Consider the following 53,140-nt stretch of genomic DNA (forward strand, 5'->3'; position numbering starts at 1 on the left):
TATTTTTAATGATAGATATTTTTACACATTTCTTAAAATAGCATTCTACTTTGTACTTTTCATTGAGTTCCTAAACTCTCAACTTTGTTCACATAAATATTTTGACTTGTAAGCTTGAATTTGTCATGACTTAGACAATTGGATAATTTCTCAAAAGTTTAATATGAATATTTCTATATAAATTCCCTCATTCATGACTTAAACCTTTAACCTTAATTAATCTTTATATTATTTCACTACTTTGTTGGATCGCCACACATGTATCTTCATTATCTTAGAATTATTACATATTTTGATAATAGTGAGATTAATTATCATTTCTAAAAACACATTTTGATAATAGTGAGATTTTTATCACTTCTAAGCACTTAAAATGCTATATACACAATGTGATTTAATTTATCATAAACTTTCACCGCCTTCATTAGAAACAATGACTCTCTAATTATATATACTCTTCGAATATAGTTCTATTATTGTAAGAGTAACCGTAGTAGTAATTACAGCCTCGGAGATCATCAATCATTTCGTAATTTATTTTGTAGACGACACTTAAATAGCCTCTACATTTGAGATGTACTAAAACTTCGTTGCCTACCCTTACTACGTATTTTTAGGAACTTACTCTCGATCACTTCTTTTTCATTCGTGCTACACCTTCTTATTTAAGATTATATATATTTTCCATATTTAGTAGCCAACCCGGAAGTGAACAAATTATTCCTAATCCCTCCTTTAACAGGCGATAAACTTACACTTAGTGCTAATTTAGAATGCGACTTAAGCATCAATGCGGATTTAACGCTCAGTGTTGTTGGTGATTCAACAAAACTTATACCGCTCTCTTAATTCAGATAATATCTAACTAGATGATCTTTTTCAACTAGGTCACCATGGTTGGATCATGATTTCCATGATCCTAATTTCTCGCAATCTAGACTGTAGAACTCGAATCAGGGAAACATTAATTTGATTGTAGCTAAAGAGTTGGGCTCTTCCCTTGAGGAATTAACCCAAAATAATCAAAGAGCTCTTCAAGTCACCACCTCTCAAATTATATAATTGTATTCGGCTGAGTTCTAATAGAATGTGTCACGAATTGAATTTCGGGATGAAATTCTTTCAACCGGGGGAGACTGTGACAACCGTCAAAATTCGAGTCGGTTCTAGATTTGACTAGACTTAGTTGCACATAAAGGCACTACACATATTAGACTTAGTAACTAGAAGCTAAGTTATAACCTACTAGAAACTTGGAAACAATTAGAAACAATGGATAATGTGCTTAGATTTCACACTGATATGTAACTTCTACTGCTACTTAACTTTAGTGACTATCTATATTAGGATCACTCTTTGACTTGAACACCATTTCATGAATCATATACACACATCATGCACTTGACCTAGTGGTAGAAATTAGGTCAAAGTCACATAGAAACTTAAGTCAAAGTTGAAGAGTAGGACTAGTATACTTGATTCCTAAATTTCGCTTGAATCTCGGAATCACTACATAGAATGCCAATAAACCGATAAAAAAAAATATTACAAACATTATTTCTAACTTGAATAAGAGTTATGAAACTCTAAAATAGTTTGAAGTCTCAAAATTTAATTAATTTTGATATCCAAAGACTTACAAACTCTCAAAAACCCTAAATGCCCTAAAAACTCAAATTTATAAACTTTAACACCTAAAAATCCATAAATTTGGTATTGACTATATAATATCAATTTAAAATAACTCAATTTAGTAAAGTATAACCAAGGAAAAAAAATTAAGTCATTAGTATTTAACCTTATTTTCTAAGCCAAAAATCAAGGTTTTGTGAAGGAAAATTTAGAATAAGGAGCATGTTTTATAAAAACTTGATATTTTTATAAAACAAAGTTATATTTTATAAAATTTAAGAGAGGGAGACCCTCTCTCCACTCCAAAGTCGGACTCCCCTCTCCCAATACCCTCCTCCTCTTCCCAATACACCATTTTCCCAAGTCATTAATCAATTTCACTCACCCATTTCATCTCTTTCTCTCTCACACTCCCTCACTTCATTTTCTCTCTATTCTCTCTTCCTCTCTCCCTCAACCACGAAATTCTCCAGAAAATAGGTCATACAACACACCATGAACTCTAAATCTTAACCATCTTGAGGTGTTCTTAAAGGTAAACCCGAAAATCATTCATTTTCCTTCTCTTTTCCTTCAACTTTTACTTGTTTTCATGGATTTTCTCCATCTTCTACTCCATTCTATTGTAAAATCATGAAAATTTGCACCTACTCACGGTTTTGATGATGGTGGTGGTAGGATTTCACCCAAAAACAACATGCATGTTGTAAATGGTGAAATCCAAGGACCTAAACCTAAGTCAAAACCATGAAAATGCATTTTTCTACACGTTTTGGTGGAAAATCATCACATGCATCCAAAGTTTTCTATCAAAAACAATTTTTGAACATTTGAAACTCATGAATGGTATTCAAAACAACATGCATGTGATGATCTTCAAGCTTAGATGCTTGATGATCAAAGTTTGTTGTTAAAAAGCTTTCAAATATGTTAATGAAAGATTTATTTCCAAATAAATATCTAAAAATCATTTTCTGACTAAATCCGATTTTTCCCAGATTTTCATCAACAAAATAAGATGCTCTGTAAATTTCCAGAAGATAATTCATTTTTCTCTAATTATTATAATTAATGCAAATAATTTAGGGCAATAAATCATATAAAATATTTCCAGAGATCTATAAATCCGGAATAAATTCGTGGATGACCCCTATGGTGAACAATGACCTCTCATTAAATTTCATCTATTGATATTGCAATTTAGTATGATTTTCGATTTTCTTTTTGTTTGGGTATAATAAATCACAAAACCACTTTAGGGAGTTTGAAAATTGTATATAACAATTTTCGAAGCTCTTACCTGTGGTGGTAAACTTAGAAAAATAATTTCAGAATTGTTAATCATGCCTTCCTATTTTTCCCAATTTTTGGTAATTATAATGACCTAAAACTAGGAAAAATAGTTATGATTATCCAAAATTCATGAAATTTTACCAGAACATCATGTTTTACGGTAGGAGTTTACATAAAAATTTTTATGATTTTTCTCTATTGTATACTATTTGTCTCCTATTTTCTAAGGTTAAATACACTTAAATACACATAAATACACATAAATACCCAAAACCGGATTATACAATTAATGATTATTTAAGGGGATAAAACAAGGAAAAATAGAAATACCCACTAAAAAATATCTTTTATATTTTTCCCAGCCTATTTATGTAAAATAACAGTTAAATAAAAAGTTTGGATAATTTTGGAATCTGTTTTCTATTTATTTCAATTTTTATTAGAATAAATGCACAAAAATCATAAAGACTGGTTAAACAGTTTAGAAACCCATTTTTATACTTTCACAGATTAATTATGTGTAATGACATTACTATAAAAAGTTTGGGGCATTTTCTTAACTGATTTCTATTTTTCATGAATTTTTATATATTTAGAGAATTAAATATATGAAAAATGGTTATGCATATCCATAATCCATGAAAAATTATCTAGAAGTATTTTAACACATTTAGAACCAAAATCTGAAGTTTGGTAATTTTTATTAACTGTTTAGTATTTTTCAAGATTTTATGGTTATTCAAGAAACTAAAGTGGTGAAAAAAAGTTAGACAAATAAAAAATTCAAGTAAATTTATCTTGAGGTCTTTGACTTCAATTAAAACTAAAATGCAAAGTTTGGGAAATTTTAGAACTAAATTGATTTAGTTTGGAATATTTAATCGTTGGAACACCTCTAAAATGTTAAATATTAACATTTCAATAATGGAAATTTTCCGCTTAAATTGTTATTTAACAATTGATTCTTTGAAACTTAATTTCCACAGAAAAATATTTATAATTTATCAATATTCAATTTTGACTCAGTATTAGCATAATTTTATTGTAGTAGTAAGTATACTAGTGTTACATTTCGATTAGAAACTCACTAGTGAATACCAATATTGTAGGAATCGGTAGTGGTACACGTGGAACATAGTCAAGGCACCATTTGCATCATCTCAATACATTGTGAGTATTCACCATTCCCCTATTTTCGGTTTTTAAATGTTTTAGGGTGGAAAAGCATGTCCTAAACTATTTATGTTCGTTGTATTTAATTGACTCGTATAAACTTGACTGTTATATTTTGCACATTGTGAGTATTCACGCACTCCCTTATTTTCAGTTTTTATGTTTTGGGGTGGAAAAGCATGTCCAGAAAAACTATTATTTGCATGTTGTATTTAAATTGATTATTATCAAACAGGATTGCTATTGTATTGCTATGTTTCTTTATGTATGTCTATGCAACACGGAACATGAGAACTTATCATACTAAGGCCCTTCCCTTATCTCTAACCATTAACTCTTTGAGCCAAATGGTCATTATGGATAGCGCTATTAGGAATTGACAACTCCTCACTCGCCCTATTGTTGGAGTGCATGATACCATATTCATCTATGGAACGATAAGCATAGATCTCGATAGGGCTTCAGTCATAGGTTTGGTTGAGACTCATTGTTTGCTCATATACATACAAACTCGTTTCTCGTTATAGCAATAAACTTGTATTCATTAATAGCAATCAACTTTGTTTCTCATTATAGCAATGAACTCTATTTCTCATTACAACAACGAACTTTTACTAGTGGAAACTTGTATACATGTTTTAGCAATGAAATTGTTTGCTCCTTGTAGCAACGAAATTGACAGCTCATTTTAGCAATGAAACTTGTTTACTCGTTTGAGTAACGAACTTTATCTTCCATGAGAATATGAATGTTGCATTTTATTCAGGCAATATACTTTATCTCTCATGATGACAAAAGAACTTTGCTTTTACAAACTTATTTACTCATTTTAACAATATACTTGTATTATTGGAAACTTTTATCAAAATTTTGATTTCAACCCATGGAACCAAGATTATTTTGTTTATTTGTGAGTACTCACCAACTATTTTCATAGTTGACGCTCGTTTTACATGCTTTTTCAGGAATTATCGAGTAAGTGGCACTTAGGGACACTTCACTTTTAGGAGCATTCGCATGTGTTGTATTTCTATTTTCATTGTAATTTCTTGTAAAAGTTGTTCAAACCCATTGTAAATTTGTAATGATTTTTAATACTATGGTTGGTGTTGTCTTTTAACTTTTGCTATGAAACCCTTTATACTGCCACGCCTCGTGTTTCCGCTTTAGCGGGGTGTGACAGGGGTTCCCATGGCATTTGGTATAAGACCTTGGAGGGTTTCCATGGCATCCTAATATATTTTTCTTGTATAGTTTGCATTATGTCTTGTTTAGTAGGAAGACCTTGTGGGGGGTTCCCAAGGCAGGAAGACTATGTAGGGATTCCCATGGCAGATAAAGACCACATGGGGGTTCTCGTGGCATTCAGTGTAAGACCCGGGAGGGTTTCCAAGACTTCCTTATTTGTTAAATGCATGACTTACGTGATATATGTAGCTTTAGGCTAATTTGATATGTGTTATGTGGTTTATGTGTGGGATATGCTCTGGAGGACTCACTAAACATTAGCTTACAGTTTGTGGATTTGTTTCAGGTTCATCTGAGTCCAAGGGCAAGGGAAAAGCTTGATGACGCGACGTGCACTCTCTCCCATGCGATTTTATGGGACACTCTGGTATTTGAAAATAAAGTTGTAATGAACATGGATTTGAAAAAAATTGTTTTGGAGTTTCATGATTTATGGAAATGTGTTGATTAATTAAAAATGAAAAAAAAATCTTTGAAAAATTGGGTCGTTACAAGGATGTTACAAATATCTTAAACAATAAAACTCTATAAAATGACGATGTGTTTTTCTCATGTCAAATCTGAAGTTGTTTTTTTTCAAAACTAATGTATTTTAAAAAGATATTTACCAAAATGGTTTGATTTTAAAAATATTTACCATTTAGGTTGTATTTTATATCAAATCAAATATAGAAGGTAAAATAAAAAAGAATGAAAACTGAATTATCATGATAATTACCTTTTCATTTTGTTCACATTTGGGTAACTTGTTTTTTTGTACACATATAGGTGACGAGCTTGTTGGAGGTGTTCACATATGACTATTATGAACGGATGTAACTTGCTATAGACGGTCATTAAGGTCATATGTGAACACTTCCAACAAGTTTGTTACTTAGATATTTGCAAAAAAAAATAATAAAAAAAAGTTACCTATATGTGAACAAAACGAAAAGGTAATTACCCCAATAAGTCAAATTCCATTAGATAAATTGATTTTTTTTTTCTTTTGTCTATATATAATATATATACTTTAGGAATTTTGGGCCCCTTAGAGACATGACCCTTGGGCAACCGCCCGGGTTGCCCACCGTCTGGATCGGACATAATAATATATGGAAATATAAAACCAATGAGAAACGGTAAAAAAACATATGAACAAAACCCTAATTTAGACCAAACTTTGGAACGATTCTTGTAATTTTTATTCTTGTAATTTACTCATAAGAAAATGAGAATTTGACGTATCAGTGTCATTACCTTTTGTTTTGTTCACATCTGGGTAACTTCGTTTTTTTGTACACATCTAGTTAACTTGTTGGAAGTGTTCATATATGACAATTATGACCGAATATAGTAAGTTACATCTGATCATATTGGTCATATGTGAACACTTACAACAAGTTCGTTACATAGATATGTACAAAAAAAAACTGTAACATCCATAAAATTCGAGCCAATTTAAAACTTTTTAAATCATTTAAAATCATTAAATTATTACAATTTGTTTTCAAAATAGTTTAAACATTAGAGTTCTCAGAAATCATAATCATCAATCAAGGAAGTGTACGGTCACACCTTCGCCTTCCCGCGGTCATCTGCTAATCATGAAACAATAAACTGAAACTGTAAGCTCGAAGACTTAGTAAGTTACCCCAAAATACAAACGCCATACCGATATAACCACAGCATATAACATATAAGTAAACAACATGCACAATGAGCCTTCAGCCTGATTGGACCGCCACGCAGGCCTACAACCTATCTGGACCGCTCCCGAGCCTTCGGCATGACTGGACCACCTCCTAGGGCCTACAGCATATCCGGACCACTCGTCGAGTATGTTGGCCTACAACAAAAAGCAGGACCGCCTCAACCCAACCCCCAACCAAACAACCATGTGCACATATAACAGATAATCACATAACAGTCTATAGACAACAAACCGATCTAACAGATCAATAGCATAACAACATCCTATAACCGAGATACTGACCTAACCGGTCACTAACATAGCATCATCCTATATACCAAGATACCGACCTAACCGATCACTAACATAGCATCATCATATCTATCAAGATACCGATGTGCACATAAATATCATACACTAGCTCATATCATATAACAGTCAAACCGATCTAACATATCATTAATCAAAGCAGCATCCCAATAACCAGGATACAGACCTAACCGGTCACTAAGCATAAGCATATCACCGTCCTAACTACCAGGATGTAATCAATAAACATGTCATGCCATAATCCGGATACAAATCCATAAAGGGACGGCCTTGGTGCCTTAGACCCTGTTGATATAGTGAGGATAACTCACCTTGCACTGCTGAAGCCATGTTGATACTCCTCTGGCTGATAACTAGCAATTCCCCGAACTGCTACTCCTTTGGCTCCATAGGCTATCAGTACCAAGACATCACCTAGTCCAAAATCAGAAATCCTTATTAGGGTAAAATGACCATTTCACCCCTGATCTAATTGGTCCATGCCTAAGGCCCAAAACCATAATGTCAAATAAAGTCCATTGATGTGAATATTTAATGCATTGGTTTTTTATTTATAATTCCTAATTTATCGCATCTAAACCACACCTTACAGACAGTGAACCCGATCGAGTATAGTATAGCTTTGATAAGCAAGGGTGTCGAACACAAGGGGAACGGTGGTGAATTAATTTAAAATATTTGATTATATGTTACACAAAACACACAAAAGCGGTAAAGAAATGGTTTGTTAAATCTCAAACGAACAACTAATTAGCAAATCTCGATAAACTAACAGGAAAACAAATCACTTCAGGTACTTTGGTTTAGATAAATTACACCTTAAAAGCATAAGACAAATGCATACACAAATTCATTTATTAATGTTCACCGATTCCTAAAATGATTAGATTCGCGTTCACTATTACTAATCCTTTAGCAAACAAGTCAATTCAAACAGTGATCAGTTGATTAAACTAACATGCTTCCTAGTGTTCAGTTCGTATCAAGCAAGACTTGTAATAATAGTTAATCAAATTATAATTCAATTAAACCTCTTGTTGATGGTTTATCACACAAGGCTCACACATTAACTTACTTACATCCTAGTTAATCCTAGTTTCACATTCGTTATTCCTAAACATATAATCTTGATGGTCATTAAAATCATAAGAGACAAGCAATCAAGCAGATGTTCATACAACTCAATTTACTTGACAATTAACAGAAAATAATTATCATTAACACGTAAGGATCTTTTAACAAGCTTGGCAAGATAAATTAAACATGAATCAAACAATCCGATATAGCAATTAATCCAATAATCAAGGTTTTATTTAATCATGAACTCAAAGTAAATGGTTTTAACACCAAAATCAGAAAGAAAAAACATAATAGTCTCACAGTGGAATGCTAAGCATGGTCACAATATCAAACCACATGATTACCGACACATATTCGCTCTCTAATCGTTCTGATCTCTGCTCCCGTCAGCTTAACGGCCTTCCGGCCGCCTCTTAAACCCTCAAAACGGCTTAACAGAAGTTAATTGTCGACTAAAATAGGTTAGAAGTCGGAATCTCTCTTTTGGTTAGCTGATAATCGCTTTTTATAACCCTTGGAACCGACTTACGTACGTTGGGCGTAAGTCGGTTTACGTTGGGCGTAGTAGGAATCCATCCGCGATTAGGAAGTCTGGATAAATACCCAGTACGTTGGGTGTAACTTTAACTACGCTGGGCGTAATCCTCTTTTCAGTATTACGATTGGTGTAACTTATTTTACGATGGGCGTAATAGCACTCTTCAACATTTTCTTTCTTTTTGCTTCTAAGCCCGATTTCCGCTCCAATCTTTTCTTTTCCGTTATATTGACAACTAATATCTGTAAATCACAATTGAAAGCATTATAAGTACCTTTCAGTTCTAAATAAGAATAATAAAGGTTGAAATACTAAAATTTAATGTATAAAAATACACATATCATCCATCGATGGCCCAATTTTTCCAAATAGGGCCCAAACCCTTACATGTGCCTTTTCCTAAATCTCATTTACTTTTATGAACTAATGACTTTCCGATGGCCCAAAGGTCCAAGTCCATTGTGCCCAATCAAGACTTAACTATATTGAGCCCACTAAGGCCCAATTCATCATCCAAGGCCCATTAGGGAAAGCCTAGCAAGGCAAGCCCAACCAGAAGTCCATTACTCTCAAATCCTTATCCCATTAAGAGCCCAAACCAAATGACAAGTCCAAAACCAAGCTAGCCCATCATCAAAGAGTCCAAGATTTGCACAAGGCCTGCTCACATCGTGAGCCCTTTATTCCCACGTCGTGAGGTCATGGTTTTTATCCAGGAACTCCCTTGAATCCGTGCTCACGTCGTGAGTCCAGCTCTAGCAAAAAATGAGCATTAAGTTCCTAAACAATTAAGCTATAACATGGGACAGTCTAGAGGGTCTTCCTTGACCCCAAGGACCATAAAAATCGAAGCTTTTTAGTCGCATATGTCCAATACATGACTTAAATACTAGTTAGGTCAACATATGGGTATAAACACCAAGATTCAAACTTGAAGCTCATAACTTGCACCTAAATCCAGATCCAATGATTCTAGCATAGCAAATGACTCAATGGTCTATAAAGTTGCTAACTTTATGGACCCCATGCATGATACTTCAAGATCCCATGCAAAGCTTGAACTGCCACGTTACCGATATGCCCCTTGGCTCTAATGCACCACCCAACTCCCGGATTACCTCCAATACATCGTCCGTACCTAAATAGGTCTAGATCCCTCTTTTCCAAAGGCCCTAAGCCTTATGATAACCCATCTTCAAGCCACAGTCCCGAATTAGGAACACGAGTCAGAACAGGGTATTACTACTCTTCCCCACTTAACTTAGATTTTGTCCTCGAAATCACTCTTTACTAATACCCATATCCAAAACTATTGATCCTCGGAATGCAACTGTAACGCCCGTAGATCCGGGCTAGTCAATTAGAGACGATAAGCATCAAAAATGACTTTTTGATGGAAGATTATTTAGAAGGAATAATCTTAACTAAGTTGTAGTATATGTTACAAGGATTCCGTATAAATAAAGAACACCAAAATCCGAGTTATAACGAAGAAGTTATGACCTGTCGAAGTTTCGCGACAGAACCGACACGACACAACGCGACGTAAATAGTGAATTTACGTTAGAGCGATATTGAGCCTTAGAGATCTAAATAAAAGTCGTAGAATACATTAAACTGAGAGCGTGCATAAAAAGAACGTCTAAATCTGACTTCGTATGAGGAAGTTATGATTTTCTGAAGTTTCGACTTAACAGTATGCAGCCCGAATACTCGATTTGAGACCGAGCGGTTTTTAGCCGAAACAATCTAAACGAGAATCGAAGATATCGTTAATTGTAGTGAAAAGATAAAAAGATAGGCGAAAACGGACATCGGATGAAGAAGTTATGAATTTATAACGGAGTTTTCCTGTCCCGGCCTACTAGAATAATATAATAGAAATAAATTCAAAATTAGCCGACGGAGTCTAAACAAAAGTTGTAGAGCGTAGTCTCACCTACGTGGGGATATATAGAACGTCGAAAATGGAGTTTGTATGAAGAAGATATGAATTTTTGAAGTTTATTAAATAATTAAAATATAAATTTAATTATTAAATCCGATATTATCCGAAGAGGAGTCACCAGACTTATCCAGGTTACGCCCAGCGTACAGCAAAGCATGACCAGCCTCGCACTCGAGTTCTTCCGATGACGTAAGCGCTGACGATCCGAGGCGTACGTGCGAGGGTTCAGCCCTATAAAAGACTTGTGAGGGCAGCCGATACTTTTGCTCTTTTTCTCTTCTCTCTCTCCCGTTTTGCATCGTTTTTCATGCCCGAATTATCCTGAAGCCCCGGTATCATTCCCAAACCCCGAAGCAATTCCCGAGGCCCCGAAGATCCCGAGAAGTGCAATTCCCGAGCCGAAGCTCTACCTGCGAGGAGTCCGGTTTTTGTGAAGATCTTCCAGATCTACCGAAGAATACTACTTCAACAAGTCGTAGTGCTGTCCGATCATCTTCTAATCAAGTGAGTGTATACTCCCTTTCATAAACACGATAATAATACAAGTATTGGTTGAGTGTATTAAGTATATTGTTGTTTATATGTGTGAGTGTGTGATTACTTTCTTCTAACACATAAGCATGAAGTATTTACTACGAAATACGTGTTATGTGTTTATATATTGTTGTTTATTTGAGGTATTGGTGGAATGGATGAACTGTATAGGTTTTAATGAGTTAAACTGTATATGTAATTTATATCTACAAATATGTTGGGTAGGACATGGGTAGATGAGATCCGTGAGTATGGATCAGATCAAGAGGTTAGTTTTAGATCTGTGAGTATGGATTAGACCAAGAGGTTAGTTTTAGATCCGAGAGTATGGATCAGGTAAAGAGGTAAAACTTGTTATTAGTCCGGGAATATGGATTAAGACTAAGTTAATTGTCCCTAGTTCGGGAGTATGGATTGGGCACATTTATTGATCCGGGAGTATGGATCAGATCAGGATTAAGGTATAGTTAATTGTCCCTATTCCGGGAGTATGGATTGGGTACAATTATTGATCCGGGAGTATGGATCAGATCAGGAGGTTAGTTTTAGATCCGTGAGTATGGATCAGGTAGTTTTAGATCCGTGAGTATGGATCAGGGGAAAAGGTTAGTTTTAGATCCGTGAGTATGGATCAGGTGAAAATGTTAGTTTTAGATCCGTGAGTATGGATCGGGTGAAGAGGATAGTTTTAGATCCGTGAGTAGGGATCAGGTAAAGAGGTAAATTTTAGATACGAGAGTTTAGATTGTGTCGTTGTGAGGATCGATGGGGTGGGATAAGAGTTGCCTTTATATGGTGAAATTATACAAGTTTGAATGTTCTATATTTATAAATATATGATATAATATTGTGGGATGAAACCCCTATATGCTCACCAGGCTCCCAAGCCTGACCTACTCAGTTTTCTTTGTATCACAGGTATCGATACGAAGACATATTTCACAGAGAGATTTAAAGGAGATATAAATCATTAGTGTAATTGAATGTAAGTTCTGTTTATGCTTATATGTCTGTATCGGAACATGACATCTCGAGGTTTTATTATTAAATGAAAATACATTCTCTTTGAGAAATCTTTTGATAAGTTATTATCATATCTTGTTTTGGGAACAAATTCCGCAACCGTTTTCTTTAAAAGATTACTCTGATTTTATAAAACAAAGCATAAACAAATCGGTCTTTTCTGGCCGTGAAAATGGGGATATCACAACAACCGACTTGTAACGTCCCAATAGAAATCATTCATTACCATCCCTGGCAACCTGACATCCTGATGTCACCTCATACCCATGACATCCAACGATTTTCGAAGGAGACTAAATCCAATAGAAATCTTTTCGTTCCAGAGGATCGAATCCATAAACCCATGCATCACACAACCTTACTCTGCTTAAACCAGCAATCTGGAAACCTGAATTCGGTCTGGTTCCCTAACATACGACTCATACTAGCCCTCGTTATTCCTCTTCCCAACACTACTAACTGACTATTCAACCCTAGAATCCTGAGGTTCCTACCCGAAAATAGAACCATGGATCATTTTATGCTGAACCCCTGAGCCTATAACTTACCGTCGACCCGCATCGGGTATCTTGGCCTACTGCATAGAGCAGGACTGCCTCAGCCCGATCAAGCACAACATGCCACCTAATAGACCATCCGGATAAGATGCCCACAAACTACCGACAATAATCTACCATGTCGCTCCTTGTCGTCCACCACATCCATAGAAGACAGTCCCGCAAACGATTACCACCAACAACATACCCACCACTATCGGCCAACCAGACAAAATCCTGATGATCCAAAGTATCGGAAACCCTAACTTTCCCTCTTCCTGAAGCGAACCCCTTTGTGCTGACAAGATAATGCGTCCTTCAGCTCCCAAAATATCATACAAAATCAATCCACTAATAAACACGAACACTCATGCATGGCCGAATCAGCCCTGGGCTGGAATACCAAGCATGCCTATGAAGGGTCCATTCATCCCTATGATGGAAAACCCTCTTATCCCCACACATGTTTGACCCAATCAACCCTCGGGTTGGAATACCAAACATATCCAGTCCAATCAATCATAGGGTCCGGTCATCCTCAGGATGGAATACCCTAGATTAGAATACCTCTATGAACATAACTCGGGCCTACTCATAACTTGAGATCCAAGGATCTATCCTTGCATCTCATCCACCATCCTCTGATTCGTCACAACCAAGTGCAACTCCCCTGAATCTCAACAATACATCCAATCCGAACGCACTCCTACAAGAGACATAACCAACACAATCTCTATACCCACAACCCATGACTGGAAAATCCTTACATGGTCCTCAGCATAGGTCTGGATTGCCTCTGAGCCCACACCATGAGTCTAGTATGCCCTCTCTGACCCTTAGCTCATGACTAGAACGCTCCCGATAACCTATCGACACTGTTGTCATCACTTCAGTTGTCCAACACTTCCATCCTGCCTCCTCCATTGCCCAAGAAGGACTAATCAATGTCCTTCACAACACCCACAAGTGTCACAGTGCTGAAACCTCACCCTACACTATCCATTATAGAACAAGTTGTTACCCCATAACACATATATACTCAGAACCTAATCATATAACTAACAAAACCCATACAAAGTCTTTAGCATACTCTGTCACCATGTTCAATACTTGGGGGCATACCTACTGATTGTTATAGCATAGCAACATACTCAATACCTGAACACAACTCTAAAAACACATACAAAGTCTTCAGCATGACTGGACCGCCTCACCAGGCCTTCAGTCATCTGGACCACTCTAAATTGTTGAGCATCTCCTTGGACCACCCCTGGTGATCATTCCCATGCAGATGTTCTCACCCACTTGGGTTTTCGAACTCCTAATCCATTTTGTGGACTCTAACCCCGGCCTAACTCTAGGCCTCATGTCGATCGTCTATCCTCGCGAAAATTTGTGGTCTGTTCCCTGACCCGCGTGTCTACCACATACGCTAAATAACCCGTACACCCATGTTGAATGTATTGCCGAAGCCTGACAGTTAACAAAACCCTCAATCTATCAATCCAAAAACCCTCAAAGTCAAGCAAACCCTCGACCGAATACTCGAATTGAACTCAATTCCATGACTGGAACCCCAAACTGATTCCCCAAATTCTGTTATCAAGCACCGAGAAGACGCGATACAAATGTTGGGAAGTTTTACCGAACTCCTAATTCACACAACCCTCAAACCAAACAGCCACTTGGGCTGCCTTTCTTCTTGACAAGGATGCGAAACTTATCCCAGTTTTGAAACCACTCCCACTTTCGAATCCAGGGACGATTCCCCCCCCCCCCCCCACTTAGCTTTGACTAAGTCTTCACAATATATGATAATTTGGAGAATTATCGATCCTTCTCACTTCTCGACGATCTATCCGATGACAACCATTTGTTCCCAACTAGTGCTCTATTACTAGCCAATCCCAATGATCACACACTTCTTAAGAACCGGATGAACACTTCCTGAATACCAGTGAAACCTATAGTCACTAATGCTTGAATGACCCCACACTCAAGTCCTAAAGGCCAAAAGATAAATGCTCCAACTAATACCTCGACGACGAATTACTTCCCTTGGTGCTTTCGTTTGTCAACCACTAATGGTTGCTAAAACCACTGAATCCTGACAATGTTGAATAACCCTTTTATGGGACCCCATCTGTAGACTTCCCACATAATACCCCTTTCCAAAGGTGCTCCAAACAAGTTTCTCGCTCTCGGGTTCTAGAAATCATTCTATTCAGGGTTCACACCCTGACTCCCTTACCCGCTCAAACGTCCACAACTGAACAGCAGCAGCTGAAACAAACTCTGCCCTAAACCGGGCTACAAATTACTCCTGAGACATAGTCTACAATCCCAAAAGTGCAATAGATCGCGCAATCAATCCTTACTGCCCGATATATAAGAGATCCAAGGCAAACTAAACCTCACAAAATACTTATACCACCTCGACCCACTTGCGCTCACTGGCGCTGAAATAACGTTGCATATCCCTGCAACCAACTGACCTCGAGCTGAAATACAACTTGATCCTGGGTCATAAACCTGCTCACTCCTTTCAAGCTCGAAAAACTAAAAGGGCACAATCCTTGCCCTATAAAACGACAGTCCACTCCATCAATTAACCATTCTACTTCAACTTGCGAAACCCCAGCTGAACATAATCATCACTCCTTTCCGGAGTCCCTGCGACTCACATTCCGAAATCGAGCAAAATCTCAAAGCTTCAAGTCTAGAACTTATGTGCTCGCCTCTCTCACTCAGCCCACAGAAAGCAACGAGTACATATTATATCCATGATCACAGATAACTGTAGCCCTCTGCTCATCAAAAAATGTACCAGTAACAAGTCCCGGTACTGGAAAGCTTGACCAGCTCCTTTCCCTGTCGTCGTTACAGTTGTTAAAGTTGCCACGACAGTCGTCTCAGTAATGGCCGCATTGCGCTCGTTGAAATACTCAACCATGGCGGTCTTGATAGACCCGAACATCTCCGACAACTATCCCCGGACAATCCTGATCACCTTATCTCGGATGATCTCACTGACACGATCCTCTAAAAATGCTGGCCTATCCTAGCCGCCAGCTCCCGATCCTAACCTGGATCCGGTCTCAAAACGTCTCGCAACCACCATTCTGGTAAGGCACCAGAAGACCTCTAATAATCCATATAATGACAGGGGACCAACTCCCAACCTAACCCTAGGGGTTGTGACTTCCTTGCTACGCGTATGGGTCATGTGCTTTCAGTAGTACGGGCCCATACTACCTTCCACACCTACCCATATTTGTCTAAAGTATCACCACAATGCCCTAACAATATACACAATCATAGCGAACGCTCAATCCTCACTCCTAGAGGAATACTAAATATCTCGTAACTGGACTACCGACCTTACACTACTTACTCATCCATGAAACTTCGACCAACCCTGTAGCACTAGTGTATGCTAGCCATACATAATGCTAGACTCTATAGACTTTCGAATATCTGATCCTATCCTAAGTCCCTAATCAACCAGAATAGAACATAAGGCCAAATCAAACATTCTCAGGCTATAAGATCTTAATTATGTACAACTGTAATGCATACACAAGCAACTACAATAATGATGTCAATCTCATATATGGAAAACCCTAGGCTAACAGGCATCATGTAATCATACAATTCTCTCATGCAATTCCTAAAGATCCCTAGCCTAGTACAAGCATGTTGTTCTAACATATCACAATATCCAGTAACTGTATGGTATTTTGGAGTCTACTTACTGGCTCCGGCTGATTGTACGCTTCACATCCTCTCTTACTTATTTTGAAAACCATTTAAAATCATTTTGAAAATCCTTCCTTGATTTGAGACTGGATTCACACGAGTGTTCCTCCAATTCACTCAAACCAAGGCTCTGATACCAACTTGTAACATCCATAAATTTCGAGCCAATTTAAAACTTTTCAAATCACTTAAAACCATTCAGTTATTACAAATTGTTTTCAAAATATCTTAAACATCAAAGTTCCAAGAAATCATAATCATCAATCGATGAAGTGTACGGTCACACCTTCGTCTTCCCGCAGTCATCCGGTGAACCTAAAACAATAAACTGAAATTGTAAGCTCGAAGACTTAGTGAGTTACCCCAAAATACCAACGCCAAACCGATATAACCACAACATATAACATATAAGTAGACAACATGCATAATGAGCCTTCAGCTTGACTGGACCGCCTCGTAGGCTTATAGCCTATATGGACCGCTCCAGAGCCTTCAGCATGATTGGACCGCCTCGTAGGGCCTACAGCCTATCCGGACCGCTCGTCGGGTATGTTAGCCTACAACACAAAGCAGGACCGCCTCAACCCAACCCCCAACCAAACAACCATGTACACATATAACAAATAATCACATAACAATCTATAGACAACAAACCGATCAATAGCATAACAACATCCTATAACCGGGATACCGACCTAACCGGTCACTAACATAGCATCATCCTATATACCAAGATACCGACCTAACCGATCACTAACATAGCATCATCCTATCTACCAGGATACCGATGTGCACATAAATATCATACACTAGCTCATATCATATAACAGTCAAACCGATCTAACATATCATTAATTAAAGCAACATCCCAATAACCAGGATACAGACCTAACCGATCACTAAGCATAAGCATATCACCATCCTAACTACCAGGATGTAATCAATAAACATATCATACCATAATCCGGATACAAATCCATAAAGGGACGACCTTGGTGCCTTAGACCCTGTTGATATAGTGAGGATAACTCACCTTGCACTGCTGAAGCCCTATTGATACTCCTCTAGCTGATAACTAGCAATTCCCCGAACTGCTACTCCTTTGGCTCCATAGGCTATTAGTACCAAGACATCACCTAGTCCAAAATCAGAAATCCTTATTAGGGTAAAATGACCATTTCACCCCTGATCTAATTGGTCCATGCCTAAGGCCCAAAACCATAAAGTCCAATAAAGTCCATCAATGGCCTAATTTTTCCAAATTGGGCCCAAACCCTTACATGGGGCTTTTCCTAAATCCCATTTACTTTTCTGAACCAATGACTTTCCGAAGGCCCAAAGGTCCAAGTCCATTGTGCCCAATCAAGACTTAACTACATTGGGCCCACTAAGGCCCAATTCATCATCCAAGGCCCACTAGGGAAAGCCTAGCAAGGCAAGCCCAACCAGAAGTCCATTACTCTCAAATCCTTAGCTCATTAAGAGCCCAAACCAAAAGACAAGTCCAAAAGCAAGCTAGCCCATCACCAAAGAGTCCAAGATTTGCACAGGGATTGCTTACATCATGAGCCCTTTATTCCCACGTCGTGAGGTCGTGGTTTCTGTCCAGGAACTCCCTCGGATCTGTGCTCACGTCTTGAGGCTTCATTCCTCACGTCGTGAGTCCAGTTCTGGCCAAACATGAGCATTAAGTTCCTAATCCATTAAGCCAGAACATGGGACAGTCTAGAGGGTCTTCCTTGACCCCAAGGACCATAAAAATCGAAGCTTTTTAGTCACATATGTCCAATACATGACTTAAATACTAGTTAGGTCAAAAGATGTGTATAAACATTAATATTCAAACTTGAAGCTCATAACTTGCACCAAAATCCAGATCCAATGATTCTATCATAGCAAATGACTTAATGGTCCATAAAGTTGCTAAATTTATGGACCCCATGCATGATACTTCAAGATCCCAAGGTTGTAGAACTCGTTACTCGGTACCTGTTCGGCTGACTACCGAGTAGCGAGTACTCAGGAGTACTTGGGGATTACTCAGGTTTAGTAATTCATGTAAAAATAGTTTTGAGGAAATTATATATGTCTAAATCATAAGTTCAAACCATAAGTTGATTGAAATATATAACAAAATTAGATAAATGTGAATACATAAAAACTGAAAAACACATAATGTTCTCACTTTGTGAGTAATTACTGAAAATTTAAGATATATATCTAGTGATAATCACATGTGTGTGTTAAATAATAAATCATTAAGCATATTATATATTAATCACCGAGTTGACCGAGTTTTACAACATTGATCGGTTCAGTAAAGGGCCTATCGGGGAGTACTCGTGATTCTGTAACTCGCCTCGGCAAGAGGCCAAGCAACGAGTACTCAGAGGTGTAATCGGTCAACTCGGCGAGTTTTACAACACTGCAAGATCCCATGCAAAGAAGGTCACCATAACTTAGATCTAACAACCTCAAATGAAAAAGGTAGGATCTTTATACCTTACTGGAGCTCACAAGTTCAGCTAGTCCACAAAGATGAGCTTATCTTGCCAAAACGAGTCACCGTAAGAGCTCCTTATTCTTCTTCAAGGGAAACAAAACAACATTAGCACCAACAATGGATCAAGGGCTTCAATGGAGGCTTAGATTAGGGTTTCCAGAGGTCTTGGAGGTAAAAGAGGCGGAGTCGAAGCAACCCTAATCATCCCATACCTTTAAATACCCGAAAATAAGGGTTTTGGTGCATCAGCTGCGTCTCACGTCGTGATCCCTTAATGCTCACGTCGTGAGTCTTAAATGATTTTGGTCAACAAGCCAACGATCACTAACGCAGACCACTCCAACTTCAAACGACCATAACTTCTTTGTTTCAACTCCGTTTTTGACGTTCTTTATATCCACGGAAAGGTGGCGAAAATCTCTACGCATATATCAAATTATCCTCACCTCAAAACCTTCCGAATGAAAATCCAAAATTCATAAAGCGCTCAAACTGCCACTTTACCGATATGCCCCTTGGCTCTAATGCACCACCCAACTCCCGGATTACCTCCAATACATCGTCCGTACTTAAATGGGTCTAGATCTATCTCTTCGAAAGGCCCTAAGCCTTATGGTAGCCCATCTTCAAGCCACAGTCCTGAATTAGGAACACGATTCGAATAGGGCATTACAAAAACAAGTTACCCAAATGTGAACAAAATAAAAAGCTAATTACCCTGATAATTCAATTTTCATTCTTTTATATTTTACTTTATATATTTGATTTAGTATAAAAATTTAACCTGAATGATAAATATTTTTAAAACCACACAATTTTAGTAAATATCTTTTTAAAATACAATATTTTTGAAAAATAAAACTCTAGATTTTACAAGAGAAAAACACACCGTCATTTTATAGAATTTTATTGTTTAAGATATTAAATATAAAAATTAAAATTACTAGAGACTAAAAGTACCAGTGATAAAGGCCAACAACATGAAATAGAACACCGTCTTCAATGAAGTTTGCTTCATGTATCACAATATTTTAAAATACAAAAAACAGAAGTAGTTTTTTATGTAAATCGATAACATTGTTACTGTCTCATATACATGGAACTATTTGATAATTATGCTATCAAAAACAGCTCTCAACGTGTCGTGACCAATTGAAATGTTCATAAATGGTCATAAATATGTTTTTAAGAAAATTTAACCAAATATATTAATATTGCAAACATTTAAATGTTTGATAATTATGCAACCAAAAACAGCTTCCAACATGTCGTGACCAATTTAAATGTTCATAAATAGTCATATATATTGTTTAAGAAAATTTAACCGAATGTATTAATATTGTAAATATTATGATCGACCGTATTAATAAAAATGGAAATTGACTAATTAGGTTAATTAACTTTTCGTTTTGTTTACATCTGAATAACTTGATTTTTTTATAAATATCTAGATAACGAACTTGTTAGAAACATTTACATAAATCAATTTCCTTAAAAAAAAAATTGGGTTTTTTGATTTTGATCTACCCTAATAAATAAGAATGATTTTGCCACATGTCTTTCTCTCATTCAATTTGCCACATGTCATTTTGTTATAATTTAGAGATATATTTATTTTCCACTTGTCATTTATTTCATTTTCCATTTCTAATATATTACTAATTAGTTTCCATAAATTAAACCTACCATAATGATATTAATTTCAAATTTTAAATTTTAAATTTAAATTTAAATTTCAAATAAATTTACAGTTTAAACATTTGTGTTTAACATTTTGTTATAATTAACCTGTTTAGTTTACGGGTCTGATAACTAAACAATAATTTTTATTTATTTATTTTTTGCATGTTTTTTTTCTCATAATTTTTATTTATTTCAAATTTCAAATTCAAATAAACTTTTCATCGTTTTTATTTATCATTTTGTTTTAATTAACCCGTATAATATATGAGTTTTACAACTAGTTTTTTATATAAATGAAAGATGTAAATTGTTAACGCTTCAATGAATCTAGCTTACACGTGCTTGAATGGTGTACTCCATCGTTGACCGTCTACAGTCCAGACTGTCACTCCCCCTATGTTCCTGAATCATTATTCATTACCCAGAAACAGTTAAACAACAAGCACAGTAAAACAGTAAAACTACTATTTACCACCGACGCCCAAACATCACAATCTTTACCTATCTTTGCCACGTGGCCACCTCACGTATCAAAAGGACACACAACTGGCCCCACCACGCTTCTATCCTCAACCAAAACCCTTATTCTCTCTCTCTCTCTCTCTCTCTCTCTCTCATCGCCGTCGTTACGTCTGGCGATATATTTTTACAATTTTATACTGAATAACTGATCGTATTCGCCATGAATGCCATCTGCAGCTCATCCGTGAAGGTTTAGATCATCGTCGGCCGCTTTGCATTCATTGCCGTGTGATTAGTCTCGTGATTCGCGAAGATTTAGGAATATTTCTTTGTAGGTAAACAGACTATAACTACTACTGCCGTGTCATTTTCTTATATTAGTTGAATTCAGCTTTGATTTTAGGGGTTTTGATGGCAATGCAGTTGTTCTTTGACGGTTAAGCGTTAACGAGAGACGGCGGTTTTAGTTCTCGGGTGATTTCTTGGTAATCGTGAAGCGATGTCTGGACCACTAGATCGATTCGCGAGACCTTGTAAGTTTATGATTCTTTCGGTTCTAAGTTCTTCGTTGATAATATTCGAAATGTGAGTTGCTTATCTTGATGTGAAATCGTGATTGATTGAATTGAAACTGTGTTAGGTTATTTTGGGTGAAAAATTAGGGTTTCTTTTGCTAGAGTTTATAATGTTACTTGAATTACTTTACGAGTCTGGATTTGATTTACATAATTAGTGCTGTTGACTTCTACTTGACACCATGGGACTTGGGATGTTGTTGAGGTATTGTATCAACTTCTTATAATCTGATGTCCATGTTGATATGATTAGGCTTTGAGGGGTCATCAGGCAATGATGAAAAATCAGACAGAAGAGAACATGAAAGATCAGACAGAAGAGAACGAAGATCTGATTTTGAAAATTCTGAAGATGAAAGAAGGACAAGAATCAGTTCTTTGAAAAAGAAAGCACTTAATGCATCTAGCAAGTTCAAACATTCTCTCAAGAAAAAAAGCAGTAGAAGAAAGAGCGACTGTAGAGTCAGCTCAGTGTCCATTGAAGACATCCGAGACGCCGAAGAACTACGAGCTGTTGATGCTTTTCGACAATCACTCGTTTTAGATGAATTACTACCACAAAAACTTGATGATTATCATATGATGTTAAGGTATTCTTCTCTTCTGTTTTATCTTTAATGTTTCATACATGAGTATTGATCATGTTCTATGTGTTATTAGGTTTTTAAAAGCTAGGAAGTTTGATATCGAGAAAGCAAAGCATATGTGGGCTGATATGATCCAGTGGAGAAAGGAATTCGGTACTGACACAATCATTGAGGTGATTACTTTCTCATTTGCTGTGATTTACCCTTAACTATATCCATATAACTTGGTGTTGTTTTCATATCTTGTATTGAAAATTTGAAATTCTTTCAGGAATTTGAATTTAAAGAGTTGGATGAAGTTATGAAGTATTACCCACATGGTAATCATGGAGTTGACAAAGAGGGAAGACCTGTTTACATTGAAAGATTGGGGAAAGTTGACCCTAACAAGCTTATGCAAGTTACAAGCATGGATCGTTACATAAAGTATCATGTACGCGAGTTTGAAAAAAGCTTTGCTTTTAAGTTTCCTGCTTGTTCAATTGCTGCAAAAAGACACATAGATTCAAGCACAACAATCCTAGATGTTCAAGGCGTGGTATGTAACATATTTGTTCCCCTGATGCAAATCTATAATTCCAAATAGAGACACTAATTGACATTTTGTCATATTTTAGGGTTTAAAAAACTTCACCAAGAGTGCTAGAGAGCTCATAATGCGACTCCAGAAAATTGATGGTGACAATTACCCTGAAGTAAGATTAACCTTTTATTTACTAATCAATTTAATATACTTTATGTATATTACTATTATTGCAGTTCTTGATTAACTTTTCTACACCACAATTTTCTTCAGACACTTCATCAAATGTTCATTATCAATGCGGGGCCCGGTTTTAGATTGCTTTGGAATACTGTAAAGTCATTTCTGGATCCCAAAACAACTTCAAAGATTCATGTATGTAGCTCATAATATATGTTTTTGTATTACATCTTAAAAGAATTTGATTGTTTTTTTCATAAGTTTTTTAGGAATTAATCTTTCTGTTTGGTGATCTCTCAGGTTCTTGGATGCAAATACCAGAATAAATTGCTTGAGATTATTGATTCCAGGTAATAATATATGTTTTCTAATTATTATATAACATAAACGTTTAAAATTTTTTTTGTTTAATCAACATATATTTTTCTTTTTTACAGTGAATTGCCGGAATTTTTGGGTGGCACGTGTACTTGTGCAGATCAAGGGGGTTGTCTTTTATCTGATAAAGGGCCATGGAAGAATCCTGAAATCATGAAGGTATTTATTTATTTATTTATTTAATTATTTTTACTTTCTTTTATATATTCCTAGAGTTTTGTTGTAACATGTGGACTTTGTTATTCAGTTGGCTCTTAATAGTGAAGCAAGACGTGCAAGACAGGTGGTTAAAGTCTTAAACAGTGAAGGAAAAATTGTTGCTTATGCTAAACCTCAGTTACCCATGGTTAGTTTGTTTTTTTTAATCTTTTTAATGCTATTTTCCTTTAAAAAAAATTAAAATTTTTAATTATTTTGAGCAGCTAAGAAGCAGTGATACATCAACAGCTGAGTCAGGATCAGAAGCTGATGATATTGCATCCCCGAAAGCAATAATGAATTATTCTCATCTTAGGTTGACTCCTGTTCGTGAAGAAGTAAGTGGTGAAATTTGAAGTTATAGATTATTTTTTTGATTTGTTTTATTAACAATTGGGTTGTGTTTGGTATATAAATATAATATAGTCTAAGGTAATTGGAGGGACAAGTTATGCTGGTCAATTTTCTGGATATGATGAGTATGTTCCCATGGTTGATAAAGCTGTTGACTCTGTATTAAAGAAACAAGCATCGATGCCAAAGCAATCTGTTACAAGAGGTTAGTTATGTCATTTTGTATTATGCTCAATTTGTGACTTTAATGTCTATAAGATAAAATCTTTATCATCTCCAACACACAGTGCATCATTTTTTGCTCCAAATTCGGTATACAAATATGTTGAAACCCTTGGGATGTATTTATACTTTTTTTTTATACAAGAATAGAAGATAATAAATTATTGATATACAGGGGTAGGTCTGGAATTTGGTGCTGAAAGGGCACCGAAAAGCGAAAGACTTGATGGTCGAGTGTTGGCATTTGTTATGGCTTTGTTGATGAGCCTTTTCACAGTCTTCCATACAACAGTCAACCGTGTGACTAAAAAGGTTTCATCCCAAAACAACACAGAGGAGGAGTTGGCATTGCCACCCATTAAAGAAGAAGCTGTTCCCTCTGTACTGGAGGCAGAAGTTGTTTCTTCTGTTATGAAAAGATTAGGCGAACTTGAAGATAAAGTTGACACTCTCAATGCAAAGCCATCTGAGATGCCTTATGAGAAAGAAGAACTGCTAAATGCTGCTGTTTGTCGCGTTGATGCCTTGGAAGCTGAACTCATTGCTACCAAAAAGGTAAATACATACATACATTTCTATTTCTTTACCCATCATACCAACTTACTTACACTTCTTTACCTATAAGTATGTTGTTGTTATGGGTAAAAATGAACTTTGGGGTTGGTTTTGTGCAGGCACTTCATGAAGCTCTAATGAGGCAAGAAGAGTTGCTTGCTTACATTGATGGCCAAGAGGAGAAAAAATTCAGGGTAAGTTGTTTAATGTTTCTATATATATTGTTTTTTTTTATTATGTTTTGGGAATAAATGGTTGCTGATAGAATGTATGTGCAGAAGAAGAAGATGTCTTGCTGGTGAAGAAGTTGCTGCTACACAGAGGATAACCCCCTGACTCTTTTCTTTTTTTAGTAACTGTTGCTATATGCATGTGTGTGTGTGTGCGAGGTTTGCTGTGTTAATACTGAGTTTTTACTATGAGAATGATACCAAAGTTTACATGATGGATGATTTGTTTGTTTGAAAAGAGGTTTGTTTTTAAGGATATGCATATACTATAATATGATTTGTGCTTGGTTTTGAAGAATTCGAAATTGCTGTCATCCACCACTTAACTTGATGTTTATCAAAACTAGCTGAGAGTCAATGGCTGTAACTTTTATCTGTTGGGTAAAAATAATCTCAAAAGTTCACTATGGAACAACCTTTACATGTTACCAATATGCTCATTTGACAGATTAACTTGCAAAGGATGCTGAAATTTGAATGCTAGGGTCGCTATTTTATAAAAGAATTGAAAAACTATAAATGGGTACACAAGTTTTGAATCGAGTATTTTTATTCACAAAGCTTGGAATGGACAGCATTTCAAAAATCAACATTGCCTCGGGTTACACGATTCTCTCAACTTTCCGACTACATTTTACCCTAAGAAACATGTCGTGTCCGTGTCCGTGTTTGTCTTCTTTCTTCTCCCTCAGAAACCAAAGATGTTCTTCTTTTTCTTCTTCTTTTCAAGGTAAGCTGCAAACTCTTGTTGTTGAGCTAGCGCATCCTTAAGAGACTGCAAAAACAAAGAATCCAATAATTTTGTCAGTCCCCAAAAAACAACTCAAAAAGATGAAGTAGAAAATGTTTTTGAGTCGATGAAAACAAAACATACCTTCTTGGCAGCAGCAAGCTCAATCTCCAAAGACTCGATACGCTTCAAAGCGTTATTAAGCATCTCCTCTTTCTCGGGTGGCATCTCAAGGGGTTTGTTGGTTAAAATTATAACTTTCTCCTCCAAATCCCCCAAACGCTTCATCATCGAAAGATACTCGGCTGTTGAGATTCCAGGCGCTTGCATCTGGTAAGGCTCGGGCCTCCGTCTGACTGGCTCTTCTTCATAATACACACCCGAGTATTGGTTGCTATCCGTAAGCTTTTTAGGCATGTTTCGTGTCATTCGCACCATCGTCATACATCCCATCATAAACGTCATCATACCTGTAAATATTTGGTTCCCTAGCCCATCCCCCTTGTATCCATTGTTCGCGTAATAATTATCTATATCAATAACAATAATTAATAACTACCATTTTCAACTTCTTTCTACAATATTTATCTACTTATTTACTATAGGATTTGGGTATTGTTACTATATTATCAAGTATTTGATGTTGTAAATTTTGTTACCTCTTGGAGTGGGAGCTTTATGCACCGGTCTAGCATAACTTGAATCAACAGCTCTTTCAATCGCGTGTGTATTGTCTTTGGGTTCATATGCGCTTTGGTTGCTTCTTTTAGGCTCCTTTTTAGAAGATAGAATCTAATTAGAAGATAAATTTCTTAAAATATAAAAAGAGCTAAATGATAGAAATAGCAATGTACTTTCTACTTTTTTTCGTATTGTAGGATTGTTTAGTACTTTGAAATTATTTTTTATTAGAGAATACTACTTGGAAAAAAAGTCACCACTATACAAGTTTTTATGCCATGTCATCGTCCACATCATGTGACACGTGTACAAGGAAAACTGAAAGTACATTGCTGTTTCTTGCATTTAAGCATATATACGAGTGAAGGAGGTAACTTACTTCTTCATGAACAGGTGTTAGTTGTGGATGCTTGACTTGCTCCCTATGTGTTCCGGAAGGTTCATCATCCGCCTTGAAACAACTACTCGTGTTAACATCTACTCTATTTTAGGAAATATAACTATTATTTTCTACTCATTTAATTTACTACTTCAATATTCACAAAAAATTTATAAACTCCTATATAAAAAAGAAAACCCAGACATGGGAGATATAAAAAGTGAGCATATTATCTAAAAAGACTACCTCAGATATGTTTTTCTCATCTGGGATGGTAGATCTTGATGAACATTTGTGTTCACCATTGCGAACCATCTGATACACAAAATTACAAAAATTAGTTTTACTTTTATTTTTTAACAATGTGAAAATCCAAATCCCATTAGTAAATGACGAAAATAACCTTCATGATATCTGGATCTTGCCATGGACCCTTATCAGAGCGCATGCAGCCACCTTTACTGGAACAGGTGCACGTGCCACCCAAAAAATCCGGGAGCTCACTAAATATACAAATAAAGAGAAGCAAAAATGATTTTTTTTTAACCACCATGTATAACAGCATAAAAAGTCTAAATGACCATTTTACCCTTACATTCTAACTCATTCATTCCAGATTAAGACAAAAGGAAACAACCCATAAGTACCTTGCATCAATGATTTCCAGGAGCTTGCTTTGGAATTTGTTGCCCAAAACCTAGTCAAGATAACAAATAGTCAACAAATTTATTATTTAAAAAAAAAAAAAAAAGATGGTGTGAACTTACATTAATCTTAGCTGTAGTCTTTGGGTCAAGGAAGGATTTAACTGTGTTCCACAAAAGCCTAAAGCCAGAGCCTGCATTGATGATGTACATTCGGCAGAGAGTCTACAAGAATATTAACATGTCACAAATTTCAAACATTTTCCAAATTAACCATTTTGACATATTATATAACAGGTCACAAAATAATATAATACTAGTTTTTTTGTTATTTGCCCACATGAATATCAACATTTTTGACACAAGAGAAGTACCTCAGGATAGTTGTTACCATCAATGTTTTGGAGAGACTGTATAAGCTCCCTAGCAGATTTGTTCATGCTTTTCAACCCCTAGTTTTTTTTTAAAAAAAAAAAAACCATGTTAACTTATTTCACAAGTTATCTCACATAATCAATAGATGCAATATAGCAAATTGAAATGAAAGATTAGGTGACTTACGACATTTTGTACATCAAGAATGGTGGTGCTTTGATCAACGTGCTTTTTTGCAGCGATTGAGCAAGCTGGGAACTTATCAACAAAAGTTCTTTCAAATTCCATCACGTGATACTTGATATAACGTTCAAGGGTTGTGGCTTGCATGAGTTTGGTAGCATCTACCATACCAAGTCTCTCAATATAGATAGGTCTTCCATCTTTATCAACCCCATGGTGTCCTTGAGGATAGTATTGAAGTACTTCTTCTTTTTCCTTGAATTCATATTCCTAAACAAAAGATTTTTCATTTTTGAGGCTTATAAACCATAAACATCACTTATTGTGCCCAAAAATACCTCCATGATGGTGTCTGCGCCATACTCCTTTCTCCAAGTGATCATATCAGTCCACATTTTCTTGGCCTTGTCAAGCTCATAGTTTCTGGCCTTCAAAAACCTGAATAATCATGACATAAATTGAGAGTATGATCTATAATACTAGTTCATTAGTATTGAAAGCAAATTACACCAAATGTAGTTTACAAGGGATTTGGAGAAAAGTAAGCAACCTTAACAGCATGTGGAATTCATCATGCTTTGCAGGTAACATATCTTCTTGGATCAAAGCTTGACGTAAAGCTTCAACTGCCTTCAAATCCTCTGCATCATGTTCATCTTCAACCACAACAGACATGACTTTACTGTTCCTCCTGCTTTTCTTGGAGAAAGAGGTCCTAAATTTGTTTGAGGCATTGATTGCCCTCTGTTTCAGAGAGTTACGCCTAGCCTTCTTATCCTCCTCTTCCAAGTCGATTTTTTCCATACCTGTACAAAATCTCCATCAGAAAAATCTATCTGTTTTAATGGCGTCAAAAAAAATCGAGATTTGTGTTGCATTTCGATGCTATTTGACTTGAAAAAAAAACCCCTGAATTAGACGTAGATTGTGAAGAAGAAAAGGAAACGAGTTCATACTGGGTCGAACGGGGCGTTCAGGTCCGGACTCACTCATGATTTGCAGTTGTGAATGTTTGTTAGCAGTGCCGAATCTTAACGCCCTTCTCAAATGCCTGCAGATTTTGGAAGAAAAAAAAAGGATTATCGTACAAATTCAACGAATGATTTCAACATAAAGTAGCTGCAAATGCTTACAAATTCCTTCACATAAACCCAACGTGAAATGTGATCGACAAATTCAGGTATAAACTAATCAGAAATTCCATAAATATCGGAAACACCATGTGAAAAAAAAACGCGATTAGTGATTTTCTCGAACGAATTACCAATCTATTCCGTTTTTTCATTCCATCGGTTAGCTAAACACATGCACACAACACAAACGCATCCTACAATGCTTGAATCCCGAAGCTCATTGTAATTCGAGTTAGCAAAACGTGATGATTCAGTCAAATCAATTTAATCATTCTAAATCTTCTCTAGGTAACAACAATTATACAATTTTAATCAAACAAACACATTTACGAAGAAGAAACCCTAAGAACACGTGAAGCTATCAGAATGAAGAGCAGAAAACGAAGAAATGCAGAGAATGTATGAGAATTAAGGAAATTACCGACCAGCGACAAAAAAATGGCAGGATGTAAGGGAGGGAAGAAGGGCAGAATATTTTCTATAACCTCATCATCTCATCCCCCAGACTATATTTTTGGAAACCATGAATGGAGTCTTGAGAGAGAGAGAAAGAGAAGTTTGGGAAATGGCAGCCAGCCACCCTGTTTTTCATGTTATAAATGTGTCGGGTCTCGGCCTTCCATGAATATGGTTACCATTCAGAAAATGCCGCTATAATATACAAACACGCCATTATATACATTATACATGTATATATACATAGGTACGTAAAAATATTCACAATTTAATAAATCTATTTATAACCGATACAAAGTGTATTATTGGATAACATGGATTGTCTTTAGTCGATTGAATCATTAGGGAGCTTCTGCATGTGCGAATATTCAAATTCATTCGGTATTTATATATTTTAATATTTATATTGTTTGTCCTAGCCTCCTAGGCCCTAGGTATAATCAATAACGTATATAGATATCCTCATGACATAATTATACATCACAATGCCTCATAGAAATGGTGTCACACTTGTCGGTCCACATAAATGTTACATAGGTTTGCCACAATTTTAGCTAAAATTTATCATTTATATTGCATGAGTTCATAGTTGCCATGCTATTTTTGTTCTAAAATTAATTAATCTTGAAAATAGACATTTCAAACATATAATCTCTTTTTAATTTAAAATTTCATTGAAATTAAAAAAAAAAAAATACAGCATACCAAAAATACCATAAAATTTCAAATTACAAACCTAGAAATTTAAATAACGAAACCATGAAAATAAAATAATGATGAATATTATAAATATATTAGTTTTTAATAAATTAATGATATCTATTAAAAATAAATACAAATATAATTAATATAATAATTATGTTAATTAATCTAATTTTATAAAATTATATTAAATTCTTTTAAAAACTTAAATACAAATTAATAATAAATAAAAATAGAGGTATTAAGTACTGAAAATAAAATAAAATTCATTTTAAAAATGAACGATTAGATTAAATTCAGAAGATCAAATAATAAAATCCTTAATAAAGACCCTCTAAAATGTTTTTTTAGCACCCCTGTTTAAAAGTAAACACACAGATACATCGTCAAACCACTGGACGCCATCACAACGCCACCACAATGCCACCACTGGCCATTGGTACGCTCCTTTTTCGTTCCTCTCTCTCTCTCTCTCTCTCTCTCTCTCTCTCTATTGGTCCGCTGTTACCACCACCACCGCCATCGGAAAACCCTCACTGCATTTGGACCTCACTAACACGATCCCCCACCATCCTTCATTGGCACTCCGTGCTCTCTCTTTCCGTTGACCACCACCAGAAACTACCCACCACACAACCAAACTCCACGGACTATCCCTTGTACAATTATAATATGAACATTTGTACAATGTTTGCAGGTATCTACATTGGACTGAAGCAAAGTATTTGGATGCTGGGCACTTGAAATCCAGGTATACAGTAACCCCTCCATTTGGTTGTTCTTTGTTCATATTCGAAGTGCTAACTGAAATTGGTTAATATTTGTTTTCGATTACTACAATTACTTGTTACTAGGGCCATACAACTTTGAATTATGTGAGTACGAAACTAAAAAGTTTTAGTGCTGAAACTGTAGATCCCATAATAGTCCAAGGGTCAATATGTAATTTACTATTAGTCGTCTTTGTGTTTTTTCCGCCCTTTCTCCCAATTCCCCCCTTTTCCCTCTCGCACTCGCGGCTTTATAAATACCGCTTTTTTCCGCTGCTCGTTTTCCCACTTTTCCTTTTCCTAAATTTCGTCGCACTTGTCAAATACTGAAAGAGACTCTCACACACAAACACACTCTCTCATTTCGTCGCCGATTTCAACATAATTTCGTACATTTCACGCTTCGCTCTTCGATCGGTATTCCTTTTCTTTCGTTTCTTTGAATCTGTTCATTTAACCCATGTTAATTGCAGTATGTTCTTCTGGTAGCTGGTAATTTTGACAAAATGCTGTGAATCTGGATGTTGTGATTTAGTGTGTAGCGGATTTTTGACTAGTATTACGATGGTAGAGAATTATCAGAGAATCACTTTAGTTTTGATACGCTTTGTAAAGTTTTTAAGCGCTGATTATTATAATGTTGTTGATAAGGTTTATGATTAGTTTAATTTGGAGGATGATTGAGTACTTATTTGCGTGTTAACTGAAGCATAACTTGATTTGGATAATGATGTGTTTTATCTATATTTTTAATTTGGTGGTTGGGGTATTTTATTGTTTTTTTTTCCTTTTGTGTTGTATTTAGGGATTTAACTGTACAAATGGCATCCCCTTATACCTTCATCTAATCTCTGATGATATCTTCTCTTTCTAATTTATCTAGCTTGAACCCTGTCTTATCTTCTGACAATTTACTTCATGGGCTATTTGGGAACTTTCCAAGTTAAATGCTATATATTGACCATCATCCTTACAGATTTATGAAATTAGTTCGGGTTCAGAGATTCCTTTGTTAGTGTCACGACATATTAACAAATCTTCAAACAATCATATCAATTCCAACATTCCAAATTACATAGATTAGCGACATTAAGTATTCATTTTGCCTTAGTTGAAGTAAAAGAGCCTTCTTTTTATGGTGTCTGCATACAAATACAATCATCCAGCTTTAGTAGCTTTTAAATGTTTGCATTCAGACTTTCTTTTCACTGATGAGTAATGATCATTAACTTTGTTTCAGACAATTCATGGCTTCTGAAACACTTGTGGGTGCATGCAATGGCAGTGTCTATACACATCCAGACCCCCAAAGAAGTTACCAAGTTGTTGTTGCTGCCACACGTGCAATGGGTATTGGAAAAGATGGAAAATTACCATGGAGGTTACCTTCAGACCTCAAGTTTTTCAAAGAAATCACCATGACAACATCAGATCCAGTGAAAAAGAATGCTATTATAATGGGAAGAAAAACATGGGAAAGCATACCTTTAGAACATAGGCCACTCACTGGTCGCCTCAATGTTGTTTTAACTCGTTCAGGGAGTTTTGATATTGCAACTGCTGAAAATGTTTTAATGTGTAGCAGCATGATTTCAGCTTTGGAATTGTTAGCTTCATCACCCTATTGTTTATCTATCGAAAGGGTGTTTGTGATTGGTGGTGGTGAAATCTTAAGGTATGTATGCAATTATTTATATTTAATAAAACATCTCATATAGATGACATTAAATTAGTTAACTTTTGAAAAGGTTTTTGTAATTGTAGGAGAACTAATGTGGCAAAAGTAAAAAAAAAAGCTCTTATTTTTTTTTGGCTTCTTTGTATCTAATTTGTAGTTGATTACAATCTTTATAATTACAGGGAGTCACTGAATGCTCCTGGATGTGATGCAATCCATATAACTGAAATTGAAACAGACATTGATTGTGACACTTTCATACCATCTATCAACACTTCAGAATTCCAACCATGGTATTCGTCATTCCCACAACTTGAGAATGGAATCCGCCATTCCTTCAATACATATGTTCGTGTGAAAAGCTCCGGAATTGAAGCCTCCAAGGTTAATGGTTCATTGTCTGAATGCCATTCCGAATCACCAAAATTTGATGCAAGAATGTTCTCTTTTTTGCCCAAAAAGATATTTGAAAAGCATCAAGAGTTCCTTTATTTGAAACTAGTGGAGGATATAATTTCTAATGGTGCTTTGAAGGGTGATCGTACTGGAACTGGTACTCTGTCAAAATTTGGTTGCCAGGTACTTTCAACCTCATATTTACCTTATTACCCTTCCCCTTAACCCCATTCTTAAAGTTATTTTTCTCTTTTTATTGCTTACAGATGCGGTTTAATCTGCGAAAGTCTTTTCCACTCCTTACAACCAAGGCATGTGCTTTTCTTTAAATCATATTTAACCTGTTCATGAAGATGGCAAAATGACTTATATACCCTTTATTTGTTTTTACAGAAAGTGTTTTGGCGTGGAGTTGTGGAGGAACTTTTGTGGTTCATAAGTGGGTCAACAAGTGCTAAGGTAAATCTTGAACCTATTTCACTTACCACATAAATAGTAAATGAATGTTGTAGTATTTGTCTTAGTTTTTAATAAATAATGAATGAAAATGTGTATTCTTTATATGGATATAAGGTTTATTTTTCTCTTAGTTTTTTATTTTTATGGTTATCAGGTCTTGCAAGATAAGGGCATTCATATATGGGATGGTAATGCATCAAGAACCTACCTAGACAGGCAAGTCTTGGCATGAATTATTATTATTTTAAAAAAAATATATCTGATTTTCATTTTTATATTTCATTCACACTTTCAGTATTGGCTTGGTGGATAGAGAAGAGGGTGACCTGGGTCCTGTTTATGGGTTCCAGTGGAGACATTTTGGTGCAAAGTAAGTTCTCTGTGCAAAAGACGTAAATGCCCTTCTCATTTTTTTTAAACATGTATTGGACTGGGACTGTTATTGACAAAAAGTAGATCCTAAAAGTGGGACAGAGACTCTCTTGATCTCTTGTCTGTGAAAAAGACATAAATGCCCTTCTCATTTTATTTAGACTAAGACAGTTACCGATGTCAATGGACAAAAAGTACACTTTTTTGTCTCTCCTAGAAACTGGGACAAAGACTCACTTGTGAGTGAGTGCAAAAGACGTAAATTCCCTTGTCATTTTTTGGAAATGTGGACAAATTGACTGATTACTTAAAAACATTTACAGGTATACAAATATGCATGCTGACTACAGTGGTCAAGGGTTTGACCAATTGCTAGATGTTATTGACAAAATTAAAAACAATCCAGATGATCGTCGTATACTTCTTTCAGCATGGAACCCTTCAGATCTCAAACAAATGGCACTTCCACCATGTCACATGTTTGCTCAGGTTCTTTCTTTATATTTCTAATTTATTTATATTTCCTTCACTAATCCCTAAATAACACATTATTATTATTCTCTTTCTTTTTTATAGTTTTATGTAAATCAAGGAGAGTTATCTTGTCAAATGTATCAGCGATCAGCTGACATGGGCCTTGGTGTTCCATTTAACATAGCATCATATGCCTTGTTGACTTGCATGATTGCCCATGTTTGTGGTAAAACTCCATTAATTCAGATAATTTGTTTTAATAATTTTCTTTTTTGGTTTATTTGAATTTAAATATTTGGTTAATTACAGATCTTGTTCCTGGTGATTTTGTCCATGTTCTTGGTGATGCTCATGTCTATAGCACTCATGTCAGACCCTTGCAGGATCAGCTTCATAAGCTCCCTAAACCTTTTCCTGTAATAATACGTACTTTTTTTTCTACTTAATGTAGAAAGAAGGACTTAATATAACTTTTATGATATATTCATATGTTGTTTTGATGTGTTTAAATGTATAATTGCAGGTGTTGAAAATTAATTCTGAGAAGAAGGATATAGATGGTTTTGTAGCTGATGATTTTAAACTCATAGGATATCATCCTCATCAGAAAATAGAAATGAAAATGGCAGTATAGATCCGATTTTGGTAAGCCCAAATATAATTATTAAATTACATTTTTCGTCCCTGTGTATAGCTGATTTTTGCAAATTTCGTCCTTATTTGAAGTTTGTGTAATGTTTTTGGTCCCTGTGTATACCTGGTTTTTGCAATTTTGGTTAAAACTGTAGTCATTTTATTTGTAAACAACTTTTGGGGACTACAATTGAAACAATCAGTTATACTCGGGGACCAAAAAAGTAATTTGCTCTTATGTGATTGTTTTAAATTTGAAATGTTACATGCAGGGGGCAATGGGTGTCGTGTTTTTATGTAACGACGTGGATAATGATATTATTATTATAATATATAGTTATTGGGAATCCCTTAGTTCCACATATTGGTTAAAGGTGATCTGGTTATGTAGTTATGTTTTAGCTGATTGATGAAGATTTTGTTAAAACAAGAGCCTGTTATGACTTGTGCGAGTTGTACTTTTCGCTTGGGTTATTGTACCTTGTAGCTTTGTTAGTATCAGTGCAAAAACTAAGACTATATATACTTAATGAGATTCTGGGTATTGGTATTATATACTTGGTGCATGTTTGGTTTACCATAATTTCATTGAACATGCAAATCATGTTAAAGGAGCTAATTGGTTACTATAAAAACATACTTTTTATATGTTTTATCAAGTTATCACAACCCAAATAATTTAGTTATGTTAAGATGGAAAACCATAACTAAAGGTAGATTGGACAATGATTTAAAGACATAAGACATGATATTATTTTCATCCCACATTGATATTTCGTGCTACATGGTTTGGTTTGTGTATTCTTCTTGAAAGAATACACTTGTATTGCTATTTTTTATGATGTGAACTCCACATCCTACTGTTTCTAGACCAATGTTATCCCCAATACATACTACATGGTGGAAAACTATAATTCACCCTTACTTTTTCGTAACTATAGATAAACAAATATTTTTACACTAGTTGTGAAACCCGTATATTATACGGGTTGATTAAAACAAAATGTTAAATAGAAACGATTAAATGAGAAGTTTATTTGAATTCGAAATTTGAAATAAATAAAAATTATGAGGAAAAAAACATGTAAAAAATAAATAAATTAAAATTATTGTTTAGTTATCAGACCCGTATATTAAACAAGTTAATTATAACAAAATGTTAAACACAAAGGTTTAAACTGTAAATTTATTTGAAATTGAAATTGAAATTTAAAATTTAAAATTTGAAATTAATTTCATTATGGTAAGTTTAATTTATGGAAACTAATTAATAATATATTAGAAATGGAAAATGAAATAAATGACAAGTAGAAAATAAATATATCTCTAAATTATGACAAAATGACATGTGGCAAATTGAATGAGAGAATGACATGTGGCAAAATCATTCTTATTTATTAGGGTAGATTTATATTTAAAAATCAATTTTGTTATGGTATTATAATATGTTTTTATCCACTAATACATTTATATATTTCTTTAATCTTGTTAGAATTAATCTTTCGTGATAATTTTATGTTCTGATTTTTTTTGATCGGTTTCATATAAAATTATTGTATTGGTTTAATAAACGTACATTGCTATAAAATCGTTTTAAAACATTAAATTAGGCGAAATTAAAACTAAAACGTAAAGTGATTTTAATAGACAAAAATAATATATTGGTTTTCAATTATAAAGTTATTAAAACATCAAAACTAAAATTAGAAATTATTTGTACTTTTTACTCGGTGGACCTGTAGTATTATTGCTGGAGCGACACTTTTTTTTAGATATTAAAACTATAGTTAAATAATTAAAATTTTAACACTATATTAAAGATAAAGAGTAAATGATAAAAAAAGCCGTTGTACTTTAACATATTTTCTAAAAGTTTTTTTTTTTATCAATAAAGCCATCAATGATTTTTATTTTTGTAGTTTTGTTAAAATAACAAGTTTATGTGTTTACAACATGTAACCTAAGGAGTTGTCTGATAATTTTTATTTTTGAATGTATCGATTCAAAGTTCTTCTTAGAATCATAATTTATAACGTTTTATACATTCTCTAAGACATCTAAGCGGAAAAAAGCCTCTTAAAAGTTAAGGAATTAAGAGATTGGAATCATCCAACACTACATGGTTTATCAAACATTCCCTTGAATAATTCACACTAAAATGACACCAATATGTTTGAAAGATGACGACAATGGGATAAGTAAGATAAATGAGAGCAATTAAACATATATATAAATGAGAGCAATTAAACATATATATAAACAATTAGTTTATACTTCGTGGGAACCATAGTTACAAAAGTAATTAAAAATTTATAATAAAAATTCCTAATTATTAGTCAATTATTTTGAATAAATTATTAATTAAACATGATTTTGTAGGATTTTCAATATAGAAATAGAATTAGTTATCGACAATAATAACCGAAACTTATTCAAGACAAATTTAAATTTCTCCTAAAAATCAAGGATTAAATAAATAATTGTCTAACTTACTGTCAACATCAATATATTTTGAAAAATAAAAAATAATGAGAAAATGACAAATGTTATTTTTATAGAGCATTTAAAAACTATAAACGCGTATGAAAAAAATGACAAATGACACTAATAACTATTCTTTTATTACTATAGAAAGAAAAGATGATTCGTATCAATAATAAAGAGAAAAAACAAAACTTACAACACATACAAGGACTAGACTATTCATCAACCATGATATGCATCCACTTGGATTAATGTCATAAAAAAGAATACTCATATTGTCCTCGCTCTTCCTTTTGTGACATAACTCCATTATCTTACCATACATTTATTCAGGGCGACTCTATGTGTTACTGATTTAATTTAGGGCTTAGGGCCCCATTTTCTAAAAGCCCCATTTAACCCAAATACCTCAATATCGATACTTCTCTTCTCCAACTGTAACACCGTAAATTTTCACACAATTTTTTTTTTTTCATTTTTAAATTACAAAAATACTCATAATACATTTCACAAAAATCCCAATTATCAAATTAACAAAACACAATTCCATAATTGTTTAATTAATAATCCACGATCCTCGAACACAACTCCATCTCGTGTGTACAATCAAGCCGATGCCTTCCCGTGACCCTGAGAAGTACCTGAAACACATAACACATAACACGGTAAACACGAAGCTTAGTGAGTTCCCCAAAATACCACATACAACACATATTAGTCAGTCGATGCTATAACTCTGTGGACCCTCTGATCCTAACTCTATGGACCCTCAGGTCCTAACTCTGTGGACCCTCTGGCCCTAACTCTGTGGACCTTCCGGTCCGGTCTGCTTGAGCCTTCCGGCCTCATAAATCGTTGGACCCTCCGGTCTGGTCTATAAACTCCGCATAGCATAAATCACAAAGACATAATGCATAGCATGTCACACTTCCGGCCTCATAAATCGTTGGGCCCTTTGGTCCAGTCTATAAACTCCGCATAACATAAATCACAAATACATAATGCATAACATGTCACATACAACAAGATAACATAATACTCAATGCAAGCACATAAGACCTTCCGGTCACATATAACTACCACTCAAGGTAAAGTATAGTGAAAAGACTCACCTCGGATGGCGGACAGATCCTATAAGTGCTGCTGTTGTACTCCGGCTTCTAACACTGAACCAAACCCACAAGTAACCCCATTAGAATCTAAGACCAAACCTTCACACATTACGTCCAAATATGGTCCACCAATCCAGTCCATAAATAACTTAAGCCAAATGGGCCTACCAAGGCCCAATACCAAATGGGTCCATAAGAGTCCACTAATGGCCCAACTATGGCCCAATTTTCCAAATTGGGCCCAAACCTCATATGGGCCTTACCCTGAAGTCCATATAAATATTCTAGTCCACATGATAGCTCTTGGATGGCCCATCAATAGCCCAAACACCAAAACCCAAAAGAAAAGCCCAACTTAAGGCCCAAGCAAAATTAGGGTTTTCACATGAAATGACGATTATGGTTAAGTGTTCTCACTTAACCCATTAAGGAATTAACCAATTAAGTCTATTATTCTACTAATGCATCATACAACGGAAATCGACATGAGTCATGACTTCAGTCCGCTGGTCCAAATGCGGGTCCCAATAGGTCCAAACCAACAAACCCAAAATTAGGGTTTTCTAAACCCTAATTAGGGTTTTTAGCCCAATAACCATCCAACTAGCCCAAATCAAGAATTTTGGGCCGATTAGGGTTCACTATGCCAAGCACCACCCACTACCACCTCAGGTAGTGGTGGTTAGTGGCGGCTCACGGCGGCGGCCACCACCATACGGTGGTGGTGGGGGTTTTCCTGCCATACAAATGCCCATTCAACCTCATAATTTCCAAAAACAGTAATTACACTCAATCACAACTCATAAACACACCTACAACCACCTCCCATGGCGGCTGGTGGGGGTAACTCGGCGGCAGGAGGCAGCAACCACCATGGTGGGTTTTTCTTGCCAAAATCACACATATAACTCCAAGAACGCTGAAATCAGCTAGCATAATCGATTGCTCAACCTTACAGCCGCTGCCTAGGCGGCAGGTGTCGTCAGAAAACGCACACAGCAGCCTCACGACTGCCGGCATCGGCCACGATGCTTCGAGCGACATAACCATAACAGTTAACGAGGAGAAGGAAAGAGGTGGGTTACAGTTGAACTTACTAAACAGTTCCAGTGGCTCACGAATTGTACACGACAATACAAAATTTTCTTTTCCGTCCTCGGTGGTTCTCTAGCGGCCCCCGACGCTTCTGGCAGCTGACGTCACAATGAATGTCCTCAACGACAGCGTAGCAGTCGGCGGTGCACAGCAACGAGGCAGCAGGCGCCCATATCGGAATAGTGAACGGAGGGGAGGTGGTGGCTGCTAAACATCACACATGGCGACTATAACATTAGGGCTAGGGTTGCTACAATGTTAGCCCCTCCCCCATAAGATCTTTTCCAAAACAGATCCTTAAGTTACCAAATAGCCCCTTTCATGACAAATTCCTTTCAAACCAAGTCCAGGACTTACTCTTTTAACCTCAAAAATCCAAAATTATATCAATTGTTTTCCCCCAACACCATCACCCCGTTAAATATCAATCACTTTAGGACTATTATTCATTTATAAATCTTTATCTACTTATTTATTTAATAATCAGGATGTTACACCAACTCTATTCGTTCATTATTCATTGATTACGGATACGCATGCCTTCTCAAAAATCAAAAGTGACGATCTGACTTATGTTCTTCTTCCTTTCTTTTCCATTCTCAATGTCATCGTGTAGCACCTGGTTCTTGGTACGTATTTCTTTCGTTAGCTATTTATATATTTTTGCATTTTGGCCTTGGACTCGGCGAGTTGAAGGACCAACTCGCCGAGTAGAAGTGGGATAGGACGCGGGACTTAAGTGATGGACTCGGCAAGTCGGGTCCCGGACTCGGCGAGTAGATACTGTTCGGACAAAAACCCTAATCCGAGGGTTTGCACCCTATTTAAGCAATGTTATGACGACCATATGGTCCCTTTATGTTCCCAAAACACTTCCCATTGAAACCCTAGTCGTTTGTGATTTGTTGAGGCCATTTTTGGTGTTCTTTTGTGGTTGTAAAGCTTGGAAGGAAGGAAGGAGCTTGGAACTTGAGTTGGGGCCAGTAGATCCAAGGATTTTACTTCATTTTCAGTAGCTTCAAGGTATAATGCCCCTGTCTGGACTCATCTATTTGTGTATTCATCTTTAACGTGGGATCTCTTTGGATTGCTAAGTCATATTTCGGATTTGGAAGTGTTAAGTGGGTGTTGACTTCAAATCTAGACCTGAAGAGGGGTCTCATGGAATAAAGGTGCCAAATTTAGGGCCATGAGAGCTCCCATGCAAATTGTAGGACACGTTATATGGATTTTTGAGCTAAAAACCCGATGCATGTGCATCAAGTTTGGAACTTTACGTATAAAGTGGCCATTAGGAGGCCAGATCTATGGTTTTGGTGTGTTAGATCTCATTTAAATCGACTATATGGAATTGGTCAAGACTGGACTCGGCGAGTCTGTTCTTGGACTCGGCGAGTCCAAGGCATAAAGTCCCATATCCGTTAAGGGTCTAAAGAACTTAGCTGGGTGTTAGAAGGACTCTAGAAGGTCAGAAAGAGTGACCCAACACATTGGAATTAGTTTTAGACCTGGAGTTCATGGGACTCGACGAGTGTTAGAACAGACTCGGCAAGTCCAAGACAATCTCCTTAAAGATTGAAGATGAACCCGACGAGTTGTTCATACAACTCGGCGAGTCAAGGTTAAACTTGTTCTTCGGATGAAGGTGAACTCGACGAGTTGTTCATACAGCTCGGTGAGTCGGATGAGTTTCATGCAATGTTCATATAAGAGAGAGGAACTCGTCGAGGCGATGCCAAACTCAACGAGTCGGGACGTGGATAGGACGAGTAAAGGGTGAGGGACTCGGCGAGTTGACGGCCCAACTTGGGAGTCGGGTCAACTTGAAGTTGACTTTGACTTGGGCTTGTTTGGGTGTAAAATTGTCATTTTACCCTAAGAAGTAGATATTAGTTCTGACTGAGTGTTTTGTGGGGATTATAGCCGGAGGATTTCCAGAGCGGCAGCAGGAAGAGACTTCCTACACAGTTCGACAGCAGCTACTTGATCGAGGTGAGTTACCTTCCAGTAGCGGTGGGTCTACGACCACAATGTCGGCCCACCAGTAGGAGTTGAATGTTAGATGATTGTCTTTGTGATATCATCTAGGTTTTCTACTACCTGATATGTTATATGCTGGCATTATATGTTGGTATGATATGTTATATGTGATAGTAGTAGAGTTCGGTTGTTAGGACCAAAGGGTAGGTCAGGCACCCCAGATATGTCTGACAGTATGTGATTATATGTTTATATGTTGACATGATATGTTATATGTGATAGCGGTAGTAGGAGGGGAATAGTCCCCAAGTTCGGTAGGACCGACGGGTAGGTCAGCACCCCAGAATGGCTTGACATGGGTAGGTCAGCACCCCAGAATGGCTTGACACGGGTAGGTCGGCACCCCAGAATGGTCGTACCGAGTAGGCCGGGCACCCCAGAATTTCCCGACAATATGTATATTATGTGATTGTATGGTATGTGGTACGATGGGGGAACTCACTAAGCTTCGTGATTATAGTTTACAGTTTTGGTTTCAGGTACCTCTTCAGCGAAAGGGAAGGAACTGGCGCGGTAGCAGCACATCACACACACATGTTGGTTTTCCGCATAGAGTTTCTTGGGATTGTACTCTGACAATATTTTATTTTGGTGAATGGTCTTCAGACATGAGTTGTGGATTTATGAAAAGTTATTACTAGTTGGTGTTTTCTTATAAATGTTTTTATAAATCAATTAATTAAAAATGAAATTTTTGGACTTGAAAATTGGGTCATTACACGTCGATGGACTGATTATCGATTTAGGCTTCGCCAATCTCGGTTCTTGGACAGTAAAAAGCTACATGAACTGCTAATTACTGAAATACCTGCAAAGTTCTTCCTTTTCCATTCTTGGATTTTCTGATGAATTTATTTGATTCTCCATTCTTGAAAAATCTTTCATGATTCATTAAACTTATTCAAGGTATGTGCAATTAGTGTTTTCACTTGATTTTTCAATTATTTGATTATGTATTAGGGTTGATTTTTTCCATTATTTGATTTTTCATTGTTCTTTGTTCATTGGTTAATACTCGATTTCGTTGTTTCTGTTTGATTTTTGTTTTTTGAGTTAGTATTTCCACTTAGTTTTTGCGTTGCTGGCTTGCTGCTTGATTTTTATGTTTCCCTTTTTAATTATAATATCATGTGATGATATATGGTCCATTAGCATGGCCTAGATTGATTTAGCGCGCCAGCCTGTCCTGGCACGCTCCTGCCAACCTTGCCTGGCGTTCCCTTGCCAACCTTGTTGGGGACTCCCTTGCCAACCTTGCTGGGGACTCTCCTGCCGGCCCGGCATGGCGCTTCCTTGCCTAGCGCCCCTTGTCAGTCTTTCCTAGTGCGTGCCCGCCAACCTTGCCTGGGAGCTAAGAAATCTTGGTTATTGATTGATTTCTATGTGGCTTGTTCATTGATTTATGTATTGAATTGTGTAGAGATTTGAGTAAAAATAATCCTGCAAATTTGAGTTCCCTTAAATTATAGATAAGTTCTCATTTTAATTAAAACACTGCAAGTTTAAATAGAAAAAAAAGATAACCTTCACTTTTATATTTTTTTTATTACAAAATATAAAAAACAAGGTTGGAACGAATTTGAGTGTTCCAGTTTTGAGCTTTCCATTATCTTCTATTCTCAAGGCAACATATATATTTATTAATCCATAATTTATTACTTCAAGTTTAGTGTTTGTTCATTAGTAGTTGTATTAGTGATTGTTCATTGCTATTATTAATTAAATAATTAATAATCATGTCTTAAGAGAAAATACAATTAGGGGCTTTAAAAAAGAAAATGAAAATGCAACAAGTATAGTAATGACTAAAAGGTCCAAATTTTTGGTTCGTTTAGAGCCCCAAAGTGGTTGAATCGCCCCTGCATTTATTCATAACTTACAAGATTATTCAAAATATTAAAAAAAAAAAAAACTAGCTCTCATCATCTTTTTCCTAAAATCGGTACTTCGTAAATCCTAAAAACTTCAAATAAGAAACTAGAAAATCATCCACATATTCTTCCTCAAAAAAGTCCCCATTATTTTCCTCATACAATGTCACATCCATGGATGAAAGTATGAAACTCATTTGTGTATAAATTACAATATATTAAAGGACGAGACATTGTTATATGCAATAATTTTCTTAGGTTTTTATTTTATTTGTAACTTATAATATGTTAATATTAATTTTCTTTGTTTCTTGTTTGTTCTACATTGGTGTTTAGTTACTTTCTAATATTTGTTTTCGAATGTTTCTGAATTTTTATACACGTTCGCTACTTTAGCTTTCGAATGGTTTACATTAGAGTTTTGTTCTTTAACGTTGTTTTTTTTTTTCTATTCTTAATTTGGTCCTAAGTGGTTATAGTAGCCAATTTTCTAGTCCCAAAACTAAAATCAAAATCGAGCCGGTACGGAACTTGTACATATAGTTCGGTAGGGAAAAGTTTAATCCAGAACCATTATTGATCAAGAAACCAAGGAATCAATCAAAAATGTCAAAATTTAAAACGATCAACGACAAAAAGAAGGGCTGCAGACTTTTGCAATGGACGTACATGCACCAGATTATAACAAAATCCATTTTTTTTTTTAGTTTAATTTTTTTAAGCCATGTTTTTTATCGAAAAAAACACGAATATATCATTATTCGTGATTTTTCATCATCTTTCCATAGAGATCCATATTGATATATAATAAATGATTTTATTTTTCATAAAACTCACTTCATTTTCTTTATTTGTTGAAAAGTTAAAGTCTATTTTTTTGTAGAAAAAAATTAATAAATATATCAAAATTCATATTTTTTTGTTACTCTTTAAATATAGATTCATATTGATGTTAAAAAAAAATCGAAATTTTAGTTCAAATTACATTGTAAGCCTGCTCAGATTCACAATATGAATAATAGTAAGTCAGATTCATAATGTGAATAAATCCATTTGTTTATTTTACAAAACTAATTTATAAGTAATGAAAACGTAAAAATATTATATAACTATATGAAATATATTTCGATTCGTATGTAAATTTCACTAAGTTAATTTATGAATGATCAAAGAGTTGAAATAGTAAGTCAAATTCACATTGTGAAATGCTACAAACTGAAATATTTACAGTTTAGATTCACAATATGAATTTGAATTGATCGAGTTTTTTCACATTATAAATGTTACACATTGAAATATTTACAGTTTAGATTTACAGTGTGAATATGAACTGATTGAGTTTTTTTTACCCGGTGTTGATGTTTATTAATAGAGTACAAAAAATTAATATTTTTGGTATAATTAGTTTTTTTTTTTTTTGGATAAAGATAAACTTAAATATTGAAAAAAATAACAAAATGAAGTGAGTTTTTTTTCGAAAAATAGTTCGTTTTTTTATATATCAACATGGATCTCTATAGAAAGAGGACGTAAAATCGTGGACAGCGGTATATTTGGTTTTTTTTCGATAAAAAATGTGGCCTAAAAAAATTTAAACGAAAAAAAGAGGTGAATTTTTTGGTATAACCCGATGCGTTTGCGTCCAATGTACAAGTATACATCTATTTTTTTGGTCGTTGATCATTATGATTTTCAACGCTCACGATTGGTTCTTTAATTCTTTATTAATTATAGTTTTCTACCTAACTAGATTATGACCCGCATATAACGCAGGGGAGGACATATAAAAAATACATATAAATCCAAAACTAATCCTAATAACTAAACAATGTTTTCAAAAAAATTATTAATTTACAAAGATAGATGTTTTATTTGATTGACGTTCTGTATGTGTGGATATCTGATATAACATATATGTACAATTGTTAATTTAAACTAATAATGCAAACTGTTTCGAAGATACGAACATTGTTTAAAAATTGTAATCTTAACCATATATATGTGCTAATATTGATTATTGTTGTAACACCCAAAGTTTTGAAGGCCAAGAAAGGAAAGAAAACCCTAACTTTAAGGGGGGGGGGGACTCGACGAGTCCAAGGAAGAACTCCGCGAGTCCAAGCGTGATCCGGGTCGAGAAGCAAGTGACCGACTCGGCGAGTCAGGTCTGTTCGAGGAAAACCCTAAATCCAGGACTTTGGGCGCTATTTAAACTCCTTATTCTCTCCATTAGGGTTCCTTAGAGCCTCCCTCATACAGAAAACGAACCCTAAGCCCCCATTGTTGTGCATTCAAGCTTCCAAGTCATTTTTGGGTGAATTGAAGGAAGAAGAAAGAGGGAAATCATTGAAGTCTCAAGGATTGGCCTTAGATCTAGAGTTTGTGGAACCTTTCTGAGTTATTGAAGGTAATAAGTCGTTTCTTTCCTTTAGATCTTCTTTGGTTGTGAGATTTGGGGCTTTTTAAGCCATGGATAGTCATCCATTTGAGTTAGAAGCCAGATCTGGAGTTGCTACTTCAGATCCAAGCATATTATGGTCTTGAAAAGCATAAAGTTTCAGCCCTTGAGTTAATTATGGAGCCTCCTTGCCTTAAACCCTAGTTTATGGTGTATTTTGCCTAGATCTCCTTCTCTACATGTAAAGTTTGCAACTTTACGTGAGGAATAGGCTTGGGAAGGGTAGATCTACGGTTTGGAGTCCATGCATGACTTAAAAGTCCTCTGCATGTATAGAGATCTAAATGGACTCGACGAGTCCTTTGAGTCGACTCGACGAGTAGCATGAAGATGAGGAGGAACTCGACGAGTGGAGACTCGGTGAGTTGGACAGGTCAGGACTCGGAAATCGGTAGACTCGACGAGTCATGGACTGACTCGGCGAGTCGAGACGCGAATGGAAGAACTCTGAACATATGAACTCGGCGAGTAGGGTTGACCTGGAAGGTTGACTTTGACCAGGACTTTGACTTTGACCGGAGTTAACTTGGTTGACTATCGGGGGTCAACTAGACTAAGTGTTGCATTGATTTTGGTAGCTCGGGAAGCTAGTGGAGCAGGATTTCAGAGAGTTGTCGGTCAGCAGCCAGTGAGATCATCAGTGAGTTCAGCCAGTGCAGGTGTGTTTCCCTTTGTATGAATGGGTCTACGGCCACAATGTCGGCCCATGTAGTTATGAGTAGAAGACCCGGGGGTTAGCCTTAGGCACAGTATGCTAGTATGATTTTCGGGACGAGGTCCAATGATAGAGGGCGGGTGACCAAGGAATGGTTTATGTGATAGTTTATACTTGTTGTTTGTGTGATACTTGTATGTGCCTGGTAGGGAGGTGATTGTGGGCAATGTCCCATATCTCACCAATAGTAGAGTGTGGATGGTGTTCCACATCTCAATAGCAGCAGATCAGGGGCGAGGCCCAAGTTAGGGAAGGAGTGAGGGTGGGTTGGGCCCGTACCTCACTATCAGCAGGAGTATGGACGGGGTTCCATGACTCATCAGTAGCGGGACAAGGGCGGGGCCCAGAGATAGGCGAGGCCTTAGGACAAGATCCGTTAGAATGTGTTAAGATTATGTGATGTGATGTGATATGTTTATGTGCTATTATATGTTAGTGGGCGAGGCCCTGTGACAGGCGAGGCCTAAATGAAACAGATCTGTATCCGAGCGGGGCTCGAAGCCAGGCGGGGCCTGGAGCGGCGGGGCCGTTGTAGCGGGCGAGGCCCGAGGTAGGGGTGGGCGAGGCCCAGGATAGCAGGCGTGGCCCAGTATGTGCAGTATGTGGTTATGCATGGTATGTAGTAGGGTGGGGAACTCACTAAGCTTTGTGCTTACGGTTTTCAGTTTTGGTTTCAGGTACTTCCGGTAGCAGATGATGGAGCTTGGGGTGATCGCATGGCACACACCATAAATTAGTCAGCCTGGAAATGTTTACTCTGATAACGATCATGTATTTTGGAAACTATTACTCTGTTTATGTTTTGAAAAGATGAATTTGCTTAAAGTGATGTTTTATTAAAAGAAATTTTTAGTCTTGAATTGTGGGATGTTACAAGTTGGTATCAGAGCCTTGGTTTGAGGGATTCGGACATGCTCTCGGGTGTGTCTGAACTCAAACTGAGGAATTGGTATAGAAGTTTTCAAAATGAAAAGACAGATTTGAAAAAAGAGAGTTTTGGGAAAGAAAACAGTTTTAGAAAGGCAAAAATAATTCAGAAAGAAAAGAACTTTGAAAAGAGAAAAAGGGTGTGGTGCATGCAATCAACCGAGCTCAAGTAAGTACCCCAAAATACCCATACAAGTTTATGATTTGATTATCAGTTAGTAGAACAACATGCTAGAATAGGGATAAAGATCTAGGGATGATGCCTTATGCGCCTGTTATATGTGCTTTCGAACTGCATGATAGTGCTAATTAGACAGTAGTAGGATAGCCTGTTTAGGTTATGCCTGAGTCTATGAGTTGTGTTGCATGCTAGCTCAGATTCTTGCTGCGTGGATGTGATTGCTTGAGTATATTATGGTTAGATTTTCCCTTGTCTGAATGCTGCTTGCTTTGTGCATTGTGGGATACTGAGTGATGGGAGTTAGCCATTAGGTGGATACGGCACGTCACATGTGATCAGGGTTGAATAATCTCAGAGTGTTAGGTTTGGTCCTATTGCGCAGCTCTTGTTTGAGTCCAACCGTGGTATGGACGAGTCTTTTACTTGAAGGATTATCTGAGCCTCGTCACATGTGATGGTATTCAGGTGATGGCTAATTGGCATCACAAGGAGACCCTCGGCAGCTGAGGACTGGTTTGAGTTGAGTCAAAGGTTTTCCTAGGGTAAGCCTAGGATGAGATAGTGCTGGGAGCAGTAGTAGTGGTTAAGGGACCTGGTAGAGTCAAAGCAATTCCTGAGGAAAGTACAGATAGATGTGGAAGGTAGTATGGGCCCGTACTACTGAAAACAGAGGATCCGTACTCGATTCGGGAAAGGCCGAGACAAGACCGGGTACCTGGTAGGGTGTGTTTGGTCTCGCATCAGTGATGAGTATTCTGATAGTGGTTGTGGTATATTTTCAGCATGGTGACATTGCGAGAGAGACCAGCGGGCGGATCAGGAGCCGGAGAGGGATCAGGCTTGGGTTCAGGGGCCGAGCAGCTCGTGGAGCGAATGAGGGAGTTGATTTCCGCCGAGGTTACGCGCAGTATTTTGAACCAGACTCCTGTGATCTTTGGCACAGTCAAGGAAGGTATAATGGAGATTTTGGATGAGAGGCTGGGAGCCTTCCGTACTGAGATGATGGCTTTGATGGGAGCGCGTACCTTGACATTTCGGGAGTTCAGGGCTTGTGGGGCACCAGATTATCATGGGGCTAGGGACCCCATCGCTAGCAACAGATGGTTGGCTGATGTTGCCAACGCATTCCGTACGAGCCGGTGCCCTGAGGGGGACAAGGTCAGACTCGCTTCCTGTCTTCTGAAGGACAGAGCGAGGGATTGGTGGGAGGAGATTGGTCATGCTGTGGGGGATGATGTTGCGTTGGACGCAATGACTTGGAGCGATTTCTTGGCCAGGTTCAGGGCAGAGTTTTCGCCGATTATTGAGGTGCAGCAGTTGGCACGGGAGTTTCATTATTTGACGCAGACCACTGAGACTATGGTAGAGATCACTGCTAAGTTCAGGGAGAGGGCTCTTCTTGTACCGCAGTATGTCGCGGACGAGGAGATGAAGAAGGCCCGATACCATGAGATGTTGAGGGATGACATCAGGGAGTTCGTGAGCAGATCCAGCTGTAAGACGCTGGAAGATATGATTTCTCGGGCTAGAGAGAGGGAAATTGATGGAGCAGATCCAGAAGAGGAAGCCGGATGAGGTTCAGGTAGCTGCAGGTTCGGGCAAAATGCCCAAGGGATCGGATTCGAGATCGAGGGATTATCAGGACCGCAGTCGGTGCGGGAAGTGTGGCAGGGCGCACGGGGGCGCGTGCAGGAGTGGTAGCGGTGGTGAGTCTGGCTGTTTCAAGTGCGGTCGGACTGGTCATTTCAGCAGGGATTGTACTGTTACCACCGCGCAGGGATTAGACTTGTTATGTTTTCATTGCCATCAGCGGGGCCACAAGAAGGCCCAGTGCCCCAGTTTGTTTTCAGCAGGGCGGGTGATGGCACCTGCCCCTGCAGCTTTGAGGATCACAGACGGCCGTCAGGGCCGTGCAGAGGCGCCTGCGGTGGGAGGCAGAGCTCTTCAGATGACTAACTTAGAGGCGCGATCAACACCGGACGTTGCAGGTATGCGATTTCTGTTTTCAGTTCTTTTATTGTGCATGATTATATTGTTATGGTTCTGCATCATTATCGGTATGAGTATTTTATTTTTGAGCGGTTGGTTGTGATCGAGTTATATGCCATCTGCATACCTTGGATATTCGAATGGTAGTGAGGGGATGTGCCCTATTGGAGAAGGTTACATAGGATGCAGTAACTGTAGCATGCTTGGGAGGGACTTGGTATGTCTCGCTAGATCAGAATTATATAGTGTTAGAAATGGATTGGTTAGATCCCTAGCTATGGTAAGCTTGGGTTCCTTAGCAGATTGATTATGGAATGGTAGCAAGGATTTCTTTTGAGTATTGAGCAACAAGGGGTAAGCAGGATCAAAGTGGGGGAGAATCCTCCGAGTGTGCAAAGGTAGGAGCACGCAGACCCAAAATGAGCGCGCGACCTCCAAGAAGGAAAAGAAGTGGTTCAACGTTTGATGGATTGAGGATTTCAGGGTTGGGAGTTTGAGAAACTCCCCATCAGCTAGTGCGTGTGATGGTAATGGTTAGTACGTGGTTGGGAATTCAGGTTGTGGATCGCCCGTAGGACTCGAGGGAGTCGGAATGAGGATCTTGAGAGCTAATGGCACATGGGTGCTTTCGTAGTAGAAGTCAGTGGTAGAAAGTGATGTAAGACTACGAGGCAGCCGTAGCATTCACTAGTAGTCAGCAATGGATGGTGATGTAAGACTACGGGTAAGCCGTAGCATTCCTTGGTAGCTTCGATAGCGGAGTTGGGGCGAGGCCCTTACCTCCTAGTGATCGGTCAAGGATCAGGAATGTGTAGTGGATGAGAATGATAGGGAGTTTGCCTATATAGCCCTAGAGAGGTGAGACCTTGGGAGAGGCTGCTCCAGAATATGGTTGGGTGAGACCCGTGGGTGAGGCCCGAGCGAGGGTGATTAGACTAGTGAGACTAGAAGGATAGAGGCGGGTGGGACCCATGGGCGAGACCCGTGAGTTTTAGCAGTGCAGGTGGGACCTGGTAGGGACCTTAGTGTCAAGTTAGGGGATCGGGGATCCCAGGATTGTAGTTCCTGAATGGCAGAATAGATTGAGCAGTTATAGGTGGTCGAAGTTTCTTAGGAAGTCGCTGGGAGCGACTAGTGGTGGTGTTGGGAGTAGCTACCGGTGGGAGCCGGTAATCCAAACATTGATAGGTTGGTAGGGACCAGGGTGGTCTCAGTTCATACGGAAGGCATACAAGGAATAACAGAATTTTCAGTCAGTAGTACTGCGGGTAAGCAGTGTATGGTGGAATTCAGTTAGTTGAATCGAGGGGTGCTCGGCACCAAGTTTTGACAGAGAAGAGTGTCAGTGGTTACTGACGATGATGACCCGTACTGGAAATACCAGGGGTGATGGAGTTGGTGAAGGATAGGACCTTCACAGTGACAGAGGAAATAGTTGGATATGGAGCATCGCCTTAGGAAGGCAAGGGAATCGCATAAGGAAAGAAGGGGTCAACCCCTATGAGTTCAAGTGCAGTACTCGGAGAATACCAGAAGGATTGTCGGTTGAGTAAGTTGTGTTTCTAAGTTGTTCAGGGTCAGGTTTGACCCGAGGTTTTATCCACGAGGTTTGTGTTAGTCAGAATGACCAGGTGGAAGACCAGCGAAGGTAGGCAGCTGGTGTTGGGATAATTGGTGGGTTTTGGAAGCAAATCGCAGGCGGTGGACCATGGCAAACTTCGAGGACAAAGTTTAGTTTAAGTGGGGGAGAGTTGTAACACCCAAAGTTTTGAAAGCCAAGAAAGGAAAGAAAACCCTAACTTTAAGGGGAGGGGGACTCGACGAGTCCAAGGAAGAACTCGGCGAGTCCAAGCGGGATCCGAGTCGAGAAGTAAGTGACCGACTCGGCGAGTTGGCCAAGGAGACTCGGCGAGTCAGGTCTGTTCGAGGAAAACCCTAAATCCGGGACTTTGGGCGCTATTTAAACTCCTTATTCTCTCCATTAGGGTTCCTTAGAGCCTCCCTCATACAGAAAACGAACCCTAAGCCCCCATTGTTGTGCATTCAAGCTTCCAAGTCATTTTTGGGTGAATTGAAGGAAGAAGAAAGAGGGAAATCATTGAAGTCTCAAGGATTGGCCTTAGATCTAGAGTTTGTGGAACCTTTCTGAGTTATTGAAGGTAATAAGTCGTTTCTTTCCTTTAGATCTTCTTTGGTTGTGAGATTTGGGGCTTTTTAAGCCATGGATAGTCATCCATTTGAGTTAGAAGCCAGATCTGGAGTTGCTACTTCAGATCCAAGCATATTATGGTCTTGAAAAGCATAAAGTTTCAGCCCTTGAGTTGATTATGGAGCCTCCTTGCCTTAAACCCTAGTTTATGGTGTATTTTGCCTAGATCTCCTTCTCTACATGTAAAGTTTGCAACTTTACGCGAGGAATAGGCTTGGGAAGGGTAGATCTACGGTTTGGAGTCCATGCATGACTCAAAAGTCCTCTGCATGTATAGAGATCTGAATGGACTCGGCGAGTCCTTTGAGTCGACTCGACGAGTAGCATGAAGATGAGGAGGAACTCGACGAATGGGATGAACAGCTCGTCGAGTCAGATGAAGTTGGGTAGGAACTCGGCGAGTTCGATGAGCAACTCGGCGAGTTTGTTGAAGGTTGTCTTGGACTCGGCGAGTCTGTTCTTGGACTCGGCGAGTCAGGTCGCGAAACCCCAAACCCTTCGAGTTGAGACTTTAATCAGTGAGTCGAGTGGAGACTCGGTGAGTTGGACAGGTCAGGACTCGGAAATCGGTAGACTCGACGAGTCATGGACTGACTCGGCGAGTCAAGACGCGAATGGAAGAACTCTGAACATATGAATTCGGCGAGTCAATAGGGTGACTCGGCGAGTAGGGTTGACCTGGAAGGTTGACTTTGACCAGGACTTTGACTTTGACCGGAGTTAACTTGGTTGACTGTCGGGGGTCAGCTAGACTAAGTGTTGCATTGATTTTGGTAGC

At 37.2% G+C, this 53,140-nt stretch overlaps 3 protein-coding genes across 11 annotated transcripts; 2 read left to right on the plus strand and 1 right to left on the minus strand.

The window, feature by feature from the left end:
• Positions 1 to 21,535: 21,535 nt before the first annotated feature.
• On the plus strand, positions 21,536 to 25,514 carry LOC111918250 (phosphatidylinositol/phosphatidylcholine transfer protein SFH6). 6 transcript variants are annotated; one of them, XM_052767275.1, is made up of 15 exons: positions 21,536 to 21,749; positions 21,818 to 21,947; positions 22,243 to 22,579; positions 22,650 to 22,749; positions 22,848 to 23,114; positions 23,194 to 23,271; positions 23,373 to 23,474; positions 23,580 to 23,629; positions 23,717 to 23,816; positions 23,905 to 24,003; positions 24,080 to 24,193; positions 24,282 to 24,414; positions 24,607 to 24,986; positions 25,106 to 25,184; positions 25,268 to 25,514. In XM_052767275.1, the coding sequence occupies exons 2-15, from the start codon at positions 21,914 to 21,916 to the stop codon at positions 25,312 to 25,314; spliced, it is 1,920 nt and encodes a 639-aa protein (XP_052623235.1). In that variant the 5' UTR covers positions 21,536 to 21,749; positions 21,818 to 21,913; the 3' UTR covers positions 25,315 to 25,514. The 6 variants fall into 6 exon arrangements, with proteins under 6 accessions (XP_052623235.1, XP_052623232.1, XP_052623237.1 ...); XM_052767272.1 differs by having other exon boundaries at positions 21,838 to 21,947; XM_052767277.1 differs by having other exon boundaries at positions 21,838 to 21,947; positions 25,106 to 25,180.
• A 370-nt stretch (positions 25,515 to 25,884) lies between these two features.
• On the minus strand, positions 25,885 to 29,968 carry LOC111918247 (phosphatidylinositol/phosphatidylcholine transfer protein SFH12). 4 transcript variants are annotated; one of them, XM_042898021.2, is made up of 14 exons: positions 29,767 to 29,968; positions 29,165 to 29,259; positions 28,759 to 29,014; positions 28,547 to 28,646; positions 28,212 to 28,478; positions 28,025 to 28,102; positions 27,774 to 27,875; positions 27,654 to 27,703; positions 27,410 to 27,509; positions 27,253 to 27,321; positions 27,007 to 27,078; positions 26,606 to 26,738; positions 26,091 to 26,476; positions 25,885 to 25,991 (listed from the first exon to the last, which is right to left on the minus strand). In XM_042898021.2, the coding sequence occupies exons 2-14, from the start codon at positions 29,199 to 29,201 to the stop codon at positions 25,905 to 25,907; spliced, it is 1,737 nt and encodes a 578-aa protein (XP_042753955.1). In that variant the 5' UTR covers positions 29,202 to 29,259; positions 29,767 to 29,968; the 3' UTR covers positions 25,885 to 25,904. The 4 variants fall into 4 exon arrangements, with proteins under 4 accessions (XP_042753955.1, XP_042753956.1, XP_023769696.1 ...); XM_042898022.2 differs by having other exon boundaries at positions 29,763 to 29,968; XM_023913928.3 differs by having other exon boundaries at positions 26,606 to 26,720; positions 29,767 to 29,967.
• Positions 29,969 to 31,528: 1,560 nt separating this feature from the next.
• Positions 31,529 to 35,834, plus strand: LOC111918249 (bifunctional dihydrofolate reductase-thymidylate synthase 1). Its single transcript, XM_023913931.3, has 12 exons — positions 31,529 to 31,686; positions 32,510 to 32,944; positions 33,130 to 33,526; positions 33,610 to 33,654; positions 33,737 to 33,802; positions 33,957 to 34,018; positions 34,098 to 34,172; positions 34,498 to 34,663; positions 34,751 to 34,874; positions 34,958 to 35,064; positions 35,172 to 35,293; positions 35,554 to 35,834. The coding sequence occupies exons 2-11, from the start codon at positions 32,517 to 32,519 to the stop codon at positions 35,280 to 35,282; spliced, it is 1,581 nt and encodes a 526-aa protein (XP_023769699.1). The 5' UTR covers positions 31,529 to 31,686; positions 32,510 to 32,516; the 3' UTR covers positions 35,283 to 35,293; positions 35,554 to 35,834.
• Positions 35,835 to 53,140: the final 17,306 nt, after the last annotated feature.

The sequence above is a fragment of the Lactuca sativa genome, chromosome 9 (assembly GCF_002870075.4).
Source record: "Lactuca sativa cultivar Salinas chromosome 9, Lsat_Salinas_v11, whole genome shotgun sequence".
Classification (NCBI taxonomy): Eukaryota; Viridiplantae; Streptophyta; class Magnoliopsida; order Asterales; family Asteraceae; genus Lactuca; species Lactuca sativa.

What these genes read in the sequence shown, in the direction of transcription:
- LOC111918250 (XM_052767275.1), top strand. Translation starts at nt 21,914, where the DNA reads ATGTCTGGACCACTAGATCGATTCGCGAGACCTT. An exon ending in AAACAACTTCAAAGATTCAT is followed by an intron (nt 23,475 to 23,579) that starts GTATGTAGCTCA and finishes GTGATCTCTCAG; the next exon opens with GTTCTTGGATGCAAATACCA. An exon ending in AAAGCAATCTGTTACAAGAG is followed by an intron (nt 24,415 to 24,606) that starts GTTAGTTATGTC and finishes ATTGATATACAG; the next exon opens with GGGTAGGTCTGGAATTTGGT.
- LOC111918247 (XM_042898021.2), bottom strand. Translation starts at nt 29,201, where the DNA reads ATGAGTGAGTCCGGACCTGAACGCCCCGTTCGACCCA. An exon ending in GCGCAGACACCATCATGGAG is followed by an intron (nt 28,479 to 28,546) that starts GTATTTTTGGGC and finishes TCTTTTGTTTAG; the next exon opens with GAATATGAATTCAAGGAAAA. An exon ending in TAAAGCTCCCACTCCAAGAG is followed by an intron (nt 26,477 to 26,605) that starts GTAACAAAATTT and finishes TTATTGATATAG; the next exon opens with ATAATTATTACGCGAACAAT.
- LOC111918249 (XM_023913931.3), top strand. Translation starts at nt 32,517, where the DNA reads ATGGCTTCTGAAACACTTGTGGGTGCATGCAATGGCAGTGTCTATACA. An exon ending in TCAAGAACCTACCTAGACAG is followed by an intron (nt 34,019 to 34,097) that starts GCAAGTCTTGGC and finishes TCACACTTTCAG; the next exon opens with TATTGGCTTGGTGGATAGAG. An exon ending in CATGATTGCCCATGTTTGTG is followed by an intron (nt 34,875 to 34,957) that starts GTAAAACTCCAT and finishes GGTTAATTACAG; the next exon opens with ATCTTGTTCCTGGTGATTTT.